This window comes from Dermacentor albipictus, chromosome 1, assembly GCF_038994185.2.
Source record: "Dermacentor albipictus isolate Rhodes 1998 colony chromosome 1, USDA_Dalb.pri_finalv2, whole genome shotgun sequence".
NCBI lineage: Eukaryota > Metazoa > Arthropoda > Arachnida > Ixodida > Ixodidae > Dermacentor > Dermacentor albipictus.
Genome location: NC_091821.1, coordinates 257,745,136 through 257,809,832, shown reverse-complemented (window position 1 = coordinate 257,809,832; position 64,697 = coordinate 257,745,136). Strand labels below are relative to the sequence as shown.

General features: G+C 47.2%; 1 protein-coding gene across 1 annotated transcript; it reads left to right on the top strand.

The window, feature by feature from the left end:
• Positions 1–37,662: 37,662 nt before the first annotated feature.
• On the top strand, positions 37,663–63,749 carry LOC139048432 (uro-adherence factor A-like). The gene is made up of 3 exons (XM_070522837.1): positions 37,663–39,342; positions 43,225–43,454; positions 63,656–63,749. The coding sequence occupies exons 1-3, from the start codon at positions 37,663–37,665 to the stop codon at positions 63,747–63,749; spliced, it is 2,004 nt and encodes a 667-aa protein (XP_070378938.1).
• The last annotated feature ends 948 nt before the right edge of the window (positions 63,750–64,697 follow it).

Genomic DNA, 64,697 nt, shown 5'->3' with positions numbered 1-64,697 from the left:
CTGTCCAGACCGTGTTGTTAAAAAATTCGGTCAAGCTCTTTAGCGTGTTGTCACTTAGATTGCAAATCATTGCGTTCGTGACCTGATCTACCCCTGGGGTCGGGTTTTTCCTGAAGGAATGTGCCGCTGCATAAACCTCATCAAAGGTTATGGGGGCGTCCAGTTCCGGTTGGTCCTGACCTTCGTAAACGGGTTTGGTGGATTGCCCGGTCGGAACAGTTTCTACTTATATCTGATTAATTTTGCCTATCATGTCGGCTTCCCGACCTTCAAACTCGTTTTCCAGCAACTTGAGTATGTGATTCACGACTGTTTTGGTTCCTCCCGGGTCAATCATACTCCGACGAATGCGCCACGTTTTCTTTGTAGTCAACGTGCCCCGAAGCGAGTCGCTGAACTGACGCCGATTGCTGTCGCTTAACTTTTCTGTGTATTCGTTAGCTTCCTGCGCTAGCCGAGCTATCCGTATCCTGAGTTTGCGATTAAGCTTCCGCCTTTTCCATCTTTTTGTGAGGCCTCTCCGGGCTTCCCAGAGATGCAAGAGGTGACGATCCACGGCTGGAGCCTCCGTTGTCGTTTCAATTGTTTTTGTGACCCCAGCGTGAATAACCCTGATCCGCTCGGCTCATTCTCCTACGTCTGTTATGCTGCCGATTGTTTTGTTTTTCACGAAATTTGGTCCAGTCGGATAGCCTTGCCTTGCCAATAGCTCTTCGAATCCTAGCTGTGTTAACCGATATGCTTAAAATGTGGTGGTCGCTTCCTAGGTTTTCACCTATGTTCGTCCATCGCGTCTCACTTTCGTTGTTGGTGAACGTGAGGTCAAGGGAAGTGTCCTTGGACACGCTGTTCCCGATTTGCGTTGGGAAATCCGGTTAGGTTAGCTGGAAAAGTCCGCAGCGCTCTACGACGTCTGCTAACAAGATGCCCTTGGGATTGTCTCTACTGTAGCCCCTGTTTGAGTGTTGTGCGTTAAAGTCGCCTAACAATATTAATTTGTCCCTACCTTCAGCGAGTCGCATCGCGGTGGCCACCAAGTTTTCGAAATCCGCCTGTTTTTCTCTGGGATATCTATAAAGGTTGACAAAAATTGTTTTAGGTTTTCCCCTTTTCTGCGGCCAAATCGTGATTATCTGGTGCTGAATAGGTTCCCCCCAAAAATAATTTACGCTAATCGCGACATCCTTCTTGGCAAAGGCGGCTACTTGAGGGTAATCTGGGTGAGCACAAAGCTCGTATCCTTTGAGTTTTTTATTTTGTTTCCCTATTTCCTGAATACAGATAACGTCGGGAGGGATTGGCGCCGATTCTATGTAGTGCGTGAAATTAGCCAATTTCTTGCGTTGCGTGCAGCAGTTCCATTGCCAGATTTCAGTGTGTCCAGTCTGTGTTCTTTGCCATATTATCCATGGATAATACTGTCACTATCAGTGTGCTTTATAGCTTTCGGTGTCCTGGTAGGAGCACCCGGATTTTGACTGACCCTCTTTCGGGGGACGGCTGCGGCTTTTGTTTGCACATCCTCTACCATTCGCTTGATATTGTGTAGCTCTGCGAACATTAGTTGCCTGTTTTGTGCTGTTCCAGCGTTACCAATTGAGCGCTGGAGGCGGTACTTTGTTGCTGTGATGTCTGCGGTGGTGATTCGGAAGTGTGGTCCGCAATTTGTATGGGTTGCTGTGATGTGCTGTTGTTTGCCATGCGCTTAAAAGCTTCAAGCTCGGCTCGTAGCTCGGCTAAATTGTTTCGAAGTATTTTGTTTTCTTCTACTATTTTCTTGTACTCTGGGTTTTGTGTGATTAGTGTAGGTGTATTCTTAGCATTGGCAGTGGGAGATGCGACTTGCGCCCAGCTCACCTGATTATTTTGAGGGGTGCTGCATGCCAGTGGGACCCCTGGCGACTTACTTCTTGGGGCCTCCTTCTTTTTTGTGTGATGTTGCTGCTGGGGCACCTTGGGTCGGGATGCCGATCGTCTTCTCTGGCCCGGCTGCCCGGCATGCGATCGGCTCCGCGACGGCGAGCGGGTTCTGGAGCGGCTGCAGCGACGATCGACCGCCGGATGGAACTCCAGCTCGGAGTCCTCGTCTTCGGTGGCGAACAACCGTAGCTGGGTCTTTGTTGGTTTCTTGGGCCGTGGTCTTGATATCTGCCTGGCTGGCTTTAGTATTCTTGGACATTCGCGGTCACTCGTTGGATGATCACTCCCACAAATGACGCATTTGGAGGTGCACGTGTGTCCATCGGCAGGCTCCCGCACCCCACAGGAGCGGCACACCTGTACGTCGGGCTTTGGACATACGCCAGTGCGGTGGCCCACGATGTCACAGATACGGCAGAATTGTACCGCATTTCGGTAGGGTGTGCAGAGTCTCTCTCTCTCTCTCTCTCCTCCCACGAAGTAATAAACGCACCTTAGCAGTTGGCTGCCGTAGAAGGCGAGCAAATCACTTTGTGAGTCGCCCATCATTCTTGAGTCGATCAACTCCAGTCCCTGCGTTCGGATACGTAGGTTCGATCGCAGCACGTCAGACGGGGTGTGTGCTTCTATCCCGTGGATTTCTTCCCGCGTCGTGTCTTCTCTTGCCGTATCGTACGCATTGACCGGGTGTTGTCGTCCGTTGGTGTCCAAGGATTTAATGGCTTGCATGACCTTGGCCGTATCCCTATTAGGGGTGTATATCGCTGCAGTGTTGGACCCTGACTTGATATATTCTTAGAATAAAATTGTTGTCGGTGATTGTGTCCTGGCACGCCTCCATGGCGGCTCTTGCCAGGGCCTGACTGGCAACAATCTTGAGTGGTAGCCCTTGGTGTGGTCTGATGACCACCTTCTGGTCACTCTTCCGTAGCGGCGGAAGACGCTTGAGTCGTGGGCGGCCGCTATGCGCCATGGGTTTGTATGAGTTAGTAATCGGACCTGATGGCAGTGCGCTTCCTTGCGCGGAGCGTCGTTCCTGAGCGAGATTTTTCTTTTCCTTCAGGGAAAGAACGCGCTCCCATCCGGCTTCTGCTTTCGTTTCGTCGACCATGGTAGTGGTTTGCATGCTGTTGTTGATCGTAGCTGCCTTATTGCAGTCGTGGTGCGATGTTGCATCACACACCTGAGATGCAGTGAAATCCATCTCTTCTTCAAGTCGCGACGTTGTAATAAGTCGCGGGTTCGATGTCGCAGCCGGAGTTCTTAAGGCCGCCATGCTCGAGTGCGCGCCCGCCCGCCGGCGCCAGCGCTGCTCCCCTACTAGAAGTTAGCGTTAGCAGCCCGCCACGTTCTGAAGGTGGAAAATTGGCCGTAAAACGCCGAAATATGGTCCGACTGACCTGCAGTTGGTCTCGCAGGCGCCAGACCACTTCTTGGAGATGGTGGTGATCGTTTCGGGCCGGTCCCAGAAGGTGGTCCACCCGAAAAACCAAACATGCGTTACCCGATGTGAGCGCAGCTGTTTCGAACGGCGCTTCTTCTTGAAACCAACCAAAACATAAACTTCGGCATAATTTAGCAGCGTCATTGATAGAGGGAGACTCTTACGTTAAACACTTTTTCCTCGTTATTAACGTTAAATCGCTTTTTTTTTCATAATATGGCGCCTGACACCGGCACAAGATGCGGAAAGCCAGTGGGGCTATAATCCAGATACAACCAAATTAGTAAGGCCCACTAAGCTTCAACAAAAGACACTCCTTCACCGAAACAGGAATTGGTCTCTATTGTGCAGTATTCGGCCACTACCTCCTAAATGACTCATTCGATCAACCAATGGCCCGCACTCCCTAGCTGCGGAGCACCTGACCAAGGAGGCGGTCAGACCTGTAACGCAGCCGTGGGTGCTTAGAATGTCTGGACCCGGCAAAGGAAACTGACCCATGCAACGTTTAACGCCCGAACTCTCTCTAGTGAAGCTATCTTAGCAGGACTCCTTGATGAACTATCAGGCATTGTTTGGGATATCATTGGCCTTAGTGAGGTTAGAAGCACTGGTGAGGCTTATACAGTGCTGACTAACGGCCATGTCCTCTGCTATAGAGGACTCCCACGTAAGAAGCAGTACGGGGTAGAAGTTCTAATCCATAAGGACATAGCGGGTAACATTGACGAATTATACAGTATTAATGAAAGGGTAGCAGTAGTCATAATAAAACCTAAGAGGTATAGAATAAAGGTATAGTACCAGCCAACGCTTCAACCTCCAGTCATGATGATGTTGCTGAAATAGATCAATTTTATGAATATGTTGAATTATCGATGAGAAAAGTGCAAACCCAGTATGCTATAGACATGGGCGACTTCATTGCTAAAGTGGGGGAGAAAGCAGGCTGGTGAACTAGCAACTGGCAACTACGGCGTCGATTCTGGGAACGCTACAGGAGAAATGCTGGTCGAATTCGTGGAGAGGAATAAGCTGCGAATAATGAACACCTTCATCAGGAAGCGTAGCAACAGCAAGTAGACCTAGAAAAGCCCTAATGGTGAAACGAGAAATGAAATTGATTTCATACTTTCTTCCGATCCCAGCATAGCGCAGGACGAGAAGTGTTAGGTATGGTAAGGTGGAGTGATCACGTGTTGGTGAGGGCTAGGATTCACATCAGTTTAAAGAGAGAAAGAGTAAAATTGGTCAAGAAGAAACAGATCAACTTAGAGGCAGTAAGGGTAAAAGCAGACAAATTCAGGCTGGTGCTTGCAAGCAAATATGCAGCCTTAGAACAGAGAGATGAAGATGACATAGAAGTAAAAAATGAAACCGTAACTAGGCTGGCTTCAGAGGCAGCAATTGAAGTGGGACGTAAGGCATCAAGGCTACCAGTAGGTAAGCTCTACCAAGTAACTAAGGGCCTAATAAAGAAACGATAAAGAATGAAAGTGTCCAACCCAGATAGAATACGCGGAACTGTCAAAACTGATCAACAAGGAGAAAATGCGGGATATTCGAGAATATAACGTGAGAAACACCTAAGGAGCCGTAAAAAATGGACACAGCCTGAAATAAGTGAGAAAGAAACTCGACGTAGGACAAACCAAGTTATATGCGCTGAAAGATAAGATCATCATCATCATTTCTGATAAGAGATCATCAGCAATCTCGGACATATAGTAAAAGAAGCGGAAGAATTCTATACTGACCTGTGCAATACCCAGAGGAGTCAGGATACCTCCATTAGTTACAGTAATGAACAGGATACAGAAACTCCTCCTATAAGTAGCGATGAGGTCAGAAGGGCCTTGCAAGACATGAGACGAGGAAGAGCGGCAGGAGAAGATGGAATAACAGTCGATTTAATCAAAGATGGAGGAGACATACTGCTTCGAAAACTGGCGGCTCTTTATACGAAGGGTCTATCGACTGCAAGGGTCCCAGAAAGTTGGAAGAATGCGAACATAATACTAATCCATAAAAAGGGAGACGTTAAAGAATTGAAAAATTTTAGGCCCATTAACTTACTCCCAGTATTATATAAAATATTTACCAAATTATCTCCAATAGAATAAGGGCAACACTGGACTTCAGTCAACCAAGGGAACAGGCTGGCTTCAGGAAGGGATACTCTACAGTGGATCACATCCATGTCATTAATCAGGTTATCGAGAAATCCGCAGAGTACAATCAGCCTCTATATATGGCTTTCATAGATTACGAAAAGGCATTTGATTCAGTAGGGATACCAGCAGTCATAGAGGCAATACGTAATCAAGGAGTACAGAACACTTACGTAAATACCTTGGAAGATATCTACAGAGGTTCCACAGCTACCTTAATTCTACACAAGAAAAGCAGGAAGATACCTATAAAGAAAGGGGTCAGACAGGGAGTCACAATCTCTCCAATGCTATTCACAGCCTGCTTGGAAGAAGTATTCAAGCTATTAAACTGGGAAGGCTTAAGAGTAAGGACCGACTGCGAATATCTCAGCAACCTTCGGTTTGCAGATGACATTTTCCTGTTCAGCAACACTGGGGACGAGTTACAACGAATGATTGAGGACCTTAACAGAGTACAAGAATGGGGTTGAAGATTAATATGCAGAAGACAAAGATAATGATCAATAGCCGGGCAATGGAACAGGAGTTCAGGATCGCCAGTCAGCCTCTACAGTCTGTGAAGGAGTATGTTTACCTAGGTCAATTAATCACAGGGAACCCTGATCATGAGAGAGAAATTCATAGAATAAAAATGGGTCGGATGGCATACGGCAGACACTGTCAGCTCCTGACTGGAAGCTTACCATTATCATTGAAAAGGAAGGTGTACAATCAGTGCATTTTACCGGTGCTGACATATGGGGCAGAGACTTGGAGACTGACAAAGAAGCTCGAGAACAATGACCGCGCGAAGAGCTATAGAACTGGAGAATGCATAGGTGCAACGTTTAGAGGCAGAGATCGTTGTAGAACAGAGAGCAAACGGGGACCGCCGACATTCTTATTGGCATTAGAGAGTTTTACAATAGGTGCCCCAAACGTTTTAGGGCCCCAATGGAATAGGGTCGAAGTTACTACGCATGCTCAAGACGCAAACTGCGTTTGGGTTTTGCGTTGGGAACGCTATTTCACCGATCTAGCGGGAGCCTAAATAGCGGCCCCAAAAGCTTTACGACAGCAAACATGGCGGCACCCATCGATACGATGGCTCTAACCTAGCTCCAAACTGGGTTCGATTCGTGGTAATGCGTGAAGTTCGCAAGGTAGGAGAAGTGACTGCGGTTATCGCTTTCTCTCACCTAGCGTGTGTTATGACGATTGATTCATTAGACGCTGATGACTCCGAATTCGATTGCGGATTTTATGGCTCGTAGGCCTAACCCGGCTAAGCTTGGCTGGTGAAGGCACGTAAAGTTGGTTTGCTCAAAACTAAGCACAACTAATTGTTTGCTGCTGACAGAATAACCTCTGAATTGTAATTAAACGCGAATACACGGAAGTCAAAATTACTATTCATATCATAAGATGGTACATTTTATTTAATTATTTCTAATAGCTTTTCTTTGATGCCGTAGTGGCGCTGTCAGCACAAGACGCTATCCGCAAACGCAAAGCTCTATTCTAAAGCTCTTCACTCCTGCCTGCCCCAACGCTAACACCCGCAAAGCTCTTTGCATGAGGCCCCAAACTATTGGGGCCCCTATTCTAAAGCTCTCTATGCGTAGGTTAGATAATCGGTGGACCATTAGGGTTACAGAATGGGTACCAAGAGAAGATAAACGCAGTCGAGGACGGCAGAAGACTAGGTGAGGGTGATGAAATTAGCAAATTCGCAGGCGCTAGTTGGAATCGGTTGACGAAGGACAGGAGTATTTGGAGATCGCAGGGAGAGGACTTCGTCCTGCAGTGGACATAAAAAAATGGCTGTGGCTTAGGTAAGGTTAAGCCCAGGATGCGAAGCATACTAGCCTTTATTTTAGTTGTTGAACCACTGTTTAGCCTGGTGAACTGCTGTTGCTTGGCTATATTTGGTTCGGCTAGACGAAGAAACAACTCATGCATTACTGCTTCGCCTTCAAGAGTGGAACGCGACAGCGTTCCCGTCGACCCGCCAAGGGGTGTAAGACAATGGGCTACAGGGCAGCGACTACGCGCCCCGCATTGGACGCGGTGAGCGTCGAGCAAAGCAGCGTTCGGCGCGGCAACGAAATGTGCGCCTGAGCAAGAGACGCACGCCTTAGAAACAGCTCGTTTCTAAGGCAACACCGCATTCACTAGAGGCGCTTTTGTACCGCTTTGAAGCATCGTACTCGTGGCTCAGTGGTAGCGTCTCCGTCCCACACTCCGGAGACCCTGGTTCGATTCCCACCCAGCCCGTCTTGCAAGAGTTGAGCCAAAGCCGCTTCTCCTCTGTCGTGACGTCACGGTGTCACGTGGTTTCAAGGCGACACCGCCGCGCCTGAGGAGCTGGGTTGAGCTCTCGTAATATGCTTCGCATAATAGGATGATGATGCTGATGATCAGCTTCGTCAAAAATGGGCATGATCACTTTTCAAAAATAAATATAATTGTTATTACTTACATATGGGTAGTACCGATCACTAAGTAAACGGGAAGCAAGGACTTTTGCTTCCATTGCGAACCGCCATGGCCAATCCCCCTTCGTGGGTACGTGGCATATGTTGAAGGCGACAACAACGACAAGCATCGGCGTCGTCTCAGCTCAGAGGAACCTATGAGTAGAGGGGAAGTGGGAAAAGTAAAAACATTGCGCTCTCTATATCCGTTCCTATTGGAAGTGAAATTGACTGCCCAGTATCGAGGAGCGACGTCGACATTGCCCATCGAGTGTCGCCGCCTCAAGCACGAAAAACGTAATCGCAAGGTTCACATCGAGGGCAATGAAAGCAGAATTCGTAAGCAAGGCGCGTAAAGCGCGTCTTTCCGACTTCACACTCATATTTCAGGCTGAATTGTTAGCGATTGTATTCGCATTACGAAAGCTTCCCCAAAATGACTCGTTAGATGTTACTGTGACCGACTCACTGTCTGTATGCACAGCACTTTCTGCGTCTTCAAATTCAAGACTTCTGCGAACATATTGTTGAATGGCTCCGCTATGCTTACGGCAAGTATGTTTACTTTCTTTGGATACGACTACATCGTGGGTTGCACTTGACTGAAATGACTGATTCACTCGCACGAGCACCCCTCACTGGCCCTGTCATACCTGTTTTGGCGACATCAGCTTGTAACTGCGGCTAGGTACAGCAATTTCTCTATATCGCAAAATTCTGCAGAATTCACTCTAACATGGTCTTCTGAATTCCACCATCTTTGTTTCCCGTGGACAAATGATTGGTGTCCTTCAAGGCAATTTGAAGTTTCATCACAAAATTACGATGCCGTATGCCGCCTCTGAAATTTTACTTACGCAGGTCTGGTCTCGCTGTGTGCACCTGAATCTATTCAGCATTTTTTTTTTCGTGCCGCCTATTTTTAAGACAAGGAAAACTCACAGAAATTTTATTTCGACAACTTAGTCTATCGCTAAGCTCCCTTTCTTTTTTTTGGGGGCGACTTCACTGGGATCGAGCCACAGTTATTACAATTTCATTAGATGCACAAAAAGAGTACCTCGCTCAATTTCTAAAATTGTCAATTATTTCTATTATTTCACTTCTTTATGTTCAGTTATTTTATCTCAAAATTATTAACAGTAATTTTTTTCTAATTCCTAAGTTGTATTTCTTGTAATTTCTGTATTGTAATTTAGTTTTTGTTTTAATTCTATTAAACATACTTGAAACCGACTGCTTCTTGGCCAATCACCCGTAGTGGGTATGAGCCACTGTTTGGAGACCAGGAAAAACTTATTGCAATCAAAGGGACACTAGCCATATAGGTATACTATGTAGAATCAGTAACCGCCTTCTGGTATGCGAAGTGACACATTAACCACGATGCACCGTATGCATGTGCGACCGATTCTGCAATTTGGATGTTTTGTTTTCTGTAAGCGCAAACCATAAAATAAAACTACTTGTTCTTTTAGAGAGGGAATCTCTTCGACTATGTTTAGGTCTTCCAAGATTCGTTGCTTAGGAGAGAGAGAGAAAGAGAGAGAGAGAGAGAGAGAGAGAGAGAGAGAGAGAGAGAGAACTTTATTGTCGAGCGCGCGCATATACCTTCTCTTCACACGAGCTTCCGCACCCTTAACCGTTCGTATTCGGGAGATGATTCAATTTGATAGGTCCACGTGGCCACTAAAAATTGAATTTGCAGACATTTTTTCCAATAACGCTAAATTGCTACCAGCAACGTATTTGAATGCTCTTCTGCAATACTACTTGGCCCACCTCCCAATAAACGTAACAGGCACTGATGCTTCCTCGGGTGAAGAGGAGGCAGGCATGAGAATCATCTTATCATTCCTCGACTGATAGTTTTCACTTCGCCTGTCAGATTATAGATCATTTAGGCCGAGCTCTTGGCTATAGTTCTAGCTTTGCGAAATCTGCGCTTTTATACTACAAGAGTAGTTATCAGATATTCGCTTTCTGTATGCAGCGCGCTTAAGGCGCCTGCCAATTCGCCTGCTTTCAACAAAATTTATGCATTAGCTCCGCCCCACTTAAGCTTAGTTCATTTAGTATGAGTACCAGGGCACCGAGACATTAATCTTAATGAAATAGTTGATCCCCTAGCAACAGCATCTTTAAATGGTCCGGTGATATATGTGCTGCCGACAATTGCGCGCATATCACTGCGGCTAGGTATAGGCAGTTTTCTTTGACCTAAGACAGGAAAAGCTTCACATGAGCAAAATCTACGGACTTCATGCATCTAAATTATTATTGTAACCGACAATGGTGTTGTACCCGACGATTCAAAATGTCATTTACAAGGCTGCCGTTACCGTATCCCACCGCTTAATTTTTACTTTCACAGATGTGGTCTGGCGGTATCCCCTTAATGCTACCTCTGCAATGAGCGGAAACCCGTCGATCACCTTTTTTCTATCGTGTCGGCGGATTTCAAGAGAACAAAAACGATGTTTGGAAATTCCGCTTTGTAATGTAGAACTGCCTGTATGTAGCACTGTTTTATTATTACTTGGAACATCGGCATTAAGATACAGGCACAGGAACGTTTGCCGAGCCATTTATAGACTTACCTCTGGGACTCAAAGAGATTACCCTATTAATATTACCTATTAATCGCAATTGATTTTTTTCTCCTTCAACAAATTATAAAATCATAAAATTCAAATAGCAAAACGACAAATTCACAATAATAATATTAATAATACTATTGTTCAAAATGTAACTTGCTTATTCTTTACGTCGACTATTTACTGTATGTCTTCTTAATATTAAGTTTTTATTCTACCTGTTTATGTAAGGCTGACTATTTCACACAATATTTTATTTCATTTATTATTATCCGTTTCTTTCACATGCTCGATTACTTTTTTCTCCCAATCATATTTTTTTTGTTTAATTATTTTGCCACCCGGTTCATGACCTATCCCACACAGTGGGTTCGTGCCATTAAATAAGTCATCATCATCGTCAACATCATCAGATCGCCAACTTATTGGCCTGGTCACTTGTTCTGTCACAAGTTTGGCGCAGTGGGATACAGAACCTAGTGATACTCGCCTGGACCCCTCTGATTTTCCATGGACAATGTGCACCGACGCTACAGTCGCCTGTGATTACGCGGTGAATGTTGCGCAGTACGTATAGGATGAATAGTGATCCTGTTCGGGTAAGCAATGATCATATTGAACTCTTACTACTGCATGCTTGACTCCCTGAAGTCGAACGCTGGCCAGGGCTTTCTAGATTGCCATGAGCGATCCTCACCATGACGCAGATGTCAGACGTTGTTGCGAGTTTCGCGGTTCCACGAAAACGAAAGCAACCGTTTATAACGAAGATGTAAAGGGCCACAGTGCAAGTGCGCTGACGAGCGATATAATGAAGTTGCAAGAAACCTATATAGCCAGCATCAGCAGCAGGAACTATTGGAGTTTTCACTGCAAGCAAACTTGCTGCAACTCAGCTAGACACCTATGTAATTTGTCAGGCCAGAGGTCTAGGACTGGTCGTACTCAGAAACTGCCCAGGAAATGCTTGGTTTTTACTAGTACGCCTGTGACAGCAATTGCTGGCAGTAGGAAAAAGGCAAAGTTAAGACCATGCGGCTGTACTTGGGCGGTAGTGCGAAGGTATAGCTCATGCTTCGAGTTTCTGAAAGAACTGAACGCCCATGGAACGAGTGAAAACAAGAGCTTTTCAATTTCCTTCGGCGAGAACAAGCTTCAAAGCTGGGATAAAGCTATATCTTACAAGTACAACTCCGGGCCCGTTCTCGACTATTTCTTTGAGAAATAGAGACTGCTGAATTTAGTTGACACTGATATATATCCCAGGCTTCACTGGTTCCGCTCATTATGTTGGGGTGCCGTGTTCAGCTTCGAAAAACCACCACCACAGAAAAGCACTGCAAAATATGATAGAGCTCTGTTATAATGTTGATCAACCTGTGAGCAGTTATGATAGTCAGCAAGGTCTGTGGAGGGGAAGAATTACATAGTCAGTACACCAGCACGAAATCTGAAGATGAACTGGCTTCACCAAATAAACATAGCAGGCAGGCACATAGCAGGCAGGCAAATAGCAGGCAGGCAGATAAACAGGCCTCTGATTTAAACTGTCCGTGGCCACAACACAAAATATTTCTTGTAGAGCGCGCCAACTTGGTGCATGTTCCGGTGCATGTAAATAGAAAAGAGGGCAGTGCGTTGGTTGACAGATGAGCTTCCATAACCGTTGTGAACAAGATATATTCCAAATTTGAACCCAGTAAAAGACTTTCCAATCACTGTGTATGGATACGACGGCAAAGTGCAAGTGCACTATGAGTGGCCTTATGTAATCGTTGCGTGTCAGGGCAAGAGTATACCACGACAAGAGCGCTGGTGCTCAATGGCGCAAAATATCAAAGGCTTTTGTCACGCCCAGTAATGCAAGAGGCTCCGTCTGAATATCTATTGGGATGGCCAAGTTAATACTCAAGATGACTATCAGTTACCATTGTTCTCCCTACTTAGCGAGAACCTTCGGAAGCCCGCTACAGCGGATGTCGTCACCAGGATGTACCTGGAACTCCTCTGTGTAAGAGGTTATCTTAAGGCTACATCCAAGTTTAAACTACCGTTTGAGCAGCAATATATAACATTTGTGAAACCCAAGCCTTATAACATGTCGCTGGATAAAAATATATATGGCTGAAGGAACTGCAGAAGATGCTCGACGCTAATGTTATCCGACCGTTCACGTCTACCTTCGCATCACCCATCCCTTAACAGTCAAACTGACCTGCTGCCTTCCCAGATGCCACACATCGACGAATTATCAACGGAACTCTTGGCTACAGCGTCTTCTTTTGCTTGGATCATTACAATGATTTTTGGCAAGAGCCTTTAGAAGAGAACACCGAAAAGTTTTCAGCATTAGTAGCAACTTTCGACACAGATTAATATACTAGAATGTCCTTTTAGTATTCTGTTAGGGGGAATTCGCCAGCTTGGTTTGAAAAGGTGATGAATAATGTCTTGACGCCACATCTTAGACTCTTTTGCAGCGTTTGCTTTGATGATATTATAGTCTACTCGAGGTCAGAAAAAGAGCACTCTGAGCACTTTGTCACTATTCTGCAAGCGCTTAATGATGCAGATCTGAAGACAAACGAAAAGTGAATTCTTCAAGCCTCTGGTAGTTTTTTCTCGGAAGGGTGTCTGATGGTGCCACCAAGAGCACCAAACAAGAGTCGGTGCAAAGACTCTCGAAGCTTACGAAGCTACATGACTTGCATTCATTCAGAGTTTTTTCTTGAACTTTCTGTCCGCTTCAGAGACCTTATAAAAATTTCGCTAAGAAAGCAAAGTGTTTAGAACGACAGAAAGCTGAGCTAGTTGGTAAGGATTCATTATGCAAAAAAGAGGTGTGGTGTATAGACAGGACACAAGAGTAGAGAAGTGGACAACACGAACGCCGACTATCAACTGAATGGAGCACTGAGGCGAACAAAGAAAGAAGACACAAAACTCATCTGCGCAAGCTCAGGAATGGTAACGCCACGTGTCAGTCGGGCACGCGTGCCAGTCTACGTGAGAGATAACTGTTAAGGAACTTAATCTCTTCCTTATGTAAAGTAATCGAAGGCTGACTCACGCACGCACTTCCACCATTATAGATATGCCATGCCTCTACCATAAGACGCGTATCTTCATTCTTATGCCTGTACAATATCGCGCATTCATCTAACTCTGACGTGCAGTTACAATCTTTTCAATGTAGGAAAAGATTAGAAGGCGATCCACCGGTTAACGACCTTTTATGTTCCATTAGCCTCTGATTGATACACCGTCCCGTTTGCCCTACGTAGAACTGGCCACAGCTAAGGGGAATTTTATAAACCACACCCATACGACAGTTAGTAAAACTGTTGTTCTTATTGTGCTTCACTGGACAAATATCTGTTCGTTTTTTGCATTTTACCTGCTCCTTTTTCCTCTGTACGGCAGCGCATAACTTACCTAGCTTATTGGGAGCAGTGAAAGCAACATTAACATCATATCTACTTGCAACTTTTTAAAGCCTGTGCGACACTGAATGAATACGCGGAATACCCACTACTCTTTTTTTTTATTACTGCTTTCTGTAATCACGTCCGTCCCCCTCGAAACCGACTTCTTTAGGCGCTCAGCCACAGTGGCCACTGCTACACTAGGATAACCTGCGTAAAATCCCTCACCTTAGAACTGTTTTTCTCGGCGAAGACTCATAAGCAAGAAATTCCTTTTCATGGTATAGTGTCAGAGAAAGGGACGTGGCAGGTCTGTGTCGCTAGTTACCTACACAACTGCTTAGCTTCACTAGTTTTTTTCAGACCCCTTTTCCTTGCGTAATTCTCAGGCACTAGTTCAGTATGTGAGAGAGGAAAATCCTGGTGATTGTACAGCTTTTAGTATGGATATAGAAGACCTGTATTATTCCTTGCCGCATGACGCGTTGCTAAATTCCGTAAATGAGCACATTAAAGAACAAGTGCAAGAGTCGGCTTTTATTGACAGATGCGGTGTTTCCGCGGGAGATTTTCTAGAAATTCTTTCAATGTACTTGAAGTCGACGCTGATTGGGTGGAGAGGTCGCGTTTTTTTTTTTCAGATATGAGGCATTTGTATCGCCCCTGTGCTCCCTTCAGTTGATAGTCGGCGTTCGTGTTGTCCACTTATCTATTCTTGTGTCCTGTATGCACGCCTCATCTCTTTTTTGCATAATGGATAGCAAAGTGCTTGACTAAACTGACCGAAAATGGTGTCCCTTTTCTCTGGGCAGAAGATTATGAGGCAGCCTACCAGGAACTCGTACGTCGAATATCGTCAGACCAAGTGCTTACGTTATCGTACTTCCTCTTGTCATTTGAGATGAATACTGACGCATCTAACTACGTTACTGGGGCAGTCTTATAACAAGGGGGCACCCGATCTTCCTCGATTCAATAGGTACTAGTGACAGGTAGTTATTCCTGTACCTTCAGCCCTGGTCAAGTTAATTGTATACTACGACCGCGAAAGAGGTCCTAGCTGTTATAATGGCGGGGCGCTATTTTCAGTCATATATTGATGGTAGAAAGTTTAGAGTAAATACCAATCATCAACTTCTGACTTACCTCCTGCTAATGTCGGAACCAGGAAGAAAGCTTCCTCGTTGAATAAATGAACTACTGCAATATAACTTCAAAATTTGTCATTGTTCAGGCAGTCACCTGGGAGACTCGGATGCTTTGTGTCGGTTACCAATTAAGCTTCCACATGAGATCATTAACATAGAAAAACTTTAGCAACGGTGTGACGACCTATATTTTAAAAACGGAAAGTTTCTGGTGCCCCCGAGACCCTTGTTTCAAAAATACTTCACCTGTACCACGACACTCCAGAGCCCGGCGATCACGATGATTTCTGGCGTACGTACAGAATTTCGCAGAGGCCTAGCTGGAAACGCATGAAAAGCGACACTGAAGACGATGTAAGGTCATGTCACTTGTTCCAGATAAAGAAAGCCAAGTACCGGCCATGACCAGACGAGCTTGTGTTGCCTGAACACTCGGGCAAACCATTTGAAGTCATTCATGTGGATTCGTCGAGCTGAAAAAAATATGTCCCGGCATTCGGAAAAACGCAGTCCCTCCCCTCTCCCCCCAGCTCCTTTATTTCTGGTCGCAATAGATCAATGTACCAGAATGGTGGCAGCACGGCCCGGCAAGGAAGACGTAAACAGTGTCGTAGCCCTCCCAGACAGAGGAATATTGAGAAGTAAAATAAAAGCGCGAAACAAGGACGAGACGAATACACAGGACTGGCTCTTATGTATATACTCGTCTCTTCCTTGTTTCTTTCGCGCTTCTGTTTTCCTTTTCAGTTATGAAGCAACTCGTTCAAGAAAATGTTTTACTAAGAGGAATATTCTCTGATTTGAAGGTTGTAATGTTGGACAATGGGCTTGCGTTCCCGTAGCAGAAAGTTTTAAAGACGTTTGGAAATGTTGCCTAGAAGCGGCTGTGGCTCAACATAACAGGACTCGCACAAGTATTTTTGGGTTCAGTCCATATTTTGCTGCCTACGGTGAGGTTCAAAAGCTGAGTGCAGACAAGGAGCTTAAAATTGCAGATAGGATACTGCTGATTGAGCGTTTTGCAAAACATCCGTGTAGCGATGCGGATGTAAAAAAGCCATGAAGTTTCAATTTTACAAGTGGTGCCAAGGCCATGTACCAGATGTTTGACTGCATGCAATACCTTGTGCTCATTCGGAAAGTACTACCGGCCAGAGAAGCAGAGATTCTGGGACCGCCTAGCTGAAGTTATCAGGTTATCGATGCAACAAGGTGTACTCATGAAATTGTGGTTTTGGCATGTATAACCCCAGATGTTAATTTAATAAGATTCCATCTATGACCATATAAGAGAGCCGTATATGGACATATCAAATATTTGGCAGATATTGCCATATATAGCATATAAGGGGCCCTTATATCGGCATATCAAAAATTGGGCAGATATGGCTATATACAGCATATTGACACGTGCACTTGTTTGTCTTTATCGGGCGACACGTTTTACCGCCTAACAAATGTTATCGCATAGCGCAGGACGCGCCTGCATGTATCGGAAGTTTCTGGAATGTTGTCGATGCTTCTATCCGCTGTCTCTGACCGAACCTTGTGTAATCTGATCGCATGTGTGCGCGACGCGAATAATGTAGAACTTTGCGGAAGGCACGCGGGTCCCAGCGATTACTCTGGAACATTCGACGACTGATGTATAAAAGCTGACGCGCTTGACCCGCTGGTCAGATTTTCGACGATCGCCGACCGTGTTCGCCGCTATCGTTCTGCTATAAGTGTAGCCTGTTATGTGGGCACAGGTTCGCCCAATAAAAGTTAGTTTTGTCGTTCACAGTATTGCTACTGTGTTCTTTGAAGTCACGACCACGTGACAATATAATTTAACAACACCTACATATGGACTAGATGGTGCATTGCGGATCGACGGAAAATAAGCGCACTGGAAAACACACACAACTGCCGAGAAAGACACAGGAGAGGCGCTAACTCACATCTATCTCAGTGGTGCTGACTGAGGGAGAATTCCACAAAAGGGCGCGGAGGAGGCGATCGCCAAGAATTTCACGGAAGTGAAATACAGCGCCACTAGAGTGAAGTGCAAGGCGGTTGCTATGTGCACAGACTTGCAGCTAAACAGGTTAGCGAATGCGATTGGGGAGACTAGATGCAGTGCCCTGTCTGTGTTTTCTACGGCCACAACCCATAAGTAAAATGTTCCTTTTAGGTCTGATTTTAGTGAAATTGGAACTTGGCAGAATGCTTTGAGCAAGTACCTTCAGCAAAACTTAAATTCCCCGCAGATTCAGGAATCCTGTAGGACCACGAACTCAAATCAAGTAGTGAGTTTTCTCGAGAACAATGATTCGATTGGCTGTATGTTCTGTGCAGACGTAGATGATTTGTTTTATTCTGTGCCCCACGATGCCCTGTTTGTTGCTGTGAGAGATGCCATTGAAGAGAGCGGGGTTGTATAATTCCAGAGCTCTAGTGGTCTGACAGTGAATGATTTTATGCGTGTACTGGAGTTTTATCTTAATGTTACCTTTATTTCTTTTGTGAACAGATTATATCGTCAGAGACAAGGGATGTATATTGGATCCTGCGTAGCGCCGATTCTTTGTGAAGTGCCTTTAGCCTTTTTGGACCGCACCCTTGAACACATTTTTAGTGGGATGGGTGGGTTAAAGGTGCTCAGGTATGTCGATGATTATCTGATTATTCTTAAGAAACTACAAATTTTGACGTACACTGACTCGGTGGGTAGCATTATTGACACCTTTGAAAAGAATGGGAGGGGTTTAGTGTTTACGCACGAAATGTCTTCTCAGCGTTCGTTGCAGTTTTTAGATATTATTATTACATTAGAGAATGCTTGTGTGTGTTGTTGGGAGTGCGCGCTCCGCGCGCACAGAAGGAGCTTTTACCCCATCTGTCGGCACATTCGAAAACAGTGACGAGAGCCATCGCATACCAGTGCCTAGGGTCTGGCCCCACGAAGTCGTGCCCGCATGCAGTGCAGTATAGTTTTAATGAGCAAATATTACGGCTAGTGTCTGCTGGTTACCCCTGCGCGGTCATTGTGTCTGGGACGGAAGCCCTTTTGCGAAAAACCAAGCAAGCCATGTTTGGGAAGAAGACCGTACGGGAGAAGAACCCGGTTAAACCTGTTGTGGTTCCATATTTTCACAAAGTGGCCCACCACGTAAAGAAAGTGGCGAACCGACATGGCGTGCCTGTGGTGCTCTCTGCTCCGAAGAAGCTTGCCCAGCTGTGCTCACGCATTTCGCGTGATGGAAATCCGAGCGGATGCAGGAAAAAGCATGCCAAGCAGTTCGTTAAGTGATGTAAGGTGGTCGTGTACGAGATCCCGCTGACCTGCGGGATGGCTTACATAGGTCAGACTGGGCGCTGCATTAATGACCGGGCAGGGGATCATTTGAGGGCTATTAGGGGAGTTGGGAAAAATTTGGCTGATCATTGCGCCAACTGCACAGCGTGTGAACCGCTACTTAGTGATATAAGAATACTAGGCAAAGGTCCCGATAAGACGGCGCGTGAATTATTGGAAGCCTTTTATATCAGGAAAAGGGGAAATAAGTGTCTGAGCGATATATACGTATGTGAAGCTCTTCAAGGCAGAAATCGAGTTTTTTGAACGTGTGTTGTAGTTTTAATGATTGGGGTTGCCTTGTCACTACGTTTTTTCCATTGTTGTTATGCACTGCGCATGTCATCCTTTCCGCATATATTTGCCGGCGTGGCTGCAAATAAAATAGATGCGAGTTAACGCCAGTCCTGTGTCTTCTACGGCTGTTGTGTGTCTTTTTCCAGAGCACGCTTATTTTCCGCCGATCTACGGCATATGGGATGCCCTTATATGGGCATATTAAAAATTGGGCAGATATGGTCACATATGGCATATAAGGGGCCCTTATAAGGGCATATTAAAATTATACAGTTGAAAAAGACAACAGGAATTCCTGTCGCAACTACAGAAATTTCTGTCGCGAATACAGAAATTTATCTTGTACGACAGAAGTTCCTGATGTTTCTGTAGTTGCGACATACATTTCGGACGTTACGACAGAAATTCTGATGTCGCAACAGAATCATTCTGTCGCGAAGACCAAGAGTTCTGAAGCCGCAACAGAAACGTTCTGTAGCGTCAACAAGAGTTCTGAAGTCGTGACAACAGCTTTCTGTCGTGACAGCGATTCTGACGTTACGACAGAAATTCTGCCATCGCTACAGAAAGATTTTGTCGTGAGAACAAGGAGTTCTGAAGTGGCAACAGAAACATTCTGTCGACACAACAAGAGTTCTGAAGTAGCAACAACAGCTTTCTATAGTGATAGCGGCTCTGACGTTACGACAGCAATTCTGACATCCCAACAGAAACATTCGGTTGCGACGGCCCAGTGTTCTGCAAGTCGCAACAGAAAGGTTCTGTCGTGACAACAAGAGTTTATGAAGTCGCAACAACAACTTTCTATCGCAACAGCGATTCTGACGTCGCAACAGGAACTCTGTCGGGTCTACACATTTTCTGTCGTTGCGTAAGAAATGTGACGCTTTATTCTGTCGCAGCGACATAAGTTCTGACGCCGCGACAGAAGCGCTTTCCGTCGCGACGCTTTAAAATTGTATGTCAGCTTCGCATCAGTGGTGTACATTGTACTTTTCTCTTGCGCGGTATTAGCGCTGCCGTGAGAAGCCAGTATGCTGTCGGAATGAACACTCATCCACGAATGTTTATGTAGCTACTTTGCATTGAACACACGAATTATATGCGCGCTCAAAAGGGAGAGACAACTGTCGAAATTAGCAGTAACAACCCTAACAGTGTCACCGTTGTCTCTTTCTGAATTTCTTATTTAATATGGATATCGTACAGCAAAATCGATGTTCCAGCCCTGCACGATCTACCTGTCGATGGTAAGAACACTTTTACTCTTCTAGAGATGCGGCAGTTGACGCGGTGGAGTGAAAACGCATCGATCTTGGCTCTTAAAATGCAAATGTAAACATCAACGCAGACAGAGATTCTTACTGTTGACATAGCTAAAATGCATGGCTAAAGACATGTTTGACGTGGTGCAGTGGTAAGATGCTGGGATCGTCAGGTCAAAAGTTCGAATCCGCGCCGGGGAAGTTTTTTTTTTGCTTTATAAAATGTTTTTCTACTAACAAATTTACATAGCCTTAAGGAGGTCTTTGCCAATTTTTAATTAAATATTGATCAAGAACTGCAGGACGTCACACTACAGACAACAGAACGTCAGACAGCAGAACGACAGACAACAGAAGCAACGTCTCAAAATACGACAGAGTGAAATTTCCTGTTGTGTTTTTCAAGTGGGATATATAAGGCAGATATGGCTATATATGGCATGTAAGGTGCCCTTATATGAGCATATTAAAAATCGGGCGGATATGGCCATATATGGCATGTAAGATTCCCTTATATGGGCATATTAAAAATTCGGCAGATATAGGCATATATGGCATAAAAGGGGCCATATATGGGCATATTAAAAATTGGGCAGATATGGCCATATATAGCCATTATATGCAGCGTATGGCCACATCTGCCCAATTTTTAATATGCTAACATATGACCTTTTTTATATAAGTCCAGATATGACATTTTCTTAAGAAAATGCAGTGAGTCAGCAAAAGATTGGGGAGCTAAAACACGGGCTCAAACAAGGGAAAAATTCTGTTGATGGCATCAACGGCAGCGGCAGCAATATCAGAAAAAGCAAACAAACAAAAAAAAACGAAGAAACAACCAACAAAACAAGCGAGCATGGAGGAAGGAAAATCTAAGGAATGGTCCTGACGCCACTCTTTGTGAAGTAACGCCGGCAATCGCCGTTACTCCGCCATCGTGTCGGACCATTTTCTGCTCTCTTGTTTACATTTCCCGCTTTCGGCGCGCTACCACAGACGCAACCACGCCGGGCTGCGCGTCGTAGCAACCTCACCAACTGTCAAATCGCGGTGTATTCCATCGCGACACAACCTATGCCAAGCCCATCTGCAGTTTAGGAGAACTAACGCGCATGCTGGTCGTGGCTTCATCGGAATCGTTTTGCTTTCTATGAACACGCTTCGGGCGTCCGCTCACAGCGGAGGTGCGACGAGCCACAGCGCACCGCCAAACACTCCGGCAGGGGACGTCGTTTATATACACCGACTGCGGTCTCAGATGTGATGGTTCACGGTAAGTGAAGCTTCAGGGAGAGAAAGTTCCGCGGCGCCGAACAGTAAGCGCGTTTGTGCGCGGCTAGCGCGTTGACCGGGCCTACGTGTAGTACGTTCTTCTGTCGAGTCTTGTTCGCTCTTGCATCGCATCTGCCAACTTTCACTTCGCTACGCCTCTCGTGCACACAGATATGATTACTGCAGTAAACGGGGTTCGTCCCGTCATTACTCACAGCAGCCGCTTCATTCCTATACTTCGACATGGCTGTTTTACGTCCCACAAATGCATCGTCCGCTGTCAGAAGCAGGAAAACTGCACAGCCGTCACTGACGTGCAAGGTGTTTATCGTACATAAACTGAAGCACAGCGGTTTCAGTCTGTGATGACAAGTTAGCGTGAATCCACCGAAGACGGGACGAAATATCCCCACGTCGTCCTTCGTCCGTGGCGTGGTGTACGGCGTTGCATGCGCGCTCGTTTCACGCTTTTTACTTCTTCCAGTCCCACCTGGCCACGACTACAGTTGGGAGAGCACAATCTACATAACACAGCGCTGTTAAAACACACGAAGACCAACGCAATCCAGCACACGCGACGCCTTTGCCACCGTACTAAGCCCACGGAGCAGCACGAGCGAGCGCACACATTCATAACAAAGCCGCCATCGTCGTCCGAGAACATCGCCGATACAGCGAAAGAAAAATAGATAAAGCAAAAAATGGAGAAAATACGCGTCACTTCTCCGCACTTTTCTCCTCTTGCGCGGAGGGGGTGGGCCTCTCTCAGTTTTTTTTCCTTCCTTCATAGAAGCGAGCAATTTGCAGACTCCCTTTGATAAAACTCAAAAGTCACTATTTTGACTATACAAATAGACAACCTACGGAAAAGTATGATAAGGGATCAATGATCTTATTTAAAAGACTTACTCTACGCACCAAACTGCTTCACATGTTTTCGAAATTAGCAAATCCATAGTGCGTCCTTAAAATTACGTAGAAATATATCATTCAGAAAAGCTGTTCAAGTACTTAGTTTGCTGAAGACAACATCCAAGCATGAGCCATTACCTGTCGTGCCTGTACCAATACGATGATGATAGAAACTACGATGTTGTCCCGTCACTGGGACTCAAGTCTTGTGTCGTCTCTTGTTGAAATCACCTATTTCTAAGCTCATTGCACATATACGCACCGGAATGCGGTCGCGTTGCCCAGGGAAGGGGTTCTGTGTTGTCCATGGTTGTTTGCCATGATCTAGCTTGTGTTAAAGGGGTCCTGTACCACCTTCACCGGCTTAGTGAAAAGACGTAGTCCGCGGATAGCATATGCTGCTGCGAACATTTCAGCTAGCCACGTTTTGCAGCCGTTCGAGGCGCGTGGATCTCGCAAGTGCAGCTCGAACTCACGTTTCTCTCAAACGCTTTCTTTTCGACAGAAGCCTCCTCGCTCTTTTCGGGTCGCTTAATTTCGTAATATAGCGTGTTCCCGTACCCGACTGCTATTGGCGAACAGCTGACGTCAATCAAGGCGGGTATTCTAGGATCAGTGCGCGTCTTCCTATAGCGTTACTGTGTATATTTATTGACGAAGTTTAATCATCAGGAATAAGCAACCAAAAATCTACTTTCGAATTTTGATAATAATTACGTACTTCCTGAAGAAGCCGACTGTCGATGCTCACGCTCGACAGCGACCGCCGACGTAGCAATTAAACTGTGGCCGCCCTGCTTGTCGGTGTCGTAGCCGTCGGATCTCGCTAATTTCGGCTATCCTCAAACGGCGCGAAACTTAAGGCCAGAGAACACGCAAACCCGCCAGCGCGGCGTGCTCTCTCCTGGCGGCTCCTGGTTAGATGCCCCGGCAGACTTATTGATAGCGCTTAAAAATGCAGAAGTTAGCCGTGGCTACAATCCGGCGGTGAAGCTGGCGAAGGACAAAGCCACTCTACACCACGTAGCACGGCCAGACGAGCGTATGAGCGTGAACACGCGCTCAAGCCCTGTCGTGCAACTGCGCATATGCCCTGCGGCAGTGTTGCCAGGTCGGACAATGCGGCCATAGAGTTTATCACTATAACACCTAGAGGGTAATCTGGCGCCACCGTCTATGGGAGTTTCTTAAGGGGGCACCGTGCCGTCATGGGAATCACGGTATATGTGTCTGCGAGGCTCGTGTTGGCTGGTGTTGTAAGAGGCTTCGTCTAAAACGTGGATATGGCTACGCAAATAACGCGTTCTCAAAGTAAAATCTTCACAAAATGTTTCCATTCACGCATATTACATCATTACTCACCCACGATGCATGACCAAGCGAAGAAAAGCAAGAACAGACTACAAACTATTTCAAAGCGAGCGCAAACCTTGTCGTCTGTCCTCCAACTTTAGCGGCCCGCTGATACTTTTTACGTAACATATAATCATACACGCAATAACAAGTTCTCATAGTCAAACATAACATGTTTTTGAGTAATAATAAAACTAAAACAGCTTTTCACATGCTGTTCTAGTAGAAAATGAATCATTGTGACAGACGCAACGGTACTTGCCAAGCGCGTCTTCAAGGTGTCCTGTCTCTACGAGAACGATGCCAATCCGAATCCACAATATACCGGCATTCCCATGCATACCACAGCGCAGCAGCGCCAGATTTCCCTCTAGGTAATGTAGTGAGAAACTCTATGAATGCGGCATAGCCCGAAAGCTATAGAAATTCTAGCCCAAACGTGGCCAAACGCAATAAACAGCAAGAAAAAATTGTAGCCAAATATAGCCATTTTTATTTTCAGTTTTATTTGCATATACATTTTCACATTCGACTACGGCAATCCCTTTTAGCGAAACCCGTCGTAGCAAAAAGTTCGTGATGGTCGACTCTCGACATTAACAACGGCGACATCATGCTTGCACAGAGAACATCTTTTGGTTGGCCCCGGAAAGTCATGTTCCGGCGAATCGCTGCAGACGGCGAAGCTATCGAGATGAATCTTGAATGCAAGCACGAACAAAAAAAAATCACAACCTTTCCACTCTCTGAAGATGGCATGGCAGCGAAAGCAGACGACAGTCAAAGTTCTCAAACGAAAAGCAAACTGCTTCCGCTGCCATTCCATCTTTATAGAGTAAAATGGTCGTAATTTTTTGCCTTGCGAGTCTGGCGTAGTTGCTCGTTCGGAGGTTCCCGGCCTCGCGATTGCCGCTTTCGTTCAGCATTGCGGGAACGTTCTTCGTCGGTGGTCGTTTCGCTCCGGCGCCGTTTAGATTTTCGTTGCTGTTCCATGCGGCGCTCCTCGTACGCATGTTGTTCTTCGGGTGTACGAACTATACGTGTCCGCCCCATTGATAACGCAGCTTTTAGCCTCGATACCTCTCCTACTTGTATATTGCGATAACCTTGGCGTCATGCTATTGTCCACGGCGAGCATTCTAATCTGTTCCGCATTTTGACATCTGCGCTGCCGCACTGCATCTGTATGGGTGTGTAAGAAATGACTAAGTCCATTTCTGTTGCCGGAGGCAAAAAAAAAATAATTACGAAAGGTTAGTCTTCCTGGCAACTGGAAATTAAAGGGACCCTGAAACGATTTTGACGATTTTCTACAAGCGTACTGAGTCGTTAGAGCAGGTCCTTCTGATCATTAATTGACGCATCTAAGGGCTCCGCGTAAAGCGTGTAATTTATTATAAGGTTTTAAAAACGCACGTCACTGCCGATCGCAGCACACTGTGCGGCGGAATTTTAAGCCGCCCCTACCCATATGACGCAAATCACCCATATGACGTCAGTGGGGCGAGCTATCCGATTGGCTGACCAGGGCGCGTGATCGATAGTTTTTGCAACTTTATGGTAAACAAATGATGTTCGTAATAGTTGGAATGTTAGTTCATTTGTTTTTATGAAAAGAAAGTGACAAAGGGAATGCAGACGAACAATTTTTCAGTACACTTAAGCACTTCCGGCACATAGCAAGGTGTCGTCTGCTCGTGTTACAACGTGCTCAGTCTTTGACGAGAACTCCGCCGTCAGTGTCGGTCTGTCTTTTCGCGAGCGGTAGGATTCGACTTTGTTGCATTGTGGACTGCAAACGTAGCGACTGGCAATATGTCAAGCTGCAACATGGTGTACTTCTGCAAGCCAGTAGACGAGCGGACTGGCTGCAGCGCATCGGACTGCCGCTATCCGATCGGCGCCAGGATTTGCGCGTTGCAGCCGTCACCTTACACCGGAAGATTACTTGTGTAATAGCGTTTCGCGAGTCCTGTATTAGGGTAAACGCAGGCGCAAGGGGACAGGGCCTAAACTTATCCCCTTGCGTGTCGTTTCACGGGTTGCACAGAAGCGCAAATGTGAATGGTCTGCACGGTGCAGCCACCTCGTGGCATAGAGCGCAACCACGCACAGTAGCAGTAACAAAATGTATTCTTTGCTGCTGGTGTAAATTTTTCGCAGGAGTGTAATCGTTAACACGTCGTTTTTGTGAATGTTTAAAATGTTTTACGCTTGGTTAGAGCAATATTAGCTCTTTCATTGGCTGGTTAAGCTCTGCGCCACGGGTGGCTGGACCGTGGAGACCGATCAGGCAGCTCACGTACGTCTACGCTAAGGTTCCTTCATCAGATTGTGTTTATGCCTTCGCCGTTGCGTCGAAACGTTCAGCCAATGTGTGGTTACCACAATACCAGACACGTCGGCGCTGCGACAGAATGCTCGCAACGCACGCTGCTTCGATAGCTCTCGCTTGGGGTCAACGGCCAAGCGGCTAGCGGAGAGGTATCGCGCGGGTGGGGGCGGGCTCCAAAACAACCGGAAGTGGACGATGTGACGTCGCATCGTGACGTGGAACCAGTGAAGGCGGAGCTTAGCGCCGATCGTTCGGCGAACGAGTTGAGGAGGAAAAACATGGCTAGGGAGGAGGGTAACTTGTAATCGCTTGTAGCTCCATTAATACGTGACGCTTCACTTAAATTGTGGTGCGAATTTTCTACTTAAGCTGAACCCTACGCGTCTAGAAAATTTGTCCGAGGCCTTTCAGGGGCCCTTTAAGCAACCGTAATGCTTACGTGCAAACGCCGGCGCCTCACCCTATGCACCGACGGCATGCTTTCTGCTACTTTTCGTTTTTTGTCTTTCGTCCACACGGCGGGCGCCGCCGCTGCCGCGGATGCGAGCGCCATCGGGAAGGTGTTGCAAGGAACCGAGCGCACGGTTCCCACTAATGGCAATTCGGCAAATCACACCGCTGCACACCGGGGCGCCCCAATGCACCATTTCATCCAGTCATCGTCGCCCCAGGGCGGCCTGGTGCGCGTCGGTGCGATTTGCCGAATTCGTCATCAGACAGACTTCAAACGGCAGCAGGAAAAGGGGTTGGTGTTGAGTTTCAGCGCATTGTCCTCCTTGCAAAACGAGTCGCCGCCGCAGCCATGGTGGCGCCGATGGGCTGGGGACTGACGTATTGCCGTCCTTTCAAAGCGAGTCGTCGCAGCATACATGGTGGCGCCTTTCCGGCGGTCGCTTCCACAAAGATCGCCAGCCCCCACCGGTCTAATGTAACAGCGTGAACTTCCATGTGCGTGTTGCTTCCCTTTGCTGGTTTTAACTTTAGAAGACCCAGCTTTATGTAGTTATGTGCTTCATCAAAGGATAAATTTGGCCTCGTAAGAGAGGTATGACAACAAGAAATGAAACGAGGAACTTCACAGCTGCGTTAGCTAAAATCCATGAAATCTAGTACAAAGCGCGATAAGTTTAGTGGGTGAACAGGCGAACGCTTGGCTGGCGCGACTCCCACTCCGAAACACCCTTACGAGGGAGGAACCGCCGCGGGCCGCTATCACGTCGGGACGGGCGGGTCGTGCCTGACCGCCGCGCCTCAGGCCCTCTGGACGGCCCGTAGCCGAGCGGCGACGTTGGACCTCTTGAGCGCCTCCTCCCACACTTCTTCCGTGGTGAGTTGATCGCGGTCCCGTAACTTGGGACACCGTGAGAGCACGTGTTCTAAAGTGCAGAAGGCATCTCCGCAAACCGGACAATCGTGCTCGAACGAGTACGCGTACCTGCTGACCCTCGCTAGGCTGGGATATATGACCCGGTCTGCAGCACGCGAAGGGTAGAAGACAAGTCCGGAGAGCTTGGCACGGGGCGGGGCATGGACCCTACTGCCGAGCTGATAGTGCTTTGCAATCTCGTTGAACGTGTGGAGCGAGTCCTTCAGCCCCGCGTCCGCGCCCGCGAGCGGCGTTTCCCCGGCGCGGTGGGTGAGTTCGCGCGCGCGCGCGTGGGACAGCTCGTTGGCGTTGGGAACGGCGGCGAAGATCCGAGGCTCCATGTGGGGCGGGAACCAAGCGATGACGTACGGGGCGACGCGCCTGCCGAAAGCAGGGCGGCCGACCCCTTCGAGACCGAACCCGTGGCGAAGGCCCTGACCGCCACCCGGGAATCCGTGTAGACCTCTTTTAACCGGCGCAATCGAGTGGCTTATTAACGATCGTGAATTAAGAAGAATTGTAAGTTTGCAAAACAGCGTTTTCAAAGCCTCACTCACGAATTTGTTTGAGCGAAAGGACGTTTATTTCGACCCTTACGTGACGCAGACCGATGTACGAGGTCTTTCTCGAAAGTTGGCGTGAGTCAGCAAAATATTGGGCGAAAAAAAAAAAACACACACAGGCTCAATGAAGGAAAAAAGAAAGCTGAGGTTGATGGCGGCAGCGGTAGCTAGGGCAGAAAAGCTAAAGCAAGAAAAGAATGATACAACCAAGTAAACAAGCGATCAAGTTATCGTCTCCTTTTGATAAACGCGAAATTAGTCATGATTTTGATTACAAATCAACGATCTCTGAAAAAGTGCTTAAAGTGTTGAACGCATTGATTTAAAAGACTTACTCTTCACACGAAATTATTTCCTATATTTTCGTAGTTAGCAATGTTGCGATGTATTCTTACAGATACATTGAAAACTATGATTTGAAAAAGCAGTGCAAGGACGCGGTTTGCTTAAGACAACATGCAAGCAAAAGCCATGGACCTTTGTTTCAATCAGCAATATTGTAAGTTGGTCTGTCTGTGTGGTCATCACTTCAAATATGTGACAATTAGTTCATGTGTAACTGTGAACTGAACTCTGCTCAGAAAGTAACCATCCTCATTTTACTGGTACAACAGCGTGGCGTTGTAGCTAAGTGCAAGGAGCCTTTAAGTCAACTTATGGTGATTCCATAAGAATACGTCTTGCCTAAATGAAAGAGCCACGAAAGATTACATTACTCTTCGAAAGTGAATATAAACTATAGCAGAAAAGATGAACATTTTCCCTGTGCCGAATCGACACTTCCCTTATATGGGGGGTCGTAGGGAAAAACACATTGCATTGCTTTGACGTGAATGTACCTAATTTCCGTCCATTTACACTGTAATCTTAAACGATATACAAAATTATTTGGACTACAACGATCAGCCATACGCGGTGGTGGAGCCTAAATTCCGATGTGGGCGGACGGCAAAAAGAGTGGTTAAGGTGCACAGTGAGAAACCCGCAGGTGCCCAAAATTAATCCGGTGCTTTCGCTTGCAGCGTTTTTTATAAGCCACTCTGCTGAATACTAATGTTCAACACCATATTTAGGTAATTTTGCCTCTTAGTCATCGGAATGCAAATGCACGAAGCGTGTATTAATACTATAGAATTCGTTGCGCGTGAACTTCGATGTGCCCGCGGTTTCCCTTTGCTGGTTTTAACTTTAGAAGACCCAGTTTTATGTGGTTATGTGCATCATCAAAGCATAAATTTTGCCTCGTAAGAGAAGTATGAGAACAAGAAATAAAACAAGAAACTTCACAGCTGCTTTAGCTAGAATATATGATATCTGCCACAAACCAAGCGATGTAACCTCGTAAACTGTATTACCCCTCCTGCATGGGCCAGTATGTTGGCCTGCAGTATGAATAAATAAATAAATAAATAAAATAAAGCGCGATAAGTTTAGTTGGTGAACACGCGAACGCGTGGCTTGGCGGTGCAGGCGAAGTGGCGCATGCGCAGTAGGTGGGAAGCCGCCGGCAGTGCCCGGTTTCCTTATATGGTATCGGTGGACGCACTCTGTTTCGTCTCTACACCAGAAAAGCCGTTAATTAGACGCTTGCCACGAAGCAAACACCCACCCTTCCATCAGCGCCTGTCCAGACGTCAACGCTGCGTGGACACCGACTGTTGAGGGGCCCACAAGAGGCCACCATCCCCACTACTACCTGATAGCCTAAACTAATGACGAGGTGAGCGAAAATCAAATGCTACCGAATAACGACGGCGACCTTGGATTCGCAGGTTGCTATCCGGCCGCATATTCCATACCATCGGGCTTCGGATGATGATGATGATTAAGCAACATTTGCTGGGCCCGAAATAAATCGGTGGTGCACGCAGGCACCAGACGGGGTGGTTCCCTAGTTACGGGACCCATATGTTTCCAGCAGCTCCTGGCCCCTGTCCGTCAGTGCGAGCTGAATCGGTAGGGCGGGGCTGGATAACAAGGTCTCCCATCGCTCAAGGGGTTGGGGTTTGGGGGTGTTGGTGGGAAGGGGAGGAGGGGGGGTCTTGAGCTCTGTGCACTCTGCCAAGACGTGCGGCAGGGTGCCCTTTTCTCTTCTGCAAAAAGGACAGAGCATATCGTATTCCGCAGGGTACATGCGGTTCATGAGTACGGGGTGCGCAAGCGATCCCGCCTGCGCTCGACGCAGGATCGTCTGTTGTTGCCTGGTGAGTTTGGGGTGCGGTTCTGGCAGTCTGCACCTTTCCTCTCGGTACACCCGGGTAATGTCCCGAAAGCTGGTAACCGGGTGCGGTAGCTCTCCCGGCTCGTGCTCGGCCCGGATCGACATTTCTCGGGCATGGTAGTCGGCGATGGTGTTGTCTGCTACCTGCGAGTGAGCCGGGACCCACACCAGCACTATGGCTCTTCCCGGAGGCTTGTGCTTGGCTAGAATGGCTCGGGCCGCGGAGGAGATTACCCCCCTGCGGAAGCTCCTGTAGGCTGTCTTTGAGTCGGTGACTACGGTGTCCACGCTCGGATGTGTGAGTGCGAGGGCCACGGCCGCTTCTTCGGCAACTGCGGGGTATTTATTTATTTATTTATTTCAGAATACTGCAGGCCAACAGTTATGGCCCATGCAGGAGGGGCTATACAAGGCATGTAAATACACTGGAACATCAAAAAATAAAAAGAAAGAACGGCAGTTTAACAGATTGCCGCTAACAGACAAGCAGAAAAATATGTATACACATGTACATATTCATACATATATATATGCTTTCGCACATATGCAGCTCTCATTCACTCAAACAAATGCTCTTCTAGAGCTTTAACAAAATTAGCGGACTGGAAGATGGCCCCTGGAAGACAGTTCCAGTCGGAAACGGTCCTCGGAAAAAAACTGTGTTTGAATGTTTCAGTTCTTGCAAAAATTGGTTCCAGTAAATGACTTCCTGTGTGGTGTGTTCGTCTAGACGATAACTGTTTAAGTTCTGTGGGATGCGAAATGTTTAGTTTATGTGCTAAAAGGTTATGCAAAAACAACAAACGGGACATTTTCCTACGTACTTGAAGTAGTTGGATGTTATTTGTTTTCATTAGTGTCGTAGGTGAATCAAGCCTTCTGTATTTGTTATAAATAAACCTAATCGCTTTCCTTTGCACCATCTCAAGCTGGTAAATGTCCTTCTTTATGAACGGGTCCCATAAGACCGACGCGTACTCTAATTTTGATCTGATGAATGTTATGTATGCAAGACGTTTAAGCTTACTTGGAGCGCCTCTAAGCTTCCGCCTCAGAAAGCACAGCTTGGAAAATGATGAGGAACAAATGTCTGAAATATGCTCAGACCAAGTTAAATCGTTTGTTATTGTAACCCCTAAGTATTTATGATGTGTGACCTCCATAATAGAATGATTTAGAAGGCTGTAAGAGAAAGGAGAAACCTGTTTTTTGCGCGAAATTCGCAAGAGGACAGTTTTATCTAGGTTAAGTTGCATATTCCATTTAAGGCACCATTGATGAACAGCTAATAGTGAGTTTTGTAAGAGGTAATGATCATTACGCTCGTTTATGCTCTTGAAGAGAATGCAGTCATCTGCAAAAAGCTTGACAGAGACATTTTCGGAAATAGCAGCCGGCAAATCATTAATATAAATTAAGAATAGCAGTGGGCCTAAAACGCTTCCTTGGGGTACACCTGACGTAACTGGAAGCACTTCAGATTTACAACCATTAACCTCTACGTACTGTGTCCTGTGTTTTAAGTAAGCATTAATCCAATTAACAAGGTAAGTAGGGACGCCAATACTTTCCAGTTTATAAATAAGTTTACTGTGGGGAACTGTGTCAAATGCCTTGCGGAAATCTAAAATAAGTACATCAATCTGCCCCGATTTATCAAGCACAACAGAAAAATCATGAATTGTTGTAACTAACTGTGTCACAGTGGACATTTCTTTCCGAAAGCCATGTTGTGCAGGTGATAAAATGTTATTTTCAGCAAGATAAGAGTTAAGATAACCCGATACTATGTGTTCAAGCAGCTTGCAACAAGAGGAAGTGATTGAGATTGGTCGATAATTAGAAATGGTTAGCTTGTCCCCTTTTTTAGAATTGGCACAACGCGGGCCATCCTCCAGTCCTCCGGTACATCTCCCGATAGTAACGAGACTTGAAAGATCCTCGTTAAGAAAACAGATACCTGTGCTGCAAAACGCTTCAAAAAGGCATTTGGAAGCCCATCGGGACCCGCGGATTTTTTATCTGAGAGTTTACGCAGCATACACACAACACCGTTCACAGAGATAGTTGGTACGTCACCAGGATCTTCAACTGGAATTCTTGCTGTGGTTGCCCGTTCCATAAGGAACACGCTTTGAAAATACGAGTTAAAACTTTGCGCTATGATCGCGGAGTCGGTTACAACGCTGTTATTAACTTGAATTTTGGTCAAGTGGTCAGTCCTGCGACCTAGGAAATTCCAAAATTTTTGGGGATCACTTCGGATAAATTCGGGGAGCGTCGTGTCAAAATAACGTGACTTTGCTAGTTTTAACTTATAGGCAAGTTCCTCTTTTAGAACCTGGAAGTGTTGCGGACAAGGTAATTTTTTCTTCCTACAGCGCCTTACTTTACGTTTCATTTAAATAATTTCGCGACTTATCCAAGGATTGCGGCGATTAATACAAACCTTTCTAAGGGGAACAAAATGTTCTATAGTATACTGTACTGTATTCTTAAAGTGCTGCCATAAACTATGAAGGTCATCGCTGCTAGGGTTATCTAACTGTGATTGTAAAGAGTCGATGATTGCGTTATCGTCAGCGCGTGCGTAGTCCTTGATCATTTTAATCGGTCGCATCCCGGCAACAACTGACGAAACACAACAGAAGAACAAGAGACGATGGTCCGAGATTCCAGCTTCAACACTAAGCACTCCATCAAAAAAGGTTTGACTAACAAAGAAAAGGTCTAAGACAGATGTCTCTCTGGTGTATGCATGAACGGTTTGCTTAAGGTTTAAAGAAAACATCAGATCAAGAATAATATCACATGAGGCAGACAGGCCATAATACGGTTTATCCCAATCAATAGCAGGGAAATTAAAATCACCGGTAATAATTAAGTTCCTGTTTTGGTAAGGCAGTAAGCGGTCAAATAAACTATACATGAAAGAATCCGCTGCATCAGGGGCACGATACACAGCACAAAGAAGAAAAGTGAGGCCATGCGCAGTAACGTGCAACAACAAACTTTCATGCTGATCAATTTGTTCAAGCAGCGTTACGCTTACTGCACGTTTCGCAATCACAGCAACGCCTCCACCACGTGAGCCGCGATCGCGTCTGTATATGACGTAGTTCGGTGGCACAATTTCTTCATCAAGAATACCGCTATGTAACCATGTCTCGGAAATCACCAGTAGGTGAGGATCGTAAGAAATGAGCAGAACTTCAAGGCTATCTATTTTGTTTACAATGCTTCTAGCATTCAGGGATATCACACGTAACTGGCACGTATCTGGCGATGGGGTCGTCTTGACGTCACGACAACTACCGGCATTAATCTTAATCGATGGTGGTTTATGCTTAGCTTGATTCGAAGAACCATGGGCGTAAAAAAAAGACAGTGATTCTGAACCTGTGGCTTGTCAAGTACTAGAAGCATTGGCGCGTTTCCTTCGCGGACGACCTGCATTTTTCCCCGGTTGTGAGGCTTGCGTTACACCGCTCTCATAACTGTGATCAATACCGCGTGAAGCGGCTTCAGGTACTTTAAACCTTTGATTTTTCTTTTCGTCCCACGCATAGACCTCTTTGTTAATGACTAATTTATCATACTTAAGGTACACTTTATCCTCAGGCGCCTTATCTTTAGCAGTAGCCCAGAGCAGCTTTCTAATTGTTCTTAGCCTAGGTGAGAAGTCTTCCGAAATGTACGTTTGAGTTCCCTTCAGCTTCGAAGCATTTCTGAGAAGTTCCGCTTTTTCAGTGAAGTCAAAAAACCTTATAATCACCGGACGCGCTTTCCCTACCGCTTTTCTTCCTAGGCGGTGTAAACTTTCTAGGCTCTCTACTTTTATTTCAAGTTTACGTTCAAAAATTTCTGTTAGAATATGTTCCTTAAGACTATTTACCGTCTCTGCTTCAGACTCCTGAATTCCATACACGAGCAGATTGTTTCGTCGAGAATAATTTTCAATGTTGTCCACATTTCTCCTTAGTGAAGCAATCTCTTCGTTTAGTTCCACAAGCGTTTGCTCGCATGTATGTTGTCTTCAGGGACGCGCTGACGATCAGCCTGTCTTTTTATGTAACCACCACCGCGGCACGGTCACTGTGTTTTCGGAGCGAGGCGTCGGCGTAGAGGACCTTGGGGTTCTCTTCCAGTTTCCGGGCTAGTGCTTTAGCTCGCGCGGTGCGCCTCTCGTCGTCCTTGCCCGGCGTCATGTTCCGGGGAAGGGGTTTTGTCTGAATGATCGTTTTCCAGTCTTCCGGAAGGGCCATCTTGACGGGTACTGGCTCGATCTGCCATCCTATTTTGCGTAGGAGGGCTCGTCCGTGTACCGTGTGACTGAGCCGGATTCTCTGATTAGAGAGGTGGGCTTCGATGAGCTCCTCCACAGTGTTGTGGGCGCCCATGTCTAGCAGTTTTTGAGTGGACGAGTAAATAGGCATGCCTAGTGCTTGTTTCGTTGCCTTACGAAGCATCGTGTTTAGGGTGTCCCTATTCGCCTTCGTCAGCTGGAGATACGGTGCGGCGTAGGTAACCCGCGACACGACGAACGCGCGTACCAGGCGCATGGCATCGTCCTCTTTAAGTCCTCGGTTTCTGTTAGATACCCTCCGAATCATACCAAGTATCTGTTCGGTTGAAGTCTTGATTTTTGTGATGGCGGCCTGTGCCTTCCCGTCGCTCTGTAGTAGTAGGCCGAGAATCCTAATCTGCTGTGTTGGCTTGATCGTAGTTCCAGCGATGGTGATAGTCACGTTCGGCGGCAGCTCCTTCTTGGATTTTCCCGGTTGGATCATGAGCAGCTCTGATTTCTGGGGAGCGCAGCTCAGTCCGCACGACTTTGCGTACTCGTGCACGGTCGTTGCCGCCCGCTGCAAGACTTCCTCCATCCAGGCATCGGATCCGGCTCGGGCCGTCCACACCGTAATATCGTCGGCGTAGAACGCGTGGTCCACGCCTTCAATTTGCTTGAGTAGATCGGGCAGGGGCAGCAGGGCCAGATTGAAGAGCAGGGGCGACAAGACCGATCTCTGAGGGGTGCCCCTATCGCCGAGTTCGACAGGGTCCGACTTCTCTTCCCCTATCCTGATGGTCGCCGTTCGGTTCGACAGAAAATCTTTTATGTAGCCAAATGTCTTTCGGCCACACCGGGTTTTGTTTAGATTCTGCAACACGCTCGCGTGGGACACGTTGTCAAATGCTCCCTTCAGGTCGAGAGCGAGTATCCCGCGCGGCGCGTGCCTCGTTGCCGGCTTGACGACCAGTTCGTGGAGTTGGATCATCACGTCTTGGGTGCTGAGATGTTGCCTGAAGCCGTACATCGTCTCTGGCATCTGATCCGTTTCTTCGAGGTGCTTCTGTAGCCGGCGAAGGACCATGCGCTCCATCACCTTCCCCACGCAGGATGTGAGGGAGATGGGCCGCATGTTGTCTATCGTGAGGGCCTTTCCGGGCTTTGGAATGAAGCGGACCTCGGCGTCCTTCCATTCCTTCGGCAACTGCGAGCTCTCCCAGGCTTCGTTAATGTGCTCTAGGAGGCCGCTGGCCGCTGTACCGCTCATGTTACCGAGTAATTTGTAAGTTATGGCGTCCCTGCCGGGTGCACTTCTCTTGTTACTGTCATCTATCGCTGTCCACAGTTCCGTCATGGTAAACGGCCGGTCCAGTTCTTCGTTGACGGGTCCTTCGTACCTCTCGGGCACCGGGAACTGGCCCTTCTCTGTCTTTAAGTACTTGGCCTTCAGGTCTTCCAGGAGCCTGCGGCCGTCTCCCTTGTACGTGTTCAATACTTTGGTGAGGTTGCGATTGGTCGCAGTTTTGCTACTCAGCGGGTCGATCAGATGCCTCAAGAGACACCACGTCTTCCACGTCGAGAGCTTGCCCTGCAGGCCGTCGCAGGTCTTCAGCCAATTTTCCTTACATAGTTTGGCCGCGTGCTCGGCGATCTGTTTGTTCAAGACTGCTATGCGCTTGGCCAGCTTTCTGTTGTGTCTCTGACGTTTCCACCGCCGCGTTAACGAGTGCCGGGCCGCCCACATGTGGGTCAGTCTGGCGTCCACGTACGGTGTCTGCGACGTCGTTGCGATTTCTTGGGTAAATTTATCGAGGGCCTTCTTTTGGTCCCTCGCCCATTCGGTGTAGGTCCTTTGTGTTTCAGCTTGTCCCGATTCTTCCTCGGACGCCTCTTGTTCTTGGGTAAACTTTCGCATCTTGTCCCAATCTGTGATCCGCGCCGTCCCCAGCACAGCCCGATATCGGGAGCCTCGGATTGTAATGCCGATCACGCTGTGGTCAGACCCCAGGTCAACTTCTTCGCTTCTCCAGGAGACGTCTAGCGTGCCTGATAACCATGACAGGTCTGGCGTGGTGTCCCTCGCGGCACTGTTGCCTCTTCTGGTGGTTACGTCCGGCTCGTTCAGGAGGGCCATCTCGTGATCCTCCATTACTTTGGCCAATGCTTTTCCTCTCTTGGACTGAAACTTATAGCCCCACGTTGTGTGAGGGGCGTTAAAGTCGCCGAGGATCAGGAGCGGTCTGGTCCCCGCCAACCCTTTCGCCTGGCTCACGATGCGGTCAAATTCGTACTGCCGTTGTGACGGCCGGCAGTACGCGCTCATTACAAATAAATTACCCGAGCTGCCAATTTCTCTCGCATGAATTTCGACCAGCGTGTGCTCGCACCCACCCTGCGCCGTGACATGTTGAGTTGCCGCCACGTTGCTGCGGACGAGCACCGCCGTGCCTCTCTCCGTGGGGTCCGTGTAAGTGACGTACCCCGGTAGTCTTGGTTTCCCGTTTGTTTCTTGCAAAGCAATTACATCGGGCTTGTTTTCTTGCCCGTCAATGTGTAATAATAGTTCCGCTTCTTTGTTGCGAATCCCGCGGCAGTTCCATTGGTAAATTACGGTGGTATCCCCCCCGGTTTTCTTCTTGTGCTTCCTACTTTGCTTCTGCATCATCCTTTCCGGACGTCTCGAGTCGATTGCGCCTTTTCGCGATCGCGCCTTTGATTTTTTCGGACCGCTCCTTTTTCAGGGACGCGAAGCGGTTCCTCACCGCTGTTGAGGCTACTTTTGGCGCTAGGCGCTTGTGCTTCACCGATCGCATATGAGGCTGACTCTCGACAGCCTCGAGTCGGGCGTCCATTTTGCTTAGCCTTTCATTAATTTGGGAAATTGCGGCCAAAATGGCCGTCAGCTCTCCTTCTCGCGGGATCTGTGCCGTTGCCGTGGTCGCGGTCTCGGCGGTCGTCGCTTCCTCTCCGCTCGCGGGGCTCATTTCGGCGTCCATCGCCTCTTGATTACTGGATGCACTTTGCGTAACCCCAGCAGGGGGGTCCCTCCGCGGCAACCTGTGCAAGCCTGCGGCGTTGTTTGCCGCCGTGATGTTGTTTTCGGGGCTAGCATTTGCCGAACTGCCGTTATTCGCCAACGCTTCGATCCTATTCATAAGCGCCCGTATTTGGGCGTTCTGCTCCTGAATCTGAGCGTTTTGGCGCTCTATGATCCTCTTAAGTTCTAACACTTGTGGGCTAACACTGTGGGCACGGCGAAAGCGCTGCGGGCAAGGTGCTCAAAATGCTACGTCTTTTCCTGGTACAGGTCCTGCTGCTGTCAAGTGCGCATGCATCTTCGCAGACTATCGCCGAGCTTCATCAAGTTTCAACAGAAGAATTCGTCACCAAAGATAGCACATCTGGCAGCGCCGTCACCGTGGGGACGCCACAGGTCCTGCTGCTGTCAAGTGCGCATGCATCTTCGCAGACTATCGCCGAGCTTCATCAAGTTTCAACAGAAGAATTCGTCACCAAAGATAGCACATCTGGCAGCGCCGTCACCGTGGGGACGCCACAGGTCCTGCTGCTGTCAAGTGCGCATGCATCTTCGCAGACTATCGCCGAGCTTCATCAAGTTTCAACAGAAGAATTCGTCACCAAAGATAGCACATCTGGCAGCGCCGTCACCGTGGGGACGCCACAGGTCCTGCTGCTGTCAAGTGCGCATGCATCTTCGCAGACTATCGCCGAGCTTCATCAAGTTTCAACAGAAGAATTCGTCACCAAAGATAGCACATCTGGCAGCGCCGTCACCGTGGGGACGCCACAGGTCCTGCTGCTGTCAAGTGCGCATGCATCTTCGCAGACTATCGCCGAGCTTCATCAAGTTTCAACAGAAGAATTCGTCACCAAAGATAGCACATCTGGCAGCGCCGTCACCGTGGGGACGCCACAGGTCCTGCTGCTGTCAAGTGCGCATGCATCTTCGCAGACTATCGCCGAGCTTCATCAAGTTTCAACAGAAGAATTCGTCACCAAAGATAGCACATCTGGCAGCGCCGTCACCGTGGGGACGCCACAGGTCCTGCTGCTGTCAAGTGCGCATGCATCTTCGCAGACTATCGCCGAGCTTCATCAAGTTTCAACAGAAGAATTCGTCACCAAAGATAGCACATCTGGCAGCGCCGTCACCGTGGGGACGCCACAGGTCCTGCTGCTGTCAAGTGCGCATGCATCTTCGCAGACTATCGCCGAGCTTCATCAAGTTTCAACAGAAGAATTCGTCACCAAAGATAGCACATCTGGCAGCGCCGTCACCGTGGGGACGCCACAGGTCCTGCTGCTGTCAAGTGCGCATGCATCTTCGCAGACTATCGCCGAGCTTCATCAAGTTTCAACAGAAGAATTCGTCACCAAAGATAGCACATCTGGCAGCGCCGTCACCGTGGGGACGCCACAGGTCCTGCTGCTGTCAAGTGCGCATGCATCTTCGCAGACTATCGCCGAGCTTCATCAAGTTTCAACAGAAGAATTCGTCACCAAAGATAGCACATCTGGCAGCGCCGTCACCGTGGGGACGCCACAGGTCCTGCTGCTGTCAAGTGCGCATGCATCTTCGCAGACTATCGCCGAGCTTCATCAAGTTTCAACAGAAGAATTCGTCACCAAAGATAGCACATCTGGCAGCGCCGTCACCGTGGGGACGCCACAGGTCCTGCTGCTGTCAAGTGCGCATGCATCTTCGCAGACTATCGCCGAGCTTCATCAAGTTTCAACAGAAGAATTCGTCACCAAAGATAGCACATCTGGCAGCGCCGTCACCGTGGGGACGCCACAGGTACATGGATATCGGACGTCATCGACCGTGACGTCATCAGCCTTTGGCCCTATAAATTCGGCACCACACCCGTCCGTCTTCAGTGGGCACGGCGAAAGCGCTGCGGGCAAGGTGCTCAAAATGCTACGTCTTTTCCTGGTACAGGTTAGTTATGTGTGCACCATACGATCTGACGATAGGTTTCTTGTTCTCCTGTCGTGCCCACGCACATGTCTAGGGTGTGCCTATAGCTGCTATTGCTCATGTATGCTGCTTGTTTGTGGAGATATAGAAATGAATCCAGGCCCAACAGTTGATGAAATGTTTCAGAGGCTCATTGAGGGGCAGAAAGACATTAGGACTCGTTTAGAGGCAACGGAAAGGGCACTGGGGAACTTTGGTGATCGCTTGAATAAGATAGAGGCAAACATAAAAGATCTACAGATGAAAACGGATGGGATTGACAACATAAGTATAGCTTTAAATGGTGTGCAGGATGCACTTACACGGCATCAGGCCAGACTCGATGATTTAGAAGATAGAAGTCGGAGGTCAAATTTAATTGTTTTTGGCGTAAAGGAAGATCCTATTGAATCAGAGTCAGACTTGCGCAGAAAAGTTATCGATGATCTCTTTTCTGCTAAATTGGGAGTGCAGTGTTCATCTGTAGCTCGAATCCATAGACTGGGGAAAAGTTCTTCTAATCGCCCTGTCATAATGTACTTTCAGGACTATAGAGAAAAGCAAGCGGTCTGGAGCAATGTATCTAAACTGAAGGGAAAAAACATTAGAATCGATAATGACTACTGCGCGGAAACGTTGTGCAAACGAAAGCATCTTTGGCAAAGTGCAAAACTTGAAAAAAAGGCTGGAAGTAAGATTTCCTTGGTTTATGACAAGTTGAAGATCGATGGGCGGTACTATAAATGGGATGCTGCTCTAAACTCTAGAACATTGATAGAGCGCAACACCAAATCCTTATTTGAAAGCTAACGGCCAGATACGTCCGATGTGCGGTTAGTTTCTTTCAATGCAAGAAGCATTGTGAATAAAAAAGATAAACTGGAAGATTGTTTGCACTCTTTGGATCCGCACGTGTGTGTCATAACTGAAACCTGGCTACACGACCAAATAAGTGACGATGACATAGTCCCACCAGGTTATCGGTTATATCGGCGGGACCGAGGATCTAGAGGGGGTGGTGTTGCTGTGGTTGTTAAATCCTTTGTCGATGTTGACGTAGAAAGCCAGATTGCTGAGCATGAAAGCCTTTTTTTGAAAATCAAAGTGAAGGAAACGGCTTTTTATTTGTGTGCAGTTTATCGTGCTCCAGACACTGATGAAAGCTTTTTGAGTAAATTGTATGACCGTTTGTTGTTGTTACGAAATAAGAATGTTATTGTAACGGGTGACTTTAATTTGCCTTTATTAAATTGGAACAATCTGTCTTTTGGATTATCGCATACGAGTGATAGAATCCTTGATGTTATGCTTGCTCTTGGTCTTGACCAAATAGTTACTGAATGTACTCGCGTAACATCAATTCTTGACTTGCTGTTCATTAGTGAAGGATTTAGACAAGGAACTGTTACAATTGAACCCGGCATATCTGACCATAAGTTAATTTCTTTTTCCTGGAAGGTCGAAAAATCAAAAACACGTGCGCTTGATGTCGCTACAGTTAAGGAATTTAGTAGAGCTGACGATGTGGCGATTATTGACTATATTGAAGAAAATATTGGGATCACATGGGATGATGTGGAAAGCTCTTGGCAAAGGTTCGCTAATGTGCTTAGGCATTGCATTAAAAAATACGTTCCAAACAGAAAAATACTTAAAAAGCGGAAACATCCATGGATTACTCGTGAAATTATACACATTAAGTGTAGACTTAAGAGATATCGTAAGAAGCAGGGGACGTCAACGCCACTGTTTATAGAAATCAAACGTGACCTATTATCAAAGGTGAGCTGCGCCAGGACTAAATATTTTACACACACATTAGCAGAGTTTCTAAAGACTGATCCGCAGAAATTTTGGCAGCATTTGAGTAAACCCAAAGATGCACTTACTAAAATAAAAGTTAGGGACAAGATTATCACTGATGCTGCCGAAATAGCTGAGAATTTTAATCAGTATTTCTACGAGGTGTTTTCAGAATTAGATGAATATGAAATAAAAGCAGTCGCTGCACCAGAGGATGGCATTGAAGTAACTCGTGAGGGTGTTCTGGCGATGCTCTTGAAACTGGACACTAAAAAATCCGCTGGACCCGATGGCCTTCCGAATGTATTTTTGAGGCGTTACGCAGAACAAATATCAGGCTGCCTCACAGACATCTTTAAACTCTCATTAGCAAACGGAAAAATTCCTTCACAATGGAAAATAGCACGGGTGGTTCCCGTATATAAAAAAAGTGATCGATTGTCTGTTTCAAATTATCGGCCTGTTTCCATAACATCCAGTTGCTGTAAGATGTTGGAGCATATTGTAGCCGGTTACCTGCGAAAGTTCCTGAGCGATCATAATCTTTTGTCGGATAATCAGCACGGGTTTCGGCAGGAGTTATCCACAGTTACTCAGACTGTTTTGTCTGTGCATGAATTTGCGCGGGTGCTTGATATGTCCGGACAAACGGACGTGGTTTTCTTTGATTTTAGCAAGGCCTTCGATAAGGTGCCACATGGCAAACTTCTCTATAAAATGGAATGTATGGGTATACCATTTTTTTATTATTCAATGGATTCAAGACTACCTTACAGACAGACGGCAATATGTGGAAATTATTAAGACCGCTTCTAGTGTTGTTAATGTTCATTCAGGAGTTCCTCAGGGAAGTGTGCTGGGACCTTTGTTGTTTTTAATATATGTAAATGATTTAGTTGCGGTTGTTCCTAAAGATGTCTCTGTTAAGTTGTTTGCAGACGACTGTGTTGTGTTTAAACAAATTTCATCCGAACATGACCACATCTCTGTTCAAAAAGCAGTTTTTGCTATTGAAGAATGGTGTCTGAAATGGGCTATGGTACTTAATAGTGAAAAAACTGTTCTTTTGCATATAACTAGAAAAAAGTCTCCAATTTTGCTTCCTTACTTTCTTCGCGGCAACATGATTTTGGAAGTTGACAAATATAAATATTTAGGCATAACACTCGACAATAAGTTAAAATGGTCGGCTCACATTACTAATATTTCTACATCTGCATTTCGAAAGCTATGGGTTTTACGAAGAAAGCTAAAAACTGCCCCTGCACACATAAAAAAATTGGCTTACGAAACTTGTGTGCGGTCTTTACTTGAATATGCTTCAGTAGTGTGGGACCCATACACAAAAAAAGATATAATGATCCTTGAAAAAGTCAATAGGAAAGCGGTTAGGTTTATATACGGAAAATACAAAAGGGAAGACTCTCCTTCGCAGTTAATGATCTCAAATAACATTCATACACTAGAAACCCGCAGAAAGATTAATAGATTGATATTCTTGAACAATAGTTTAACAGGAAAAAATAAGCTCCAGCTTCCAGAGTGCATTAAGCGTCCTCTAGTGAGAAGGACTCGGAGCGTTCATGAGCATTCACTTGCTCCCATCTTCGCCAAAACTAACAGCTTTAAGTACAGTTTTTTCCCTAGAACAGTACAAGATTGGAATTCGTTACCGGCATCTGTTTTTTCCTCACAAAATTTTTCTGATGCGTTACATCGTCTACTTACCTGATATGTATGTTTTGTATCCTTGTGCTGCTAATATTGTATAATTTTATTCTTTGGTATCCGTATGCTGCTAATATTGTACAATTTTATTCTTTTGGTTTATTCTTTTGATATATGTGTGCTGCTAACATTGTATAAATTTATTCTCTTGGTTACGTAACAATGTAAATTCATTCCTGCTAGGGCCAAGCAATGGCCTGCAGTATTCTGAAATAAATAAAAACTTCGCTACTGTCCTTTTGCGGATTCGCTTGCGAGTTAAGGGGTTGAGAGGGGCTGAGCGGTGGGAACTCGGTGTCGCTGGTTCGAGCGATGGGAGACCTGTTGGTCCAGCCCACCTTTTTCTCGGCGATCCCTCGGCGTCCGGTTGACGCGCTCCGGGACCTTGAAATGGCCCTGGATCTCGAACTGGTCCGGGAGCGCGAGCGGCGGTTGCCGCCGCCGTTGCTGCCACCGGATGGTGTCTTCGAGCGGGAGCGACTCCGGCGGCCGTTTCTGCCGCCACTGTTGTTGCTGCTGCGGTCTGGCGTGTGTGACCGGCCCCGTTGTTTGGAGGCGCTACGGTGGGGTCCGCCTGCAGGACCTCTCTTGTCTCGGTTTCTTCTCCCGGCGTCTTCTTCCTCTGCTCGGCGCCGTTCCCAGCGTCGCCGGCGGACGATGTAGGGCGTCTTGAAGCGGGCTTTGCAGGCCTTGTCCGCGGTCAGGGCTTCGGAGGCAGGGTTACTGCACGTTGCGAGAGCATGGGCGTGGTAACGCAACGGATTCGACCATCGTGGTTTGCTGCTATAGACAGTGTTCAGATTCCCTAGTGTACTCGCCTAGGGACGAGGACGGTATTAAAATCGGAGACTTTTCGCGCCGAAGAGACATGGGGTCCTGATGTGAACTCGGACGTTTAACTTGCTCCTGTATGGAGTGGGCTTCCGTAACTGATGATGATGATGTGTGGTGTTTTATGGCCCAAGGGCCAGGTTATGCCAAAGAGCGCCATGACAACTGGTAATGTTGACGATGTATTGTGGAAGATGTGACTTGGCTGTAAACTGGCCTAAAATAGTCGCTGTAAAGTGCGTAAAATCTACGTGCTATAAAATTATGGCGATGACTATTGACGAATACTATGAACAATAATATCCATCGTAGAAGAATGATGCAAAATAGAAAATATATAAGATGGTAAGATTACTTGGAGCACTGCTGCCTCGCCAGAGCCCTTGAAACACAAGGGCCTAGAGGCATCTGCTGTACGAAAGAGCTATCACAGCGGCATCCTCTGAAGAGAGGACCCGCTACGAACATGTGGGGCTGACAACATGCAAGACAACATCTTTCAGAAAACTTAGGACTGCGTTGGTGTCAAATAAAGGTTCCGGGCCGAGTAGCATTACGGGATGTAGGGGGGTGTGCTGCCGGTATACTAGAGAAAAATGTTTCCTTCTCTCAGATTCGGCTGCCGGACACTCCAGGAGGACGTGGAGGACGGTCAGCCTCTCCCCGTATCTGCCGCAGGTTGGAGGATCATTTTCAGTGAGTAAAAAGTTATGCGTGCCAAATGTGTGTCCTTTTCTGAGGCGACAGAATAGGACATCTGTTCGCCGTGATTTTGTTACGGAGGGCCAAGGACCTAACTGTGGCTTTATCACGTGCTGTTATTTACTTCTGCGTCCCATATACGTTGCCAGTGGTTTCGCAGTTTCCTTCTTAAGAAAGGCTTCAGGTCTGTGACAGGGACCGAAGCAGTAGGATTAACTGCATGCAATGAAATTGATGTGGCCATCTGGTCCACTAGAACGTTACCCTGGATGCCCCTATGGCCAGGCACCCAGCATATAATCTCATGCTGGTTAGATACATATGCTTTACATAAGACGGAATAGAGTTCAATTAAAACAGGATTTTTGTGCTTACAGAACGATAACAAAGACTTCACAACACTTAGGGAGTCCGTATATATAACTGATTTTTTGAGTTTTATTTTCCTTATATGCTTCATGGTCGACAATATTGCGTAGGCCTCAGCCGTAAAGATACTAGTCTCCGGACGCAGTGCGTCGGATTCCGAGAAGGATGGACCGATGGCTGCATAGGACACCCCGTCGTGTGACTTCGATGCGTCTGTGTAGAACTCCGCGCAGGAGTGTTTGTGCTGGAGTTCCCAGAAATGCATTTGGATTTCAATCTCTGAAGCGTGCTTTGTAACTTGAGTGAATGATGTGTCGCATTGTATCAGCTGCCACTCCCAAGGAGGTAGCAGCTTGGCTGGATGCATTAGGCGAAGCTCGAGGAGTGGAACATGCATTTCTTCACTAAGCTCCCTCACACACAGCGAGAAAGGTTGTCTTACGGAGGGACGATTGCGAAAGAGTGTAGCATATGTCATGTCACTAACGGTATTAAAACACGGATGTTGAGGATTTGAGTGGACTTTCAGAAAATATATTTGGCTGATGTATGTTCACGGCAGATGAAGTGACCACTCATTCGATTCTACATATAAACTTTGTATGGGACTCGTTCTGAAAGCGCCAGTGGCCAGTCGGATTCCTAGATGGTGGACTGCGTCTATCATCTTTAGTGCGCTCGGGGCGGCAGAGTGATAAATCACGGCACCATAGTCTAGTCGTGATCGCATGAGGCTTTTATAGAGATACATTAAACACTTCCTGTCGCTACCTCATGTAGTCTGGGATAGAAGTTTCATTATGTTCATTGTTTTTAGACATTTTGATGTTTAATGTGGGGGACGAAAGTGAGTCTGTAGTCAAGTATAAGACCTAGAAATCTGCGTTCTTTGTGTACAGCTATCTATTGTCCACGCAGTTATATGCTAGGATCTGGGATAAGTCCTCTCTTTCTTGTAAAAAGAACACAAGAGCTTTTGTTAGGATTGATCTTAAATCCATTTTTGTCTGCCCACATTGACACTTTGTTCAGGCCATGCTGTACCTGTCTCTCGCACACTGCGAGGTTACAGGATTTGAAAGCTATTTGTACGTCGTCCACTTAGACAGAATAAAAGATGGCCGGTGGTAATGAAGCGCGAAGCGTGTTCATCTTCACGATGAAGAGCGTGCAGCTGAGCACGCCTCCTTGTCGAACACCCGTTTATTGCGTAAAAGGACGTGAAAGTACATTGCCGACTTTTACCCGGAAGGTACGATCGGACAGATAGCTTTCTATTAGGTTTAGCATATTCCCATGGATGCCCATTTCTGACAAGTCTCTTAAGGTTCCGTAACGCCACGTTGTATCGTACGCCTTCTCCATATCGAGGAATATGGATAACAAAAACTGTTTGTGTACAAATGCGTCCCGGATATTTGCTTCTACACGTACAAGATGGTCAGTTGTGGAGCGCCCTTCTCGGAAGCCGCACTGATAAGGATCAAGCATTTTGCTCTGTTCAAGGAAATGAATGAGTCGCCGATTTACCATTTTTTCAAACACCTTACAAATGCAACTTGTGAGTGCCATCGGGCGGTAGCTCGCCACTGAGGAAGGGTCTTTGCCTTGTTTCAAAACAGGGACCACAATGGCTTCCTTCCATGCGGTTGGAAGGTACCCTGCATCCCAGATGGTGTTGAAAAGTGTGAGTAGTGTAACTTGCGTGTCATTGTGTAAGTTTTTGAGCATTTCATACACGATTCTATCAGATCCCGGTGCAAAGCTCTTGCATGCGCTCAAGGTAGCTCTCAACTCGGCAGCTCTAAAAGGACAGTTGTACGGTTCATTCTGTCGGCATTTTCTGATGAGTGGCTTGCATTCTTCTATTTGTTTATATTTCAGAAAGGATTGCGAATAATGGTTTGAACTTGATACGCTCTGAAAGTGCTCCCTAGTGAGTCTGCCTGATCTTGCAGTGTATCACCCTGTGTATTTACTAGACTGAGTGAATATGTTTGCCGCCCTCTAATCCTATTAACCCTGTTCCACGCTTTGGCCTCATCTCTAAACGAGTTAATACTCGATAAAAACTTGTGCCAACTTTCTTTTCTGGCCTGTAGGCGGGTTCTCCTACCTTGGGACTTTACTTTTTTAAAGTTGACAAGATTCTCTGCAGTGGGCGAAGCGCGTAGCAGCCCCCACGCTTTGTTCTGATTCCTACGTGCGATTCTGCATTCATCTTTCCACCACGAGACATGCCGTTTGCATACCGAGCCACTTACTTCACATATGCATTTAGATGCGGCATCTATTATGAAAGCTGTAAAGTACTGCACAGCAGCATCAATTTCTAACGAGGATATGTCATCCCATGATATACTAGTTAAGTTTCGGAATTTCTCCCAGTCTGCTGTGTCAATCTTCCACCTCGGAGCCTGTGGTTGATATTCGTTTTCTTTAAGTGTTCTTAATAGTATGGGGAAGTGGTCGCTTCCGTAAGGATTGTTCGTAACTTCCCATTCGAGTTCAGGCAGTATGGACGGGGAAACTATGCTCAGGTCAATTGAAGAAAAGTTATTGTTTGCAAGACAGTAATATGTGGGTTTCTTCTTATTCAGAAGGCACGCACCAGAAGAAAAAGGGAACTGTTCAACAAGACGACCTCGCGCATCTATACGAGAGTCGCCCCACAGGGAGCTGTGCGCATTGAAATCGCCAAGAACAACATAAGGTTCTGGCAATTGATCTATAAAGGATTGGAATTCGTGTTTCGTTAATTTGTAATTTGGGGGTATGTAAACAGAGCTAATGGTGATGAGTTTGTTTAGGAGAACAGCTCGAACCGCCACTGCTTCAAGAGGCGTTTGTAGCTGTAAAAGTTGACACGCAATGCTCTTATGGATAACAATGGCGACACCGCCCGATGATGCGACAGCATCATCGAGACCTTTGCGAAAAGTTATATACTGTCGGAGAAAGTTTGTGTGTTTGTATATTAAGTGTGTTTCCTGTAAACACAGCACTTTTGGATTGTGTTTTTGGATGAGTTCCTGCACATCATCAAGGTTTCTAAGAAGACCTCTGACGTTCCATTGAATTATTTGTGTATCCATATTGGAAGTCAATAGGTGCTGTGTGTACGGAAACGGAAGTTATGCCTTAGATTACAGAGCTCTTTCGAGGCCCTGTAATCGGGGTTTTGCCCTTTCTGGAGCGTTCGAGGGAGCCTCGCCGCTCCTTAGGCGCTTGGTGCGCCTTGAGGATAGGTGTAGTGTCCATTGCCTCTTGTGAGGCGCCGGACATGTGCTCTTGCGAGCGAGAATTTACCAGCGAGGGTCCCGCCTTGGAGGGCAAGACCCCTGCGCCCACCAGCCTGAAGGTCGATGGGGCTCCCTGAGGGATTTGGCTGGGCCGGCTGTTGCCAGCGCTGGAAGGGGTCGGGGCGGGGTTGGGGCAGCCTCGGCTGCGCCCACCTTCGGGGTCGGTGGCCCCGTCTGGTGGGTTGACGGAGCAGAGCTAGCTGCAACCGCCGCGGGGGCAGATGGCGTAACTGCCGACTCGCTGGTTGTGGGTCGGACAGCCGCCGGTGGCCGTTGTGTCGCTGCCCCCTGACGCGTCACATCGGCAAAAGTTTTCTTGGGCAGGTATGCTACCCGCCTTCGTGCCTCTTTGAACGATATATTCTCTTTTACTTTTCTGGTTACAATTTCTTTTTCCTTCTTCCAGGAGGGGCACGACCGCGAGTACGCGGCGTGCTCCCCATCACAGTTTACACAGTGGAGAGCATTCTCACAAGCTTCAGAGGTGTGTTCGGGGGCACTGCATTTCGCACAAGTTTGGCGTCCTCGGCAGCTCTGCGAACTGTGGCGGAAACGCTGGCATTTGAAACATAGGAGTGGGTTGGGCACGTAAGGCCTGACACGTAGTTTGATGTACCCGGCCTCGATTGACTCGGGCAGGACACTTGAACCAAAGGTGATTATTAGGTGCTTGGTCTGGATCTATTTACCATCTCGCCTCATCTTAATTCTTCTAACATTGATGACATTTTCCTCACTTACTCATGAAACTTCACTGCCAACTGCACTGAAACATGAAAATAAATAGTTGCACTGAAGCAAGCTGTTTATTTCAGTGCAATAAAGAATTACGCTTTCACATTCCACTATAACAGGCGAGAGAAAACGTATAAAATTCCGCACTAATAATTTTATTTTTGTGGTTACCGCCTTATTTTGGTAACAGGAAAAGCTTGAAGTACGAATTATTTGCAGCCTCGCGGAAGAACAGAAGCTGGCGGTTATGAGAGCGTAGGTGGGGCTTGACTGCAGACTTAAGTTGTAATCCGACTATAGTAGCGTTTTTTTCAATTAGCTCTGGAATAAATATAGAAAAATATTTATTTGCGGAACTACCACAGTCCTTTTGGATCCCTCGTTTACTGCTTTACCAAGTGCCCAAACCAACTCGTATTATTGTTATTTGAGAAGTTGCGTAACGATGCGTGGACGCCAGTTCCGTACAACAGCGTAGAGTGCAGGACGCCGCGGTTCTAGATGTACTGCGCCCAACGCGGAAGGTTAGAAAACCACCGACATAATCACAGCAGAGAAGTGGCTACGTCAGGTGGCTTGACTGATAACTGTAGAAGCGTCATTCAAAACACACGGAATTTTGTTCCACTTCCGGCGGCGTTTTATTTACTTCCTTTTTAAATGAAATGATGTTGATCCATAAATATTTTCATAAAGAAGAGTTAAATTTGTTAATTTTCGCTTTTCTTTCCGGTTTGGCTGAGCCTTGGCTCTCTCCCTCGGTAGATCATTTAAACTCCTTGCGACTCTTGTTTCCAGTTGACAATTTTGCACTAAAAGTGTTGTACAATTAGGGAAAAACCAGATGAGGCAACGGGCGACAGTCATATTGCTTATAGTTTTACCGGTTATTGCAGGGTCTGATGATGGACGCCGTTTCGCATTATCTTATTTTCCACCTTAGCTAACCCATATCGCGGGTATGTGGTTCCGAGGATCCGCCAGCGTCGCGGCGAGCCCTCACTCGTGGAAGTGATGGGGCAAAATGAAATGTTAAAGGCAGCTGGCGTTTTCTCCGGCCGTATCTCGTTCCACGACGCACAGACCAACTGACCGCGAACCGAATTAGTTTCCTGGTCCCTGGATGAGTCCAAACAAAGAAGGTTGAACTAACGAAGAAACAACGATGTACGTGACCGTTGAATAGATGGTGACAACGCACCTCGAGTTTATCGCGCGGGCACCGAATCGATGAGAAAATGGCCCTTCACACCCCAGCAGAGGCCAGTAACTACCATAACTACCATACAAAAGGAGTGAAAAAGGCAGCAAAATGTAGACCGCCGAATAGCTGTCAAGTCTCAACATTGATTTGGCGGCACTTAAGGAATGTGTGTGAGGAGCGGTGGCGTGCGCGGGGGAGAACGCATCTCCCCTCCCCCCTTGGTTACGCGCCTGGTGCTATCTCACACCCGGTCTACGGCGATGAGCACGTCTACTGTGGCACTTCAATTTCCTCCTCACCCTCTCGCCATACTCTCCTCAGGCAGGCAGGCTCTGAAATTTGTTAAGATCCTGAGGAGCGACTCCGAAAACCCTTTTTACGAGGGAGGAGCCGCCGCGGGCCGCTATCACGTCGGGACGGGCGGGTCGTGCCTGACCGCCGCGCCTCGGGCCCTCTGGACGGCCCGTAGCCGAGCGGCGAGGTTGGAGCTCTTGAGCGCCTCCTCCCACACTTCTTCCATGGTGAGTTGATCGCGGACCCGCCGTGGTTGCTCAGTGGCTATGGTGTTGGGCTGCTGAGCACGAGGTCGCGGGATCAAATCGCGGCCACGGCGGCCGCATTTCGATGGGGGCGAAATGCGGAAACACCCGTGTGCTTAGATTTAGGTGCACGTTAAAGAACCCCAGGTGGTCAAAATTTCCGGAGTCCTCCACTACGGCGTGCCTCATAATCAGAAAGTGGTTTTGGCACGTAAAACCCCAAATATTATTATTATTATTGTTATTGATCGCGGTCCCGTAACTAGGGACACCGTCGGAGCACGTGTTCTAAAGTGCAGTAGGCATCTCCGCAAACCGGACAATCGTGCTCGAACGAGTACGCGTAGCTGCTGACCCTCGCTAGGCTGGGATATATGACCCGGTCTGCGGCACGCGAAGGGTAGAAGACTGAAGTCTGGAGAGCTTGGCGCGGGGCGGGGCATGGACCCTACTGCCGAGCTGATAGTGCTTTGCAATCTCGTTGGACGTGTTGAGCGAGTCCTTCAGCCCCGCGTCCGCGCCCGCGAGCGGCGTTTCCCCGGCGCGGTGGGTGAGTTCTGTTACGAACTTCCAACCGGTGCCACCAGTGTTACGAACTTGCACCGCTTCACCACGATAACGGCTTTGTGGTCCCGTAGCGCTCGTCACCCGTTTCGTGACAGAGCGTTGGTAGCGAAGACTCCGAGCCTGGCGTCGATGAGAATAACAAAAGGGACTTTATACATTATATACAGGTTATCATACAGGACATGAACGGATCGGCACTGGGGCCGAGAGCTCACACAAACGCGACTGTTCTCGCACGACGGCGTCCGGCGAAAACGCGTGACACATCTCACCCCAGTCGGGAGCGACCCTCTCTCCAGGTGGGGTCAGCGGATCCTGTTTTCGAGCGGCGTGTCTCTGCTTTTATAATCCCCGAGGCCCATTGTCACTCAACCGGCCCAATACAAAGTCAGCACACGACGGTCGTCCGAGGGGTCCAACCAGCGACCGCGCTGGCCACCCGGTTCAAAGTTCGCGCGCGCGGTGACCTCCAGGCAAGGGAGGTGCGGCGCCGGGCCGTCGGGCACACGCGGACACGTCAAAACACGCTGCTCCGCCGAGGCTTCTCCCGCACGAAGGCGCAGCATCTTGACTTGTGAAGGGAGAGTTATGGCGCTCGCAGGATAGATTCTGCATCTTGCAGATTCGGGATCCGGGCTTGTGGTAATGGCACAACAGCATCCCCGCCCTCAGATAAGGCGCCGGGAAGACGAGCTGCCTCCACGTGGCTCGGATGCCAGGCGCGCACGTTCGTCAGGCTCGTCCAAGTTCACGTCCAGTGTCGGGACGCCAGGTAACCTCACGTGCCCAGGTCCGACTCGCCAGGACAGGAGCTCTGCTCACCACGTCGTCGCCAAGGCACCTTGACCAGCTCCGCTCGGGTCGTTCCTAAGACCTTGCTTCTCGCCACTGGTCCCGCTTGGTCGTTCTGCAGCTTGCAAAACCGACCGGCAAAAGGCAACACCCAACACGAACAAGTGCCCTCTGTCTCCCGTCAAACACCAGACAAGGCCATAATTCAAATCAACCTAACTAAATTGTTTTCCCCTTTTTTCTCCCGCTGCAACAGGAGGCAGGTGTACGATCCAGTACACAAGGCTCAAACAACCAGTTTTCAAATTATCAACGCAACAAAATAGAAACAATTATTAATCATCAATAATAATGACAAATAGAATGGTCCCCTTGAAATCGCTTGGACCGAAAACATACTTCTGAGGAAGCAAATGAGGTCATTCATTTTTCCCGGCGATATTTTCGCGGAATCCGAAGCTGCTTATATTTGCGACCCTGCTTATCCGTGTAGCGGCGGTACAATAAGCCAGATTCCTTGCCAAATGAATCCCCCTTTTTTTCCACTCCCCGTTTGACGCTCTTCCTCAGATCGGCTAATGAACAATCTTCCTGTTGCTCGCGAATCAGACTTTTTCTTTCAACTGCAGCCTGCTCCTGCCGGCTGGCGGAAACCGGAGCGAGTGTGGAGCCCGCGTCGCCTAATTGCGGCGTCGAGTCTATATCGCGGCTAGCACTGCACGCGTCACTCCCACTCACTTCCAGGACCCGCTCGTCTAGGCCAGCCTCCGAGCTCTGCCTCTCCCGTGACTGCTCGCCACTCCAGTTACCGTGATCGGTCCGTGTGCCGCACCGCCTTTCGCTCACCGACGCTAAGTCAAGTTCCCTCGACAGCGGGCGCGCTTTGGATCGCGTGGGGGCCATGTACGCCACGTCGGCAAAGAATGATTTGCCCTGATCCCTCAGCAGCTGCTCCGAGCTATTTGAGAAGAGGTAGGAAAATTGCTCCGGGAGGGCGGCTGACACAGCGGCTTCGGCGTTAAGTTTCCCAAATTCTCCTTCAATGCTAACCGTTGCGATCGGTAAACAGACACTCTCCTTCTCGGCCACTTGCCGTATCCTAACGCACTCTCCCGTAAAATCACTCGAGGAGACGAAAGACGGGTGAACAACGTCCATAGTTGCTGCAGAGTCCCGCAGTGCTCGGCACTTCTTGCCGTTTACCTTAATTTCCTGCACATAGGGCTCCAATAGACGTATGTTCTTGTGAGTTTCCTGTATCGTTGCAAAAGCAATTCTCTCTGGGCAGCTTGCAGCGATGTGCCCTTGCTTTTTGCAATTGTAGCAGGTTAACGGTTTCCGTTTTTCAAAAGCACGCGTCATTTCGTTTCGCTGTTTCGGACCATTGTCATCATTCTGAGATGCATTCTGTCCTTCCCTTACAGTTTCTTTGGTAAGGGATTCGTCGTCCCGAAACTCGCGACGCGTGATTTGCTTCCGTTCGTCGGGCTTCCCGGAAAACCAATCTCTCCTATCAGCTTTTTCTACGCGCACTGCCTTGCTGTGCAAGCTGCGGCGGGTGTAATACTCTTCCGCTAACTCTGCTGCCTTGTTTAGCCTAACCTCTTTTAGCCTATCTTGCAGCCAGAGCCGGACATCCTCATCAATGCAACGGTAGAACTGCTCCAACGCGATGCATTCGACAATTTTGTCGCGGTCGTCGAAAACCTCTTCGCCCTTCAGCCATTCCACCAAGTCGGCTTTTAGACGAAACGCGAAGTCAACATTCGACTCCTTACCCTTTTTTGCATACCGGAACCTCTGCCGGAAAGCTTCGGGCGACAATTTGTACTTCCGCAGTAGCGCTTCCTTCACATCACTGTAGCTCTCAAACGCCTCTTTCGATAAGCAAGTTATTACGTCTGATGCCTCCCCAGGAAGCAACGCTAACAGATTCTGTGCCCAAAGGGATCGCTCAATGCTATTCCGTTCGCAGACGTGCTCAAATTTCACGAGGTATTTGGCCATATCCTCTCCGACGACAAAGGGTGGAAGTTGATCGCGTATTCTTGGAACATTAGAAGTGAGACTAGGCGCTGGCGAGCTATTTCGGGTCTCCAACTCTTTCATTTTAAGCTCGTGCTCACGAATCTCTCTCCTTTCCTCCTTTTCCTCCTCGCGACGTTGCTGCTCTCTCCTTTCCTCTTCGCGACGTTCCTGTTCTCTCCTTTCCTCCCTTTCCCGACGTTCATTGATATTCGCCAAGGCCTCAGCGGCTTCCTCAGCCGTTACGTCCCCAGTCCTCATGACCTCAAGGATCGCATTCTTTCTTTTGGTTGAGCCCAACTCAATGCCCAACTCCTCACAAATTTCGAGAAGTTCCTTCACCTTGTACTTCTCCATCGTTCACACTGTCCTCCTGCTGTTTACCCTTTTTGAATATACCTGCCGTACGCTACTATAACACTACTAGTAAGACATATGCAAGTATTTCACACACTGCCCTGTTTACCCTCTCAGCATCCCCTGGTTTTCAAAACACTCTTACTAGGCTTGAAACACACAAGGTTAAACACAATGCAACACCAAGTCAATCCCTGAGCTACTATAACCTGTGTCAGAGAAAGTCTGGTGTTTGAGGTAAACTTCAGGCACTCACCGCGCCGAGGTAGCTGATGCCGGTCAATCCCGTAGCTGCCATCCAGTGTTACGAACTTCCAACCGGTGCCACCAGTGTTACGAACTTGCACCGCTTCACCACGATAACGGCTTTGTGGTCCCGTAGCGCTCGTCACCCGTTTCGTGACAGAGCGTTGGTAGCGAAGACTCCGAGCCTGGCGTCGATGAGAATAACAAAAGGGACTTTATACATTATATACAGGTTATCATACAGGACATGAACGGATCGGCACTGGGGCCGAGAGCTCACACAAACGCGACTGTTCTCGCACGACGGCGTCCGGCGAAAACGCGTGACACATCTCACCCCAGTCGGGAGCGACCCTCTCTCCAGGTGGGGTCAGCGGATCCTGTTTTCGAGCGGCGTGTCTCTGCTTTTATAATCCCCGAGGCCCATTGTCACTCAACCGGCCCAATACAAAGTCAGCACACGACGGTCGTCCGAGGGGTCCAACCAGCGACCGCGCTGGCCACCCGGTTCAAAGTTCGCGCGCGCGGTGACCTCCAGGCAAGGGAGGTGCGGCGCCGGGCCGTCGGGCACACGCGGACACGTCAAAACACGCTGCTCCGCCGAGGCTTCTCCCGCACGAAGGCGCAGCATCTTGACTTGTGAAGGGAGAGTTATGGCGCTCGCAGGATAGATTCTGCATCTTGCAGATTCGGGATCCGGGCTTGTGGTAATGGCACAACAGTTCGCGCGCGCGCGCGTGGGACAGCTCGTTGGCGTTGGGAACGACGGCGAAGATCCGAGGCTCCATGTGGGGCGGGAACCCAGCGATGACGTACGGGGCGACGCGCCTGCCGAAAGCAGGGCGGCCGCCCCCTTCGAGACCGAACCCGTGGCGAAGGCCCTGACCGCCGCCCGGGAATCCGTGTAGACCTCTTTGAACCGGCGCATTCGAGCGGCTTATTAACGATCGTGAATTAAAAAGAATTGTAAGTTTGCAAAACAACGTTTTCAAAGCCTCACTCACGAATTTGTTTGAGCGAAAGGACGTTTATTTCGGCCCTTACGTGACGCAGACCGATGTACGAGGTCTTTCTCGAAAGTTTATGGAGTGAGTCAGCAAAATATTGGGCGAAAAAAAAAAAAAACACCGGCTCAATGAAGGAAGAAAGAAAGCTAAGGTTGATGGCGGCAGCGGTAGCAAGAGCAGAAAAGGTAAAGCAAGAAAACAAAGAAACAACCAAGTAAACAAGCGATCAAGTTATGGTCTCCTTTTGATAAACGCGAATTAGTCATGATTTTGATTACAAATCAACGATCTCTGGAAAAGTGCTTAAAGAGTTGAACGCATTTATTTAAAAGATTCGCTCTTCGCACGAAATTATTTGGTATATTTTCGTAGTTAGCAATGTTCTGATGTATTCTTAAAGATACATTGAAAACTATGCTATGAAAATGCAGTCCAGGGACGCGGTTTGCTTAAGACAACATGCAAGCATGAGCCATGAACATCTGTCTCAATTAGCAAATTTAGCAACTGCATCGTGGTTGAGCCGTCATCAGTTCAAATATGTGATTATGTGTAACTGTGCGTCTCGATGGGTCTATGAGGTTATATCACAGTACACGTATACAAACTTATAGAAGGGAAACTGTACCTTCCACAGTGCAACGGAAATAAGCGTAGCGTGGCGTCGTGAACTAAAGTATGCGACCACAGATGGCGCTGTACAACAGGAAACGGGGATCGCAATAGGGGATCAGAAAATTTGGGCATGGTAGTTCATAGTGTTTTTTTTGTTTTTTCATTGTTTAACTTAGGTAGAATATTAGGCAGTATAGTAGCAAGAGCTTGGTGGCGCAACCCACCGCCCCGTTCCAAAGGGGACGTTCATAACATCCATCCATCCGGAAACAGTATTGCAGCTTAACCCGGTGTTCTGTGGCTTTACTGGGTTTCTGGCTGCTGCGCCTCGATCGTGCTCCCGCCAGTTTGGTTGCTGTGTGGCAAACGTAGCGCTTATGTAGGCGCTGCGTTTGCCACACAGCAACCAAACTGGCGGGAGCACGATCGATGCGCAGCAGAATATATGTAGAGCTGAGTCATATCGAGTTAAGGCACACTCTGAACTGACTTTTAAGGGCATCTCGAGCGGTTTTTCGTTTATTACGCCGCCGTTACCCCGAGTTGTGCCGCCGCGCTCCAGCTGTTGCATTTCGTGTAGGGCTACTGACAGAATGCTGTTTCCAGGTGGCACGATGGCCTCGACTGGAATAAACGCACACGACACGAAAGATTGAGTACGCTTGAAAATATTTTATTTGCATTTTACAAGTACAACAAAAAGCACACGTCTACGCATCCACACAAACGCGGTTACATAGTCAATAACATGGCTCAAGAAATGGCTCATTAATAAGGGTAGCACAAACGCACAAGAAAGAAGACCTAAGCTACAAAACGTACGGTCGGCTGCTAAGTACAATAATTTCCCTGTCATCGCGTGTCACTTTTATACAGAATCTTTACAGCACTACCAGGCCGGGTAGTTTGGCGGAAAGAACGCAACAGCTTACGGCCGTCTGCTGCCTCTTCTTTACGGGTGTCATAATCATCCTAATCTCCGCATCAACGTCGTGCAAGTCCGCATACAGGTATCTGTATCTGAACCATATGTGCCAGCTTAATACATGTGTAGTGAAATTATGATAACCACTGCGTCTTATCAAACATGTATTGGTTTTGCAAATGCGCATTACAGCTGACAAAACGACATACTGTAAGTGAAGCACAAGAGAACAAGGACAAAAGGAGGATACAACACTTGAAGAAGAAATGAAGAATTAGTAGGTGCACAGCAAACAAGCGATGACGGAGAACACACAATTATGCATCGGGTGTTCTGTGACATCGGTTTGCGTACTTACGGTGTTATGGAGATCAACGGCATTAAAACGTACCTTCAAACGTACTCCCTCAACCTCCGCCGCATTTATTAAGATAATCAAAGCCTAAACAAAATGAGGCACTATTTTTTGCCAAGAGTAGACCTCTTTATAGCAAGTCTATGTAATGACTCGCAGATGAAACCAGCATGCTTTTCGAAAATGTTTTACCGCCGTAGTATTCGAACGCCAACGGCCAGGAAACACATCGATACCAATAGGCTGTCGGCTGTCGGTGGTTAATCAAGTACAAAAACATTGACGCTATGACTAAAAAGCAGCTTCAACAATCAAATTAAAAAAAAATCGACTGACTATTTGCCTGAGGTAAAAAAAACCTCCTTAGACACCTCGATTGTTTATGTTAATGGTTTGCGTAAAGTAAAAAATTCAGCATGTTTAGAGCCCCTAGCAGAGAAAGCACAAATTAAAGTATGCGACCAAATTACAGTAGCTCCACTTGCGCGCTTGCGCTGAAACGCGCCTCGATTGATTTTCCGCCCTCTGTGGCCATTTGTTGAACTTGAGAGTGTGCGGGGCCTGGTTATATGTTAGTCATTGTGGACTAGGACACTACTTTGAAAACGTGCCGTGTATAGGATGCCGTGTAACTATTCTATGCAAATGAGAAGGGCGTGTACCTTTACTAGTACAAGTGTGAACAACGCCCACCATTCGCCGTAAACACGCGTAAATCCGCAAAAGAGAAATGAAATAAGGTCTATTTCACAGGTACGCCTGTGAGGTACTTCTTTCCTTTACTTGGAGAACAAGGAACCACGTCAAATGGATTCACGCAGGAAAGAACGTAAAATAAAGATTACTATAGTAGAACATACAGCTTTAAAAAACAGCATTTGGCAACCAAGGCACATGGACCGTGCGGGTATGGTGGCTAGAACTTTTAGCCACCATAACACGGGGTTGTGTTACTCCGCAAGCCAATCACAGAAATAAACAAAATCATCGTGATGCGGCATTTTCAAAACAGCGACCTACTCGATACCCCCGGAGCGTCTGCTGTTCTTGAAAAGTCATTTGATCGGCGGAAGCAATGAGTTGTGCAACAGACATTGACAACGTTTATGAAGTCTGAGCATTTCACTCTTCAAAAGTCTGCGATAGAGTTCATTTCACTGCTGAACCCGTCTTACTCATGAAACTTCACTGCCAACTGCACTGAAACTTGAAAATAAATAGTTGCAGTGAAGCAAGCAGTTTATTTCAGTGCAATAAAGAATTACGCTTTCACATTCCGCTATAACAGGCGAGAGAAAATGTATAAAAATCCACCCTAATAATTTTATTTTTGTGGTTACCGCCTTATTTGGGTAACAGGAAAAGCTTGAAGTACGAATTATTTGCAGCCTCGCGGAGGAACAGTGGCTGGCGGTTATGAGAGCGTCGGTAGGGCTTCACTGCAGACTTGAGTTGTAATCCGACTATAGTAGCGTTTTTTTCAATTAGCTCTGGAATAAATATAGAAAAGTGTATATTTGCGGAACTACCACAGTTCTTTTGGATCCCTCGTTTACTGTTTTACCAAGTGCCCAGACCGACTCGTATTATTGTTATTTGAGAAGTTGCGTAACGATGCGTGGACGCCAGTCCCGTACAACAGCGTACAGCGCAGGACGCTGCGGTTCTAGATGTGCTGCGCCCAACGCGGAAGGTTAGAAAACCACCGACATAATCACAGCAGAGAAGTGGCAACGTTAGGCGGCTCGACTGATAACTGTAGAAGCCTCATTCAAAACACACGGAATTTTTTTCCACTTCCGGCGGCGTTTTCTTTACTTCCTTTGTAAATAAAATGATGTTGATCCATAAATATTTTCATAAAGAAGAGTTAAATTTGTCAATTTTCGCTTTTCTTTCCTGTTTGGCTGAGCCATGGCTCTCTCCCTCAGTAGATCATTTATTATCTCAACTGCTTGCGGCTCTTGTTTCCAGTCGACAATTTTGCCCGAAAAGTGTTGTACAATTAGGGAAAAACCAGATGAGGGAACGGGCGACAGCCATATTGCTTCGGCCGACTAGTCGACAGACTGTGTCGCCGAGAAGCACTCTGTCACAATATAGTTTGACAACGCTGCCCACGCGAATGACGACAGCGAGTCGTCGTAGTGTGACAGGCTTTCGTGACGCAAACGCCGACAAAATCGGTCTGCCGTCCGTCGTCCGGGGCCAGTCGTCGTGATATCACTCGCAGAGCGAAAACATCGCACTGACAACGCGTTTGCCGAAGCAGCTACGCTTGTATGTACGCTTACTTTTTGTTCTTTTTATTTTTATTTAGTCATACTCTTGGCCCGAAGGCCGTTACAGGGGTGGGGTACAGCACAGAAAATGAAAAATAACATAATGTACATTATACATAATGCACGCAAATTATACATAAAACACTCTTTTTGAGCATACATTCATAAAAAAAACCGGGAAACTAGTAACAGCGCAAATACGACAGCACTATGAAGAGGCAATAAACACAATCTGTGTTAATCTAACATAATGTACATAATTTTGTTTAGGACATGATTGTCTATTGTGTTACGGTATCACATTGAATAATGGTTATTGGTAGTCTGTTCCATTCATTTATTGTTCTGGGTAAGAAAGAATTGGCGTATGCATTAATGTGCACTTGAGATATCCGGAAATTATGTTCATGTGTACCTCTTGAGGTTCTGCCTTGTTATGGTGCTAAATAGGGAGCAGTATTTATGTTAAAATGCCCTTTCCAAAGCAAAAAAAGAAACTTAAGTCTGGCTACATGGCGTCGTTCGGCTAAGGAAGGTAATTTAAGTAATTGCAGTTACCATGTCCCCCTTCCCCTTTCAACAAACTATATAAACCTGTTATAAACTACAGCTATGTGGGGACACTGGGAAGTATAGCTGATAGCGGCCATATCACACGCTCTAACACGTGCATAAGATTCTTTTTACAAATACTGTGTGTGATCCAACCGCATTTAACTTCACACGGAGAGTTTCTATAGTGCAACACCAATTTTCCCTAAATTTGCCTTGGCGACGTTTATATATAGGCCTGCCAGCGTGCTCCATTCTTTTGCGCTCGTTAGACACGCTCAAACACTCTGGATTGCTTGCATACCTAATTTAGTACCAAAGCCCCAATTACCCATCTATTTTGAATTTCACCTACACATCACCCATTAACTCGTCCTTACTTTCATCAAACATAACGAGTTGCCTCCTTTGGTTCATTGGACACACCAGGCGAAACTCATACACCACACGCATCAAAAAAGTAAGAAGAAAAAAAGACGACTGCAAAAATAATAATTCGTATCACTTCTAAAGAAACCGAAAAGGCTAAAACTGCTCGACGCATTGCACTTAAGATGCTGCCTATTCCTTCAAAGAACAAAATAACTGAAACGCAGAGTTCTGGGATATAGGGAAACCTAGCTAATAGCAGTAGCGCGGTACTTTCGAACACTTGCTTACAGTTTTTTTTAACGCTGTATTTAATCAAAACGTATTTATCATCGCACATAAACTTGGCGTATTGTTCGCCTCATGTTCGCAAAATTTTACCTCAGTTGTAATTGTGCCAGAGCAGCCGTCTAAGTCATACACAGCTCGTAAAACAGACTAATAACACTATTGTTGCGACGCATGTTTCTCGAAGCTCGACCGGCGTTACTACTGCATAGCGTGGCGTTGTCAGCAGGCTGCAGGCGGCCGGTAGACCATGGCGACCAGGCAGGGACGAGACGATTTCTAGTGCGAAACTTGCACTGTTTACAGTTGGTTGGTGAAGGATATAAAAAGAAGAGAATGAATGAATTGTAAAAGTACATTGCGGGGTCCCTTAAATAGGCCCACTAAAATCGTAGGAGCGATCTTGCTCACGCCAACGTGACATGACATGCACTGAGTCCCTTCGGCGCTTGGCGGCTGCTCCCACTTTCCCAGGTAACGTTGCACTTGCTTGGATCTTTGCTTGACGTTGCACTTGCTTGGCAACCCGCGGGTCCGAGAACGTAGGTGGCTGATCCTTTCTTCTAGCCTGTAAACACTGCAGGGCCTTCGCCATACCGGCAACCACTCGAGACAACCATAGCAAATTAGGAATCCATCCGCCGTTTCGGTTGACCAGGGTCTCTGAGCATCCTTTTTTTGCCCGGGGTGTTACACGCCAACCGTAACACTATGGACCACTTGCATACGTATGCTACTGGAAAATGCGCATTTAACCCACCCATTTGGAACATTGCCTACACCTTATCCATAGCATGCCCCTAATTTTCCCTATATATAAACAAGGTGCTGTGTTTAGCTCACGGATGACTCCGGAGGGACAAACTACGGATTTCGTAATATCCCCTTCAGTGACGGCGTACACGTTTGAGAACGCGACTTATATTTGCCGTTACTGTGCTGTGGTTGCAAGGACAATGTACAATGGACATTAAGCTTTGAGTAAATTGAACATTCTGCTTTCTTAAAGTACTCTAATTTCACTTCTGAGTGAAATGTATTGCTTCACACGACCGCTTTCGTGAAGGCCCTACCATCTTTGACGGGACGTTTGATGTGAGGTGTTTCGGTAGTAATCGTGAAAGATTATTTCTTCCCTTACTTTAATGCTTGTGCCCAATAATTATAACCTGTGCATGTAATTTGAGCGCTTGATTCAGTATGTTCGATGAAGAAACGTAGTATGACTGACTGTACAATAAACAGATATTTAATTACTATATAATTATGATTGGTCAATATAAATGTGCAGAGTCATTCTCCCACCTTGACTTGCTTTCTATGTAGAGTCTCGAGCACATTGGGATAAAATGGCAAGTGGCATACTTTGCCCCCCCCCCCCCCACTTTTGACAGTGAGGCGTGGGGGGCACGTGCCCCTTTTGCCCCCCCCCCCCCCTTCCCCACGTAGTAACGGCTATGGACACATGTGTAAGAGCCTTGCCTGTTCTGCGTCTAAGCACACTTAGGCCGCACGTCCGTGTTCCTCCCGAATAGGATCGGAATAATTTAAAAGCAAGGGTTTTAATGCCGTCTTAATTGCGTTAATTGCGCCTTTGCTTTCTACAAAGTTCGTGATCGTACATTCTATCCAGGATGTCGGACCAAAATGTTTCATCTTCGGGGTTCAGCATATATTCCAGTTATGTTCAGGTTCACACCGGGGCAAAAATGTAATGGTGCAAACCTGGTGCGAACCCGTTCTTATGGGTTATTAAGGATTCGTAATTGATAAGTATTTGAAGTTTAGAAAGCGATCTTTCCCAGCGTCATTCACGAATTTGTTTGAGTGAAAGAAAGTTTTTTCTCTCGCCTTACGTGAACCGGACCGATGTACGAGGTCTGTTTCGAAAGTTAATGCAGTGAGTCAGCAAAAGATTTGGAGTTGAGTGTACAAGAATACGGGTTGAGTGGGGCTAGCGGCTGGGAAGGCGCATACTTTGCAGTGAGGCGCGCGATGAGGAAAACTGCTGTGGCGGCGCTGCGATCGAAGTGGATTGGGCCGCATCAAGGTCACGCCGTTAGAAACTGCTGGCGATTCAGCTGGGCGGGGCCGTTCGTCCTGCTTCGCGAGCTGCTATTTACGATCAGACCGCTCAAATGTTATTTATAATCGGATATGACATGTGTTTATGCCTTAGAAATAGACGCCTTTCTTTCTCTTCTGTATTTCATTTTATTTGTTTTTAGTGCCGCTCGGTGACGGCACGTGTATTGCGGCCGCAGTGTCGGCTTTCATTCTGCTGTGTTGTTGTACGGTTCCCTTTGGAGAACAGATATTTTTCTGGTTCTTCAAGGAGTATGTATCTCTCGTGCGTATATTTGCGCATATAGTTTTTCATCAGTAGGTCTTGCGATACGCAGACGCAAAAAAAAAAAAACATATCCATAAGCTTCCTGCTTGCCGTTTCAAACAAATAAAACATATCTGCCCGATCCGGCTCCCGGTTCTCAGATTTACGCGGAGTATTCTGACAGAAAAAGAAAAAGGAAACTGCAGTCCAACATTCCCTTCATGTTTCAGTCTTCTTCGCGTAAGAGAGCGCGGAGGAATTGGCACGGGTTCTTTTATTGCTGTCGGCACTCGGGCGCCGAAAACAGTTTTAGGTAGCTATTATATATGCTAATCTTTGGCCCGTAAGCCATGTGAACTTTTTTGTCCAGTCCGTTCTTCACAACAACAACAAAAGTAAAGTCAGTGCCCTTCGACTCTGTGAAGAAGTATGACCAGCGAATCTTTGTGCATGTGGGCCCCTAAATGGTGAACTGCACTTTCGCCGTGGGTCGGCCCGTCATTGCACTATCTTCGGGATTTTCTTCTACACGCGTACACGATAGTGGGGAAAGTAGCCCTTAACAAGTTCGCTCTAAAAAAAAAAAAGCGCGGTAGCTTAATTAGTAGCTGCATAGTGGATGTGGCGTTGCGCTACTAAACTCGAGCTCACTGGCTCAAACTAGGTCGCGGAAATCGATGGGAACGAAATGGCAAAACACTCGTATACTTGTGTTTAGGTGCACGTTGAAGAACCCTAGGTGGTGAGAACTGAACAGGATGCCTCATAAGCGTATCGCCATACGTAAAACGCTAGAATTTGGTTAATTAAAGAAAATACGAAACAAAAAAGAAGGTAGCTGCGTCCTTTCGCTTTTTTCTAAGGGTTTAACCGAAAGAAATTATTCTTGAGTCTGATTTCTGAGAAAAGCATGTTGCGCTTATCTCATATTTCATACCTAAATGTAATGCCGTTCCCGATTGTACGCCCGCTCGACTAAGCAGTTTCTGTGTTATAAACGGCTGCTTTCAGTGATCCGGCGCACTATCATAAGGACTATAATGAAGCATTTAAGGGAACGGCATGCCTCACATGCACGTAGAGATATTTGTCGATCTGCTGTGTTCGTTGAAGAAGTGTGGTACCACATTCGGCGCCCAGTTTTAATGGGTTGCAGTCTTGCACACATGACGAGACTGTCAAAAATGTGTTTTCTTTGCCTGAATCAAGTTTGCAGATTTACAGGCTGTCCCAAACCCTACATATTGAATGACAGCTAGGAGCTTGTTCAGCAGAACCGATTAGCACCCGTGCGTTAATTCTCTCAGGAACTGGTGCGCCTCTGCGCAACAGCCCCGACCCTCCCGCTTCACAACCATTCGAAATAAGAGTCCTCACTTGCATCGGCCCCTTACCTTCGAGGCTTCAAAAGT

Coding starts and splice junctions, on each gene's coding strand:
- LOC139048432 (XM_070522837.1), top strand. CDS start 37,663: ATGCTACGTCTTTTCCTGGTACAGGTCCTGCTGCTGTCAAGTGCGCAT. Junction 39,343..43,224: donor TACGTCTTTTCCTGGTACAG/GTTAGTTATGTG, acceptor CTGTTGGTCCAG/CCCACCTTTTTCTCGGCGAT. Junction 43,455..63,655: donor CGTTGTTTGGAGGCGCTACG/GTGGGGTCCGCC, acceptor TTTTTTGTCCAG/TCCGTTCTTCACAACAACAA.